Source organism: Nerophis lumbriciformis, linkage group LG28 (genome assembly GCF_033978685.3).
Source record: "Nerophis lumbriciformis linkage group LG28, RoL_Nlum_v2.1, whole genome shotgun sequence".
In the NCBI taxonomy this organism is placed as follows: domain Eukaryota; kingdom Metazoa; phylum Chordata; class Actinopteri; order Syngnathiformes; family Syngnathidae; genus Nerophis; species Nerophis lumbriciformis.
Window position 1 is genome coordinate 2,454,163 of NC_084575.2, and position 72,089 is coordinate 2,526,251.

The 72,089-nt window shown below is 41.8% G+C and overlaps 3 protein-coding genes across 3 annotated transcripts; 2 read left to right on the forward strand and 1 right to left on the reverse strand.

Moving 5' to 3' along the window:
- Positions 1 to 19,813: 19,813 nt before the first annotated feature.
- Positions 19,814 to 36,927, reverse strand: LOC133570814 (uncharacterized). Its single transcript, XM_061923532.2, has 2 exons — positions 36,545 to 36,927; positions 19,814 to 20,452 (listed from the first exon to the last, which is right to left on the reverse strand). Exons 1-2 carry the CDS (start codon positions 36,666 to 36,668, stop codon positions 19,926 to 19,928), a joined length of 651 nt encoding a protein of 216 aa, XP_061779516.1. The 5' UTR covers positions 36,669 to 36,927; the 3' UTR covers positions 19,814 to 19,925.
- A 9,564-nt stretch (positions 36,928 to 46,491) lies between these two features.
- LOC140680176 (uncharacterized) lies at positions 46,492 to 50,947 on the forward strand. The gene is made up of 4 exons (XM_072916556.1): positions 46,492 to 46,960; positions 47,181 to 47,301; positions 48,233 to 48,499; positions 50,619 to 50,947. Exons 1-4 carry the CDS (start codon positions 46,634 to 46,636, stop codon positions 50,945 to 50,947), a joined length of 1,044 nt encoding a protein of 347 aa, XP_072772657.1. The 5' UTR covers positions 46,492 to 46,633.
- An 8,794-nt stretch (positions 50,948 to 59,741) lies between these two features.
- On the forward strand, positions 59,742 to 61,187 carry LOC133570810 (uncharacterized). The gene has a single exon (XM_061923528.2). The coding sequence runs from the start codon at positions 59,779 to 59,781 to the stop codon at positions 61,069 to 61,071; it is 1,293 nt and encodes a 430-aa protein (XP_061779512.1). The 5' UTR covers positions 59,742 to 59,778; the 3' UTR covers positions 61,072 to 61,187.
- Positions 61,188 to 72,089: the final 10,902 nt, after the last annotated feature.

Consider the following 72,089-nt stretch of genomic DNA (forward strand, 5'->3'; position numbering starts at 1 on the left):
GCAGAAAACAATTCTCCCGCACTGGCTAACGAGGAGTTGGACGAAGGTACGCTCATGGTGTTGCGAGCGATGGAAGCCGAGACGCTTCGCTATTCGACGGAGGAGAGGTCGAATCTCATGTGGGGACCTGGAGGCTCTCTTATCCCCATCGATTCCCTCTGGTCGGAAGACATCGCCGCTACACCGCAGTACCGTGCGCGCCGTCAAAGACGGAAGCCGGCCAGGAGGTCTTTCCCTCGCCGCCAAGACGCGCCGCTCCTGCAAACTCCTCTCCCGGACCGAAGCAAGCTACATGCAGCTCAAACTTCCCCTCCTCAGATGTTTGGCAACCCAATCGACCACTTTGCCAAACATTTCTCCGATTGGGCTGTCAGTCACATGGACAGCATCAACAATGACGTCATTTCATTGGTGCCCCCCGAAGAGGTAACTCCGCCCACTCCCGATGACGTCATTGAGCAAGATTTTTTTTTTCCATCTGCTTCTTTCTGTCAGCCAATGCCAAATAACTTGTATTCCAAGATAAAACATTATCAGGACATTTTTGCTAAGTGTAAGTCTAGTCAGTCACATTCTGATTTTCAAACTCCACCTCCAGTGACTTTGGTTCCGCCCCCAGTGACTATTGCTCCGCCCACTGCACATATTTTCTCCCCCTGTTCTCTCACCCAATCTCAAGTGGGGGGTGAGAATAGACAATTTGGACAATTTAAAGAGGAGGAGTATACCCCCCTCCTTACCTCCCCCCACCCACCCTTGAAGACGGTTCCAAACCGCAAAGAGCGCGTCTGGTGTCCGCGTCTTGAGGGGGGGGCTAGTACTGGGAACTGTGCTAGTGCGGTGGCACAACTTCGGCGTGCTAAGCCGCAACCTCCTGCACGGCCACCGCCACCAGTTTTTCGGCGTGCTAAGCCGCAACCTCCTGCACGGCCACCACCACCAGTTTTTCGGCGTGCTAAGCCGCAACCCCCTGCACGGCCACCGCCACCAGTCTTTCGGCGTGCTAAACCGCAACCTCCTGCAAGGCCACCGCCACCAGTCTTCCGGCGTGCTAAACCGCAACCTCCTGCACGGCCACCTCCACCAGTCCTTCGTCCTGCTAAGCCACAACCGCCAGCTAGGCCACCTCCAGCTGCACCTCGGCTAGCACCTGTTCCTGCACCTCGGCTGACACACCAAGCTTCGTCTCCAGTACCTCCACCACGCCAAGCTCCACCATGCCAAGTTCCTCGGCTGGTTCCCACACCAGCGCCGGCTCCAAGGCTGGTTCCTACACCAGCGCCGGTTCCAAGGCTGGTTCCCACACCAGCGCCGGCTCCAAGGCTGGTTCTCACACCAGCGCCGGCTCCAAGGCTGGTTCTCACACCAGCGCCGGCTCCAAGGCTGGTTCTCACACCAGCGCCGGCTCCAAGGCTGGTTCTCACACCAGCGCCGGCTCCAAGGCTGGTTCTCACACCAGCGCCGGCTCCAAGGCTGGTTCTCACACCAGCACCGACTCCAAGACCAACCCCTGTCCCGGCTCCAAGGCTGGTTCCCACACCAGCGCCGGCTCCACGGCTGGTTCCCACACCAGCGCCGGCTCCACGGCTGGTACCCACACCAGCGCCAGCTCCACGGCTGGTACCCACACCAGCGCCGGCTCCACGGCTGGTACCCACACCAGCGCCGGCTCCACGGCTGGTACCCACACCAGCGCCGGCTCCACGGCTGGTACCAGAACATGCACCGGCTCCACGGCTGGTACCAGAACCTGCACCTGCTCCACGGCTGGTACCAGAACCTGCACCTGCCTCCACGGCGACGACGTCTCCTCCTGCCTCCACGGCGACGACGTCTCCTCCTGCCTCCACGGCGACGTCGGCTCCTCCTGCCTCCACGGCGACGTCGGCTCCTCCTGCCTCCACGGCGACGTCGGCTCCTCCTGCCTCCACGGCGACGTCGGCTCCTCCTGCCTCCACGGCGACGTCGGCTCCTCCTGCCTCCACGGCGACGTCGGCTCCTCCTGCCTCCACGGCGACGTCGGCTCCTCCTGCCTCCACGGCGACGTCGGCTCCTCCTGCTTCCACGGCGACGTCGGCTCCTCCTGTTTCCACGGCGACGTCTGCTCTCTCCTCGTCTTCGTCTCAGCGACCTCGAGTGGTCTGGCTGCGCAAGCGGCGCTCTCGGAGGTTTGTTTATGGACGCCAGTGGCGCAAACAGCAGCGACACCCGAGACGTAGTCGTAGAACTCTCCGGCTGCTGAACTTCTGGCGCCACTCACGCCCACCTTCTCGGCAGCCACGAATGTGGCCTTTCCGTGGTCGCCCGCCTCGCCTGCGGCAGCGGCGTTCCACTCGCCGCCGCCACCTGACTCTTCCCCGGTGGATTCGGGGACACGTGGCCTGGCGACCCACCACCAAATCCTCCCTCCACCCTCCCTTGACTCTCAAACTATTTCTTGTTTTTTGGGTTCTAGTTTTATTTAGTGTCAAGGGACATCTGGAATCTGTCCTTTAAGGGGGGGGGGGGGGGGGTACTGTTACGATCCGCTGCACGGATCATAGTTTGTTTATGTTTGTGTCACGTGTTTTCAGCACCTTGAGTTTCGTTTATTTCTGTTGCCATGACGGCAGATTGTTTACACCTGCCTCTGGTTAGTGTCCGGGACGCGCACCTGTTGCCCGGGCGCTAATCAGAGGGCTATTTAGTCTTTGCTCTGGCCTCACTCTGTCTGGCTTCGTAGTTTGTTCTCATACAACTGTTAACGACTACTTTGATTCTGCTAGCTTTTCACGCTATGCTATTTTTTCCTGCTAGCTCCCACGCTAGTCCTTTTGTTTTGCCTTTTGTGCTACATGCATGTTTTTTTTGTTTATCCATCATATGATTTATTTTTTTAAATAAATCATTTTCCTACCTGCAAGCTGTGTCCGAAGCCGTCTGCATCCTTGGGAGAACCACACCCACATCACTATGCGACCACGTCGTTTCACCTAGTTGTTAAAGTGCACATCATTAATGTTAATTAAGCAATATCATACCATCAGTCATACCAAAGACTATAAAAATGGGACCCATTACCTCCCTGCTTGGCACTCAGCATCAAGGGTTGGAATTGGGGGTTAAATCACCAAAATGATTCCTGGGTGCAGCCACCGCTGCTGCCCACTGCTCCCCTCACCTCCCAGGGGGTGATCAAGGGTGATGGGTCAAATGCAGAGAATAATTTCGCCACACCTAGTGTGTGTGTGACAATCATTGGTACTTTAACTTTAACTTTTAACTTTAACTTTAATCACATGAGAGGGAATGCTGTTTTTTAATTTGAGCACTGCTGTGATTCGGTTAAAGATAATCATAACATAACATTCTCATATAATATATTATACTGTTACTTTGCATTCTGCTATTCAGCATTTCACTGTAATGATGACAATAAATTGAATCTAATCTAATTTGCATATCAGTTAACATCATATATATATCTCTTTGGTTTTTTATCTATATTATATCATTTCATTTTATTCCTGGAATCATATGTTTTTATTATTAGACTGTAATACTCAATGGTGTCACATACTCCTCTCTTCAGATGCACTGTTGAAGTTTCTAAATCCCACCCCTGGGCCATCTACCACATCTACCGCTGTTGCCTCCACCTCAGCAGCACAACCCACCAGTGATGCAGCATCAGCAGCACAACCCAGCAGTGATGCAGCAGCATCAAGCAGTCTTCCTGTTGCCTCTACCTCAGCAGCACAACCCACCAGTTTTGCAGCAGCATCAAGCACTCCTCCTGTTGCCTCTACCTCAGCAGCACAACCCATCAGTGATGCAGCAGCATCAAGCGGTCCTCCTGCTGCACCAATAGACCCTGCTGACTGGCCTTCTGCTTTAACTGAAAAGGTACGAACAGAGTTAGTTCACAGAGGTCCATTTGTAATTGATAGTGACTTCACATTCCCGAAACAGAAAGACGGACGAAGGTGTCAGCATGATTATTTTAACAGACTCTTAATCAATGGGGAAAAGGTGAGAAGAACCTGGCGTATGTACTCGAAAAAAGAGGATAGCTTGCACTGCTTCTGCTGCAAAATGTTTTCCAAAAGAGATTACAAACTGAGTAGGGAAGGTCTGAAGGACTGGAAAAATGCAAGCCACTTGCTCAAGGTCCATGAGGATAGCCAGGAGCATAATGCTCACATGGCAACATGGAAGGTCTTGGAGGTCCGTTTTGCGAAAGGACTCACAATAGATAAACAAGAGATGGCACTTGCTGAGGCTGAGAGAAAAAGGTGGCGTGAAGTTCTACATCGTTTGGTGGCAATAATTCAGTCCTTAGCTGAAAGAAACATGGCTTTCAGGAGGTCCACAGACACATTAAATAAACCAGACAATGGCAATTTTCTGAAAGAAGTGGAGCTTATGGCCAAATTTGATCCAGTGATGAAGCAGCATGTCAGTAGAGTAGAAAGTGGAGCTGGCAGTCACGTACATTATCTGGGAAAAAACAATCCAAAATGAACTGATTGACTCCATTAGTTCAAGAATAATAAAATGCATTGTGGAAGAGATCAAAACATCAAAGTATTTCTCCATCATTTTAGATTGCACACCTGATCTGAGTCATAAGGAACAGCTCTCTGTCATAGTCAGGATAGTGTCACAAGAAGACATACCACAAGTTAAAGAGCATTTCCTGGGCTTTCTTGTTGCAGAGGACTCAACAGGAGATCATTTGTCAACTCTCATCCTAAAACGGTTAGAGGAGCTTAACATTCCTTTTGAAGACTGCAGAGGACAGTCTTATGACAATGGGGCCAACATGAAGGGAAAAAAATAAAGGTGTTCAGGCAAGGTTGCTTCAGCTAAACTCAAGAGCTTTTTTTGTCCCATGTGGTGCCCACACTTTAAATCTGGTAGTAGCTGATGCTGCAAAAAGCTCACCAGATGCCCTTGGCTACTTTGGGCATTTAGCAAAGTTATTCAAGCTCTTCTCAGCCTCCACCCATAGGTGGGGTGTCCTCCTGAAACATGTTAAAACCACTTTGAAATCATAGGGCTGAGACCAGACGGGAAAGCAGGGTAAAAAGCATTGAGGCAGTCAGATATCAGGCTCGGCAAGTCAGAGAGGCTCTTCTGGAGGTGAGGGAAACAACTACAGACCCTGTGGTGAGAGTTGAAGCCCAGTCTTTGGCTGAGGAGATTGGATCCTATCGTTTTTGCATTTGTACAGCCATCTGGTATGACATTCTCAGCAAGATCCAGTATGTGAGTAAACTCATGCAGTCGCCCTCCATGCAGCTCGATGTGGCTGTCGACTTGCTGAAGAAAACCAAAGATTCCCTCACTAGCTACAGAAACACTGGATTTTCTGATGCACAGACAACGACAAAGGAGATGTGTGAAGAAATGAATGTGGAGGCTGAACTCAAACAAAAGCGATTGAGAACCACCAAAATGCACTTCGGTTATGAGTCTTCAGATGAGCCCATACAAGATGCACTTAAAAAAATGGAAACCACATTTTTTAATGTGGTAGTGGATACAGCCATATCTTCACTTGATGAGAGATTTCAGAGCCTTGGAGAGGTGAATGACAAGTTTGGAGTACTCCTCAACTTCCACAACTTACAAAAAGAAGAGCTGCTACAACCCTGAGTACTACTCTGACCCATGACAGCCAGCTGGACATTAATGGCACAGAACTTGCAATGGAAATGCAGAATTTCCCACCATTGCCATCAAAGAACATGACAAACATGGAACTCTTGACATTCCTGCATGAGAAGAAGCTGGCAGAAATTTACCCCAACATGTGGGTTGCTCTGAAAATCTCTATTAAAAAGCACAAATAGAGAACTCCGTAGGATCCCCTTTTTTTGTAATATAGTTGTTAAAGTCATACTGGTTTGATATCTTGTTTTGTGCAGTGCCTTATGTATATTGTATTTTTAATTTATTTTATGCAACTTGTTGACACGTTTTATTTTGTGTTTATGTATGTAAAAAATATTGTATTTCATATATTTATTTTTTATTTTTTGTATTCATTTATTTATTCTTTTTTTTTTTATCTTGTTAACTATTCTGATTGTTAATTTGCTTTCTTTAAGTAAAAAAAAAAAGGTCAAAGACAAAGCTATTCGGTTTCTTGTGAGTATATACACTTCACTGCCGATGTGAGGGGGCGCCACCTAAAATCTTGCCTAGGGCGCCAGATTGGTTAGGGCCGGGCCTGTGATGGGGGTGAGTGCAATGGGGAAGTAATAATTGAGGGAGGAGATTGTGGGTTTTTTTAGGCACTGGGATGATTGTGGCCGTCTTGAAGCATGATGGTACCACAGCCTGGGTCAGCGAGATGTTGAAGATGTTTGTGAGAACCCCAGCCAGCTGATCTGCACATCTCTTAAGCACCTTGCCCGGAATGTCATCAAGTCCCGGTGCTTTTTGGGGGTTCACTCTCCTCAGGGTTTTCCGGACATCCGCTATATCCAGGTTGAGCGGCTGCTCATTAGGGCGGGGGATGGATTTTCTCGCCGGAGTGGTGTTAAATGCCTCAAACCTTGCAAAGTAGTAGTTAAGGTCTTCTAGGAAGCTGATACTGTTGTCACAGGGACGGAGGGCAGCTTTATAGTCCGTGATGACCTGTATGCCCTGCCACATTCGCCTAGTGTTTGTGGGGTTCTCGAAGAAGTCCAGCACTTTCTGACTGTGAGCACGCTTTGCAACCTTAATGGCACGGTTCAGGTTAACTCTGGCTGTTTTTATTGCCACCATGTCGCCAGACTTAAAAACCTTGTTCCGAGCCTTCAGCATTGCACGTACCTCACTGTTCATCCAGGGTTTCTCGTTGGCCCGTGTGGGGATGTTCTTGATCACACGGACATCCTCCATGCACTTCAGAATGTATGCGGACACAGACTCTGCATACTCCTCCACACATGTGTGATGATTATCGGTGGCGGCTGCTTTGAACATGTCCCAGTCTGTGGTTTGGAAGCAGTCTTGTAATGCTGACATTGCTCCCTCTGGCCTGGTCCTCACCTGCTTCACTGTAGCTTGCTTCCTGATCAGCAGGGGCTTGTATGCAGGAATTAGCATCACAGATAGATGGTCTGAGGAGCCGAGGTGGGGGCGTGGTGCAGCTTTATACGCATGTTTAATATTACTATACACCAAGTCTAGCTTGCTTCCACCCCTGGTTGCAAAACTCACATATTGATGGAAATGAGGGAAAACTGTTTTCATGTTAGTATGATTAAAATCCCCTGCCACGATGAAAACTCCCTCTGGATGTGTAGATTGCAGTTCATTGATGGAGCAGTACAACGCATTCAAAGCTTCTTTGGTATTAGCACTGGGAGGAATGTACACTGCTGTGAAGATCATAGCACTGAATTCCCTGGGTAAATAAAATGGCCTGCATTTTATAGTTAATAGTTCAACATCAGGAGAGCAGTGACGTGATACTATCTTCCCATTATTGCACCAGTTATTATTGACGTATAAACAAACACCACCGCCTCGGGATTTACCAGTGAGAGTTTTTCTCCTGTCCGACCGAAACCTAGTTAGCCCCTCAATGCTAACTGCCTCGTCCGGAACGGATGGTTTCAGCCACGTTTCTGTTAGAAATATGGCGCAGCAGTCTCTCATCTCGCGTCTTGCATTTAAATCCAGCTTCAGGTAGTTCAGTTTGTTCTCCAGGGAGCGAACATTTGAAAGCAGGATAGAAGGAAGCGGCGTTCTGTGAGGATTAGCCTTTATCTTTGTTGTTAGCCCCGCTCGGCATCCCCATAATACAGTGCTTAAATGTGTATTTTTAGTCTTATTATCAAGGAATAATGAGGTCACACTTATATTAAAACATTAATGCTAAGGCTTTGTCCAGTATTGGGCCGGTGATGATGATGATGATGATGATGAAGAACATGTATCTGTGCAAGTGAACAATTGGATCCACAAGGGACAACAACCCTTTCCACAGACTACACACACACATCAGAAACATAAATGTTAGAAGCCTACAACAATATATGTGAAGAAGACTTTAGGATTAAAAGTGAAGATGTGAGGTGAAATAAGTACAAATGCAGCAATAAAAACAAGCAACTCCACTCACGATGGCTCTAAAGTTCAGTGATGTGTTGCTAACTTCAGCATTTTTCTTCTTTGTTGATGTTTTGCAGTAGTTAACATCCATGATGTAACAATGCTGCTAATCTACCAGAGTCCACATTTTGTTAACCATTTTATTCATTCATACTTTTAGTTGGATAATAACATCAATAAAATGCAATGGAAAAAATGTGTGGGGAAAAAAACAATGAAAATAATAAGATATCCTCTCTTCAAAGATGAGAAAATAAAATAGTAGCTACATATATAATATTCAATGCATGCACTCAACTTAAAAAGTAACTACAGGCCAACATATAAGACTAGAAGATGAGAAGCACTACATACAACATCAAATATACATTCATATTAAACATGCTGTGTTTTTAAACTACATTTAGCACAATCACTGTTTAAGTGTTTTTAAATCCCTGCAGCTTCCATGACTGTTACACACTTGTGTTTACTCACCTGATACTTATACCTGAACATCTTATCACACACAGTGCAACTAAACGGTTTCTCCAGTGTGTGTTCTCGTGTGTGTGGTCATGTGTTCCTTTCTGGAGAAACTCTTCTTACAAACAGAGCAAGTAAAAGGTTTCTCACCTGTGTGTGTGCTCATGTGCAATATAATTTCCTTCTTAGTGTTGAATCTTTTAGCACAAACTAAGCAAGCAAAAGGTTTCTCTCCAGTGTGTGTTCTCATGTGTATGGTCATGTGTTCCTTTCTGGAGAAACTCTTCTTACAAACAGAAAAAGTAAAAGGTTTCTCACCTGTGTGTGTTCTAATGTGTCTAGTCATGATTTGCTTGCTGGAGAAACTCTTCTTACAAACAGGGCAAGTAAAAGGTTTCTCTCCTGTGTGTGTTCTAATGTGTAATATCATGTAATTCCTAGTGTTGAATCTTTTAGCACAAGCTGAGCAAGAAAAAAGTTTCTCTCCAGTGTGTGTTCTCACGTGTGTGGTCATGTCACCTTTACTGGAGAAACTCTTCTTACAAACAGAGCAAGTAAAAGGTTTCTCACCTGTGTGTGTTCTCATGTGTGATATCATTTCATACTTGGTGTTGAATCTTTTAGCACAAGCTGAGCAAGCAAAATGTTTCTCTCCAGTGTGTGTTCTCATGTGTCTGGCCATGTGTTCCTTTGTGGAGAAACTCTTCTTACAAACAGAGCAAATAAAAGGTTTCTCACCTGTGTGTGTTCTCATGTGTAATATCATTTCCTTCTTAGTGTTGAATCTTTTAGCACAAGCTGAGCAAGAAAAAGGTTTCTCTCCAGTGTGTGTTCTCATGTGTGCGGTCATGTGTTGCTTGCTAGAGAAACTCTTCTTACAGACAGAGCAAGTAAAAGGTTTCTCACCTGTGTGTGTTCTCATGTGTGATATCATTTCATACATGGTGTTGAATCTTTTAGCACAAACAGAGCAAGTAAAAGGTTTCTCACCCGTGTGTGTTCTCATGTGTGTGGTCATGTCATTCTTATTATTGAATCTTTTAGCACAAGTTGAGCCAGCAAAATGTTTCTCTCCAGTGTGTGTTCTCATGTGTGTGGTCATGACTTGCTTTGTGGAGAAACTATTCTTACAAACAGAGCAAGTAAAAGGTTTCTCTCCAGTATGTATTCTCATGTGTTCTGTAAAATGACTCTTCTGTCTAAATGATTTCCCACATTCAGAGCAGTCAAAGTGTTTGTTGTTAGTGTGATGTCTCGTATCACCTTTAGAGTCATTTTTACTCTCCAAAGGTTTTTGGATGTGGTCACTGTGATCAGAAGAGTGTGACATCATGTGGTCCATGTCTGACAGTGGAGCAAAGATGCTGTCTGGTTCTGACTTGATATCTTCACAATGCTCTCCATCAGCTTCTGTGATGTGTTGACTTACAAGCTCCGCCCCTCTGTTCTCCTCACTTTGACTGTGATGAAGCTGTAAGGACTGAGCTTCATCTTCATCATGAAGCTGCTCCTCTTTAATGTGGGAGGGGGCCTGTAGCTCCTTCTGTCCCACACTGGTGTGCCACTCCTCTTCATGACTCCCCGCTGACACCCGCTGGACGTCTGCAGAACAAATGAGGTGTTACTGTATTGAAGTTTGCAGTATTCAAACTATTGACATGTGAGCTAGGCCAAATAGACAGTGATGGGCAAGCTACCTGGACAATGTAGTAAGCTAAGCTACAAGTTACTCTCAATTAAATGGAGCTAAGCTATCCTCAGAGAATTGTAGCACGCTACACTACAAGCTACACTGCAAAAGTAGCTTGCCACATCAAATATATATATATATATATATATATATATATATATATATATATATATATATATATATATATATATATATATATATATATATTGTCCCACATGTATAATATCAATGTTTATGTTGTCCATGGAAAGAAGTTAGTAAGAAGCAAAAGAAAAACAACCAACCATGGATGACAAAAGGACTGAAAAATGCTTGTCACAAAAAAAAGACATTATATGGAATATTAATAACACAGACATCTATAGAGGCAGAAAATAAGTATAAGAAATATAAAAACAATCTAATTGGTATACTAGGAACATGTAAGAAGGAATACGACAGACAATTATTAAAGAAGAACAGAAACAACATGAGAGCAACATGGGGCATCCTAAATAGCATCATTAAAAATGCTGCTAAGAAAGATTACCCCCAGTACTTTCTACATGGAAATACAAAAAATGACAATATGAACCAAATAGTTGAACGTTTTAATGATGACTTTGTTAATATCGGAAACAATGTGGAACAAAGATGTCCAAATGCAGATGATGGATCAGTTGAGGACTTGAGTGAGCTCATAGACAGAAATCCCAATTCCATGTTTCTTAAGAACGTGACAAAAGAAGAAATAATCAAAATTGTAAAACATTGTAAATCCAAGACCTCAACCGACTGTCATGGAATAGATATGGTAACCATGAAAAAGGTTATAGAAGACATTTCAGAACCTCTGACATATATCAGCAACGTATCATTTCTAACCCGCAAATTCCCTGACAAAATGAAAATTGCAAAAGTCGTACCAATTTCTAAGAATGGAGACATACACCAGTTTACTAACTACACACCAGTTTCATTACTTCCACCATTCTCCAAAATCATGGAAAAACTATTCAATAGCTGATTAGATTTGTTTATCAACAAAAGTGGGACGCTGGTGGAGAACCAATATGGACTCCCAGCAAATATCTCAACATCTGGTCAACATATGTAATAACAAGTGTGTGTGAGAGAGAGAGAGAGAGAGAGAGAGAGAGAGAGAGAGAGAGAGAGAGAGAGAGAGAGAGAGAGAGAGAGAGAGAGAGAGATCGTAATAACTTGAAGTACCGTATTTTCCGCACCATAAGCCGCCCTGGGTTATAAGCCGCGCCTTCAATGAACGGCATATTTCAAAACTTTGTCCACCTATAAGCCGCCCCGTGTTATAAGCCGCATCTAACTGCGCTAAAGGGAATGTCAAAAAAACAGTCAGATAGGTCAGTCAAACTTTAATAATATATTAAAAACCAGCGTTCTAACAACTCTGTTCACTCCCAAAATGTACGGTAATGTGCAAATGTGCAATCAATAAGCATCAATAACTTAATGTTGCTCGAACGTTAATGTCACAACACACAAAATAAACATAACGCTCACTTTCTGAAGTTATTCTTCATTCATAAATCCCTTGAATTCTTCTCCTTCGGTGTCCGAATTAAAAAGTTGGGCGAATACGGGATCCAAAATGGCCGGCTCCGTCTCGTCGCAGTTCTGTGAATCCTGCCTTCCGGAAAGCTCGAACCACAGTTGTGACCGAAATATCCGCCCAGGCATTTACGATCCATTGGCAGATGTTGGCGTATGTCGTCCGGCGCTGTCTCCCTGTCTTAGTGAAGGTGTGTTCGCCTTCGGTCATCCATTGTTCCCACGCCGTTCGCAGTCGTGCTTTAAATGCCCTGTTGACACCAATATCGAGCGGTTGGAGTTCTTTGGTTAAATATTGCCTTAAGTTTAAATTCTGCGTTGTACGCGTGTCGCTTAGTAGGAGCCATTTTGTGGTCTTTACAGATGTAAACACACAAATGAAATGAAACGCAATATCCGGGGGCTTCTTCTTCTATGGGGGCGGGTGGTTGCTTACAGTAGAAGAAGAAGCGCTTCCTCTTCTATGGGGGCGGGTGCTTACCTTGGCGGTTGCTTACCATAGAAGAAGAAGCGCTTCCTCTTCTACGGGGAAAAAAGATGGCGGCTGTTTACCGTAGTTGCGAGACCGAAACTTTATGAAAATAAATATTTATATTAATCCATATATAAGGCGCACCGGGTTATAAGCTGCACTGTCAGCTTTTGTGAAAATTTGTGGTTTTTAGGTGCGGCTAATAGTGCGGAAAATACGGTAAATAATGAAGTTTGATAACCAATTACAAAAAACTAAATCCAAAACAAATTTACAAAAAGCTTACCTTTTTTATGATTGCATAGTATGTATATATTATTAATGTTGTAAATATAAATCTTTATATATTTAAAAATGCTGGTCCTAAAGTGGTAGGCATTTTTCAGAGATTGTCAAGAAGGTCACACATACAATAATGTGTGTGTGTGTGTGTGTGCGTGTGTATGTGTGTGTGTGTGTTCTTGAGACATGAAGAAGGAAAAGTATCTTCCATATGAGGAGGTGTGAACAAGTTATGACATAAATCATGGTCCCAATAACATTGCATCTAATACTAGAGTCTGTGAAAATTGCTCCAAAGTCAAGATTTGTTGTTGATTTAATGTGCATACAAAAGTGAACATTGACAGGTGCAAAGGCAGCAATATATGATAAAACAAGACGGCAGCTAAAGAAGGACTTCCCTATTCATCCCCAAAAAACCTGCCAGGTGAGCAGCTGATTTGACCACTTCTGGTGCTGACGTAAGACAACCTGCGTCCCATATGTTTATTTGAATGAAATAAGTTTATTTCCATCATAGAATCAACCATCAACCATTCTGTGTGACCAGTTTAACAGTACAGATGATACATATTTAACAATCATACACATTTACACACAAAAAGAGAAGAAAAAGAATGACGGAAAAAGGAATAGGCTGAAGCCAAAGCTTATATTTGGGGGGATTACCCCCAATACTTCTTAGACGGAAACACAAATAATGACAACATGAAGGAATAGTTGAAAGCTTCAATAATTTCTTTGTAAATATTGGAAGAAAGGATTCCAGACCCAGTTTCAATTGAGGACTATAATGATACCATAGAGCCAAATCCCAACTCCATGTTCCTCAGTAATGTGACACAGGAGGAAATAGTTATAATCCTGTAATCTAAGACTTCAACTGATTGTAATGGAATTGATATGGAAACCATAAAAAAGGTTCTAGAAGAGATCTCAGGACCATTCATGTATATTAGTAACCTATCATTTCAAATACCCAAACTAAATGAAAATAGCTAAAGTTGCACCAATTTGCAAACCCCGTTTCCATATGAGGTGGGAAATTGTGTTAGATGTAAATATAAACAGAATACAATGATTTGCAAATCCTTTTCAACCCATATTCAGTTGAATATGCTACAAAGACAACATATTTGATGTTCAAACTGATAAACATTTTTTGTTTTTTCAAATAATCATTAACTTTAGAATTTGATGGCAGCAACACGTGACAAAGAAGTTGGGAAAGGTGGCAATAAATACTGATAAAGTTGAGGAATGCTCATCAAACACTTATTTGGAACATCCCACAGGTGAACAGGCAAATTGGGAACAGGTGGGTGCCATGATTGGGTATAAAAGTAGATTCCATGAAATGCTCAGTCATTCACAAACAAGGATGGGGCGAGGGTCACCACTTTGTCAACAAATGCGTGAGCAAATTGTTGAACACTTTAAGAAAAACCTTTCTCAAGCAGCTATTGCAAGGAATTTAGGGATTTCACCATCTACGGTCCGTAATATCATCAAAGGGTTCAGAGAATCTGGAGAAATCACTGCACGTAAGCAGCTAAGCCCGTGACCTTCGATCCCTCAGGCTGTACTGCATCAACAAGCGACATCAGTGTGTAAAGGATATCACCACATGGGCTCAGGAACACTTCAGAAACCCACTGTCAGTAACTAGAGTTGGTCGCTACATCTGTAAGTGCAAGTTAAAACTCTCCTATAGAAGGCAAAATCAACACCACCCAGAAACGCCGTCGGCTTCTCTGGGCCTGAGCTCATCTAAGATGGACTGATACAAAGTAGAAAAGTGTTCTGTGGTCTGACAGGTCCATATTTAAAATTGTTTTTGGAAACTGTGGACGTCGTGTCTTCCGGACCAAAGAGGAAAAGAACCATCCGGATTGTTATAGGCGCAAAGTGTAAAATCCAGCATGTGTGATGGTATGGGGGTGTATTGGTGCCCAAGACATGGGTAACTTACACATCTGTTAAGGCACCATTAATGCTGAAAGGTACATACAGGTTTTGGAGCAACATATGTTGCCATCCAAGCAACGTTACCATGGACGCCCCTGCTTATTTCAGCAAGACAATGCCAAGCCACGTGTTACATCAACGTGGCTTCATAGTAAAAGAGTGCGGGTACTAGACTGGCCTGCCTGTAGTCCAGACCTGTCTCCCATTGAAAATGTGTGGCGCATTATGGAGCCTAAAATAGCACAACGGAGACCCCCGGACTGTTGAACAACTTAAGCTGTACATCAAGCAAGAATGGGAAAGAATTCCACCTGAGAAGCTTCAAAAATGTGTCTCCTCAGTTCCCAAACGTTTATTGAGTGTTGTTAAAAGGAAAGGCCATGTAACACAGTGGTGAACATGCCCTTTCCCAACTACTTTGGCACGTGTTGCAGCCATGAAATTCTAAGTTAATTATTATTTGCAAAAAAAAAAAAAGTTTATGAGTTTGAACATCAAATATGTTGTCTTTGTAGTGCATTCAATTGAATATGGGTTGAAAATGATTTGCAAATCATTGTATTCTGTTTATATTTACATCTGACACAATTTCCCAACTCATATGGAAACAGGGTTTGTATAAGACTAGGGACAAACACCAATTTACACATTTTAGACCTGTTTCTTTACTTCCACAGTTTTCTACAATCATTGAAAAAGTAACAGATTAGAGAGTTTCACAAACAAACACAGAATACTAGAAGAGAAGCAATATGGATACACAGCTAATATTTCAACTTTGATGGCTTTAATTGAAATGACAGAAGAAATGAGCAATGCAATAGATAGTAAAAAATGTGCAGCAGCAGTGTTGTTGGATCCAACTAAAGCATTTGACACAATTAATCACAATATTTTCATCAAAAAACTAGAAGGATATGGCATCAGAGGGTTGGTCTTAAACTGGATAAGAAGTTATTTAACCAACAGGAAACAATACGTGAAGCTAGGCCAACACACTTCTACAACACTAAATATATCCTGTGGTGTACCTCAGGGATCAATACTAGGACCTCAATTATTCAATCTCTATATAGATGACATTTGTGAAGTTACAAAATATTTAAAGTTAGTATTATTTGCAGATGATACAACAGCGTTTTGTTCAGGAGAGAACACACAGAAGATAATACAAATAATAACAAGAAATGAACACATTAAAAAGATGCTTTGACAATATTTGAATCTCAGTAAAAGTAAAATAATGCTATTTGGTAACAGTAGAAGAGAAAGTCAGACACATACAAATAGACGGAATAGACATTGAAAGGGTAAAAGAAACCAGATTTCTAGGAGTATTAATAGATGATAAAATGAACTGGAAATCTCATATACAAAATATAAAACATAAGGTGGCAAAACACATTTTAATAATGAATAAAGCAAAATACGTCCCGGGCCAAAAATGACTTCATATTCTCTACTGCTCGCTAGTGTTACATATCTGACTTATTGTGTAGAAATATGGGAAATAACTACAAAAGTACACTTCATTCATTAACTGTGTTACATAACAGATCAGTGATAATAATACATCATGTTGGATATAGACAACATAAAAACACTTTATTTATTGAATCACAAATACTGAAATTCCACCACATAGTGAATTTGCAAACAGTTAAAATGATACACAAAGCAAACTATAACCTGCTAGCCAAGAATGTACAACAATTCTCAACAAAAGAGGAGAAATATAATCTTAGAGAAAAATGTAATATAAAACATTTGTATGCACGTACAACACTTAAGACCTTCAGTATATCAGTATGTGGAATTAAATGATGGAATGGATGAAGCAAAGCAATCAAACAATGTACTAATATGATCCACTTCAAGAAACTCTTCACACTTAAAGTGTTTACAAAGTACAAAGAAGAAGATAAACATTCTCAATTTTCTCAATGCATGTGTGATGTATCATGTTGTATGCATGCATGTGTGATGTATCATGGTGTATGCATGCATGTGTGATGTTTCATGTTGTATGCATGCATGTGTGATGTATCATGTCGTATGCATGCATGTGTGATGTATCATGTTGTATGCATGCATGTGTGATGTATCATGTTGTATGCATGCATGTGTGATGTATCATGTTGTATGCATGCATGTGTGATGTTTCATGTTGTATGCATGCATGTGTGATGTATCATGTTGTATGCATGCATGTGTGATGTATCATGTTGTATGCATGCATGTGTGATGTATCATGTTGTATGCATGCATGTGTGATGTATCATGTTGTATGCATGCATGTGTGATGTATCATGTTGTATGCATGCATGTGTGATGTATCATGTCGTATGCATGCATGTGTGATGTATCATGTTGTATGCATGCATGTGTGATGTATCATGTTGTATGCTTGCATGTTCCAAATAAACTCAACACAACTCAACTCAACTCAACTCAACTAACACTTGGTGGACATTCAAGTCACAAAATGCAAATGGAGTATTGTTGGTGTATTTTGGATGGTTATAGAGGACCTCCCATTGGCTCCATTGCAAGTGGACTTTTATTTACATTTATGAGGTAGAATTAGGGCTGGGTGATGTATGGAATATACTGGATATATTGTGGGTTTGTCTCTGTGCGATATAGAAAATGACTATATGGTGATATTGGAGTATACGTTCTCACACAGTTGCTTTTAGCTGCAGGCATTACACTACAGGCTCTTCTCACTCTTTCTTGTCTCTCCTTCTCACAGAGACATAAAACAAGCGCACCTTCTTACATACGTCACATACTGTCACGTGTGCAACGTCATACGCTCTCACGGAGCAGACAGGTAGCGGCATGGTAACGTTAGCTGTGGTGCTAGTGGTAATACGAGAGAAAGAAGGTGCCAATCTGGTAACAAATGAAGGCAGAATTAATTCCCGAGACAAACAGCAGGAGGCCCATCATCTGGCGGTGGTTTGGCTTCAAGCAGGTAGATGGTGAACAAGTATGCGGCAAAAGCGTTGCTACAAAAAGTAGCAGCACTGCTAATGTAGCACAATTTGAAAAGTCACCCGCTAGAGAATGAAGAGTGCTTGAAACTCTGCATGTCAACATCCCCGTTCAGTGCCACACCCACAAAATGCCCAAGCAACCATTTCCACATCAACACCGTATGAAACAAATAGTCAACAACAGAAGGAGATAACGTCCGCAGGAACCTACCACATAGTGAAGGACATACACTATTTGATTTCCTATTATGCAGCTCATTTTTATTTGACACTTATTGAAATATCTTGTGTGACATCATGCACAAAAGTGCACTTTATTTATTTTAAACTATTGTAGTGGCATTTTGTACAAAAAGTACACTTTAATTTAGTGTTGTTTTGATGTCATCTTAGTGACATCATGCACAAAAGTGCACTAATAGCTTGTTTTAAAATGTCTCTGACAATCTTGCACGTTCTGTTTTGAAATGACATGAATGTTTGTGCCACTGCTTAATAACTGTTTAATAAATACACTTTTGGTCAATTGACTTAGTTGTGATTTTCCTCTCTGCATGAAAGTTTAAAAGTAGCATATATTAATGCAGTATGAAGAAGAATGTTTTAATGTAGACACATAAAATCATCATATTGCTGTGATAATATGCATCAAGTGTTCATTCAAGGCTAAGGCAAAATATCCACAAATATATGGTGTATTGTGACATGGCCTAAACATATCCACATATATATGGTGTATCGTGACATGGCCTAAACATATCCACATATATATGGTGTATCGTGACATGGACTAAACATATCCACATATATATGGTGTATCGTGACATGGCCTAAACATATCCACATATATATGGTGTATCGTGACATGGACTAAACATATCCACATATACCGTATTTTCCGCACTATAAGGCGCACCTAAAAACCACAAATGTTCTCAAAAGCTGACAGTGCGCCTTATAACCCGGTGCGCTTTATATATGGATAAATATTAAGATTCATTTTCATAAAGTTTAGGTCTCGCAACTACGGTAAACAGCCGCCATCTTTTTTCCCCGTAGAAGAAGCGCGCGGTGCATGCTGGGATATGTGACGTTTCATTTCCATTTGTGTGTTTATGTAAAGACCCCAAAATGGCTCCTATTAAGTGTGTTGTCTGTCTAATTATAAATAATGCAGACGAGGCGTGTTAACTGAGTTCTCAACGTTTACTCACAGCGTGCTCATAACCACATTCGAACTCCCAGCATACAACAACGCTTCTCAGGGCTACCGCGCATGCTCGTAACTATCGTTGCATGCTGGGTAGTGTAGTTGTTATATTTGCTAGCTCATAACAGCACATTGAGAGACACGCTTACGCGCTTAATTCAATACTCGCCGTCATTCCGGGTGGATTGACAAAAGACCTCCAGCCGCTAGATATTGGTGTCAACAGGGCATTCGAAGCTAGACTGCTAACTGCGTGGGAACAATGGATGACAGAAGGCGAACACACCTTCACTAAGACGAGGAGGCAGCGCCAGACGACGCCAACATCTGCCAGTGGATCGTAAATTTGCCCAACTTTTCACTTCGGACACCGAAGACGAAGGATTTACGAATGAAAAATAACTTCAGAAAGTGAGCGCTATGTTTATTTTGTGTGTTGTGACATTAACGTTCGAGCAACATTATGTTGCTATTGCTCTGCACTATTTTGAATTTTACTATGTTTGTGATTGCACATTTGCGTACATTTTGGGAGTGAACAGAGTTGTTAGAACGCTGGTTTTTAATATATTATTAAAGTTTGACTGACCTATCTGACTGTTTTTTTGACATTCCCTTTAGCGCAGCGTAGGCGCGGCTTATAGTCCGGGGCGGCTTATTGGTGGACAAAGTTATGAAATATGCCATTCATTGAAGGTGCGGCTAATAATCCGGTGCGCCTTATAGTGCGGAAAATACGGTATATGGTGTATCGTGACATGGACTAAACATATCCACATATATATGGTGTATCGTGACATGGCCTAAACATATCCACATATATATGGTGTATCGTGACATGGCCTAAAAATATCCACATATATATGGTGTATCATGACATGGCCTAAACATATCCGCATATATATGGTGTATCGTGACATGGCCTAAAAATATCCACATACATATGGTGTATCGTGACATGGCCTAAACATATTCACATATTAATAAAAGGCCATATCGCCCAGCCCTAGTTCGAATGTGATTTTTTTTTATATATCCACCATCATGTCTGTTATAATAATTGTGAACGATAGAAAAATCCCCTAAAAAGTGCAGTTTCCCTCTAAATTCCAATGATTAGATTTAAGACTTGAAGTGTATGAGCATGAAGTGATGAAGCCTACTTGGATGAGTCTTCTAAGACAAAGTGAACAGTCCAGTTGTGATGGATTGAATGCCCTGAGAATAAAATGATATGTGCTTACTTGGACTGTGATGAAGCTGTGAGGACTCAGGTGCTTTGTCTTCATGCTCTTCAGTCTTCACAGAGACAACAGTCAGTGGAAACTTGCTGACATCATCCTCCTCCTGCTCTACAACACACTCTCCCTCCTCTTCCTCTCTCATGTGTGGATCCTCCTCTTCCTCTTTCATGTGTGGATCATCCTCTTCCTCTTTCATGTGGGGGGGCTGTGGATCATCCTCTTCCTCTTTAATGTGGGTGGGCTGCGGATCATTCTCTTCCTTTTTCATGTGTGGATCATCCTCTTCCTCTTTCATGTGGGTGGGCTGTGGATCCCCCTCTTCCTCTTTCATGTGGGTGGGCTGTGGATCATCCTCTTCCTCTTTCATGTGGGTGGGCTGTGGATCCCCCTCTTCCTCTTTCATGTGGGTGTGCTGTGGATCATCCTCTTCCTCTTTCATGTGGGTGGGCTGCTGGACATCTGTTGGGTAAATAAGTCAATAAGATAAATGATAAGAGATAAAGAGAGAAAATAAATAGTTTTGGACTGACACTGTAAACACAATGAGATTATTTGTGTTCTTTTGTGTGTTGTGTTAAAGGTGTGTAGCAAAACAACCAATAAAAACACAGGAAATACCATCTTTTGTCCTAAAATTAATTCAAAAGTGGTACAGTGAGTACAAAAAAGACTTGGAAATTTGATGGGGGTCAATTTGAAAATGTTTATATGTACGAGGCAGCATTGATTGAGGCATTCTTAACTTCACTGATGTAAAGGCTGTAAATATTGAGATTGTCATTACCGTAACTTCATTATCATGGAAATAAAACAAATCTAATTCCAAAATCACTTAAAAAAAACATTCATGGTATGTTTTTGTTATCATGCAGAATACTTTTGGGTGGTCATTTTGTTGGCTGGGCCAAAAGGAACTTTTAACAAAAACATGTTTCCCTATGTGCTGTTTTATGGAGTATCTCCATCAACAATTCCTCTTTAGGAATTGGAGACCATCTACAACACACGGAAGGAAAGTCAGTCACCTTTATGTTCTTTTAATAATTCAAGTGTTGACTACTTTGGTTATTGAAAATAAATGTTTACTTTCACTTATTGTTGCATGTAAGTCAGAATCAGGAAGTGAAATTATAACTTTATTTAGATTTGATTACAGTGAAAAATGTATTTAGTGAGGGTGTGAGTTTTGTGTAAACATGTTGATACAGGTTTACATCTTCTTGGGGACTGGAACACAGATATGTCCTGAAAGGATGCACCCATTTTTAAAACCTTCACTAAGCTGTGCCACCAACATTGTCTCACTTAGCTCATTAAGCATACTACCAGGGTGAGTGAGTCCTTTTAAACCTTCATAGACCTCGTTGTTACTTCTGACCAGTCTATGATTTTCACAAGTGGAACTACTGTATGCGGCTTAAGTGATCATTCCATCATTTTCTGTACCCAAAAAAAACATAGAACTGAGTCTGAGGAGTTCCGGTGACATCATCAAGCTGAATGGCAGCTTCGAGTAACATCTCCCTCGTGAGAAAAGTTATTTTGCCCCGTTAGACCGTAACATGCCAAATTTTTAGATAATCTCTGAACAAACAAAAGGGGCAAGAATGGGGAAAACCAGAGGAAATCGAGGAAATATTGTTGCAGAGCCTGTAAATGAGGAAAGCTCTGTGTCCGCGAACAGCTCCCCTGTAAAGCTACAAGATGGCGGTGCTAACGCTAACCCTCGCTCAAAGGAGGCGGACGCCGAAGGTTTAGTCCAAGTTCTGGAGGAGATTCGGGACTTCCGAAAAGACATAAAAGAACAGCTGAACGATATTAAATCCGAGCTCACCAACATTAAACAAATAACAGACACAGAGGAGCGAATTGAGAAGGTGGAGGGCCGGATTCAAAACGTGGAGTATGTGTTGAACAACATGATAAAAGTCATTCATCAGAAAGAAAACAAACTACTCGACTATGAAGGGAGATCCTGACACAAGAACTTGAGGATATACAATGTTCCCGAAGGAGCCGAGGGACCGTCCATGCCAGAGTTTGTGGAAAAACTGCTGCGGGACATGTTGGAGATCCCCGCAACTACGCAACTCGACATCGAAAGGGCCAAGACCCGCCGGAGACAGAGAAGACAAGCCGCGGTCAATAATAGTCAAATTCCTCCGCTACAGGATGAAAGAAGAGGTCATGAGCAAAGCCTGGGGAAAGAAGAAGATTTTTCTGAATGGGAGACTAATGCATTTTGACCAGGATTACCTCCCAGCAGTCCTGCAAAAGAGGAAAAAATATGCTGAAGCGAAGCAAGTGTTAAAGCAAAGAAATATCTGCTTCCAGACTCCGTACCCGGCCAAACTACGAGTGTTCCAGGAGGACGGCACGCAGTTATACCGGACAGCAAAGGAGGCAACAAAAGACATGAAGGACAGAGGACTTCCAGTCAGCGTGACTACACCGAGGGAGAGCCTGCTGGATCAGCTGTCCCGCTCCGCCTGGGAGACCATGGGAGGAAGGAGCCGGGAGGGGACATGTGAGGAGCCAGAGAAAAGCATCAAGGAGAGACTGCAAGCCTTCAGAAGATAATCATCGCCTTCTCCGGAGGACCTGTTAATTTTGACTGACTTCTTAAAGTGTTGGTAAGATGAACAGAACCAAAACAGGTGACTTTAAATTCACTCCAAGACATTTGCGTTTATATAATAACCCCAGCTAGATGAGAATATATACAAATGAGGGATGTATCTATGTAATGAACAGAGATTTTGTTTCTCTTTCTACCAAGTGCCATGATGGGGGCCCTCAGCCTATAGTTGGGAGAGGATTTCCCCCACAGCAAGACGTTTTATCTAGCCCAACTCAGGGGCATCTATTAGAGACCCCTGCCTTGGAACTACACTTTTCTTTTTTAATTGTCTTTAGTTATTTTTGCTTTGTTTTATTTATGTTATATCAGTTGTTTTCGTTATGGGAGTAGACTTGCTAGGTTTTATTTTGAATATTTTATTGGTACACTTACAAGTAAATACATATGGTTAGTGACAAAGTAAAATGTGTATCATTTAATGTTAATGTCCTATTGAACCCAATTAAACGCAATAAAATATTATCGAAGGTGAGGACAGAACAAGCCCACATAGTATATTTACAGGAGACCCATTTGACTGACAAGGAGCATGTAAAACTAAAGAGAATGGGCTTCACTCATTTGTTTTGTTCGTCATATAAATTAGGACATAGGAAAGGAGTTACAATCCTCATCTCAAAAAAGCTACATTTTGAAAAAGTATTGGAATTTGGTGATAAGGAGGGTAGATTTATTTTAGTAAAGGGAAAGCTAGATGGGAACCCAATCACCTTATTGAATGTCTCTACACCCCCTGGGAGTGATATTAATTTCTTCCAAAAAATCACCAATATTATGGTAACGGAAACCAAAGGTCTTTTGATTTGTGGTGGGGATTTAAATATATATTTACAGCCAACATTGGACTCATCTAGTATAAAAATACAAAACGTGAAACCCCTTTATAAGAAAATAAACACACTTTTTGAGGAAGTAGGCTTAATTGACATATGGCGAGACTTTTTCCCAGACAGAAGGGATTATACTTATTTCTCTGCTCCGCACTGTCTTTATACAAGAATAGATTATTTCTAACATTTGGAAAGGATATGTTACATCTTAGGGGGCGCATTGCTGCGCTGGTAGCGTTCCTTCCAATACAGACGACAAGCAGGTGCGGCGTGCAGGTAAGATTTAAGGTTTTAATTATTTTAAGGCAGGATCAAAAATACAAACTGAGGATTCTAGCAAGCATGGAGCTAAAAAACACAAAATGTCACCAAGGGTGAAAAAACAAGGAATGCTAGTGCGTACAAACTTACTACAGCGAGGAGAAAAAACAGGAGAACGTAAACGTTGACTAAAGCAAACATTGACCCAGCAACTACTGCTGGGTGACAGGAAACTATAAAGGGGAGTGATTAACCAAAACACCTAGCGGGAACACTAATTGCAAAACTAAGACAGGTGAGGAGAATCAGTGCCCATGGAAACCAACAGTAAACAGGGAAAGAGTGTGCACCCAGGAAACAGACTAAAAAAGAAACATTACCAACATAAATCATGCCATGATCCGGGTAACGGATCATGACATAACCCCCCCCCTTAAGGGACGGATCCCAGACGTCCCAAACTACAATCCCCCCCCCCAGAAAGTCAAAAGTCACGGGAGGGTAGAGGGATGACTTGGTGGTGGGCCGCCAGGCCATGTGTCCCCGAAGCCACTGGGGACAAGTCAGGTGGCGGCGGCGGGTAGATTGTCGCCACAATCGTCGAGGCGGGCGACCTCGGAATGGCCATGTCTGTGGCCGTTGAGAAGGCGGACGAGACTGGCGCCAGAACCTCAGGAGTCTTTGAGTCCTGTACCCAAGTCTGGGACGTCGCTGCTGTTGGCGCCAAAAGCGTCCATGAATAGTCCAGAAACGACGAGGTGGGCGGCGTCGTGGTGCGGCCCGCCGGACACAAGGAGGTGGGCACGTCGTAGGTGAGGCAGGCGTGGAAGCCGCGGGAGGTGTGGTAGGTGAGGCAGTCGTGGAAGCCGCGGGAAGCGTCGTCGCCGTAGAAACAGGAAGCGTCGTCGCCGTGGAAACAGGAAGCGTCGTCGCCGTGGAAACAGGAAGCGTCGTCGCCATGGAAGCAGGCGGCTCGTCTGTCGGTGTGGGCGGAGCCAGAGGCGGAGCAGGCGGCTCGTCTGTCGGCGTGGGCGGAGCCAGAGGCGGAGCAGGCGGCTCGTCTGTCGGCGTGGGCGGAGCCAGAGGCGGACCAGGCGGCTCGTCTGTCGGCGTGGGCGGAGCCAGAGGCTGAGCAGGCGGCTCATCTGTTGGCGTGGGCGGAGCCAGACGCGGAGCAGGCGGCTCGTCTGTCGGCGTGGGCGGAGCCAGACGCGGAGCAGGCGGCTCGTCTGTCGGCGTGGGCGGAGCCAGAGGCGGAGCAGGCGGCTCGTCTGTCGGCGTGGGCGGAGCCAGAGGCGGAGCAGGCGGCTCGTCTGTCGGCGTGGGCGGAGCCAGAGGCGGAGCAGGCGCCTCGTCTGTCGGCGTGGGCGGAGCCAGAGGCGAAGCAGGCGGCTCGTCTGTCGACGTGGGCGCAGTCAGGGGCGAATCAGGCAACGGAATATCTGCGGGTGGTGGATGTCTCAGCTGGACTGCTGGGTTGGCCGTAGGGGGGATCATCACCTGCAGCGCGGTGAGTATACTTCCCAGCTGTCTCTCCAAAGCATCAAGGCGGGCGTCTTGGCGTTCCGCCATGGCGTTGACGCAAGCCCCAAGAACGCCAAACTGTTCCTCCTGTTGTCCAAGTTGTTTGGCCTGTTCGTGCAATGCCCTTTTTACTGGGTCGGTCTCTGCAGGGTCTCGTGTGCTTTGCAGCGCTGGAGCAGGAGGTGGAGAGGATGGCGTTTGCAGGACTACCAGGGTTGATGGTGGCGTCAGAGTGGTAGGCGTCTGGGCTGTCAGCGTGGGAGGAGCCAGAAGAGCAGGCGGAGTGTTTTCTGCTGATTGGGATTGTTCCTCCAGTTGCAGTTCAATAAGTACCTTGCGGTACCACTCATCCACCCAAGCCGGACTGTATTTTTCAAGGTTTGTCTTGGAAGATGACTGGGCTGGAATAGGAAGTGGAGAAGGCTGAGCAGCACGTGGCACAGCAGACAGAGGAGACAGAGCAGGAAGTGGGGCCGAAGCCGACAGCGCGGAGGAGAGGCAGGCAGCAACCTCAGTGGAAGGAGGTCTGCTGGCCCCGCTGACACGGTACCAGCACTGCCCACGCCCCTCTCAGGAAGCAGATTCCAGATGCTAAATGGAGCTGTGGGGGGAGCGCTTGTGCGAGTTTGGCGGGAGCAGAGGGCACGGGCGGGTGGGCTCTAGGAAGCCCGGGAGCTGGCTTTGTGCGTGTGCGCTGCTGGCGCCTTTCTGGACAATTGCCAGCAGGTGGTGTCTGAGGGGAGGAGAAGCCGCACGGGAAAAGCCTGGTAGACAACGTTGAGGGCAAAGTGTCCATCTGGTACCCCTTCTGTGCCTGCTCTGAGCTGGCCCGCTGCCCGAGCCTTCGCGTACCAGGTGGGGTGGACGACGTCCGGGTGGCTTGAGAGTGGGGGAGGAAGCGGGTCTGTGCTTCCGTCAACTTAGCCATTAGCTGTCCCCATGCTAACATGGCGTCGGCCGGAAGGTCTTCTTCAGGCAGCTCGGCTTCGTCCTCGTATTCCCACGGCTGGGTGTCCGCTTGGAGTTCCAGGAGGATATCTTCTTTGTCCATGTTGGACAGGAACACTTCGTCTGGCTGGGTCAATCTGTTACGTCTTGGGGGGGCGCATTGCTGCGCTGGTAGTGTTCCTTCCAATCCAGACGACAAGCAGGTGCGGCGTGCAGGTAAGATTTAAGGTTTTAATTATTTTAAGGCAGGATCAAAAATACAAACTGAGGATTCTAGCAAGCATGGAGCTAAAAAACACAAAATGTCACCAAGGGTGAAAAAACAAGGAATGCTAGTGCGTACAAACTTACTACAGCGAGGAGAAAAAACAGGAGAACGTAAACGTTGCCTAAAGCAAACATTGACCCAGCAACTACTGCTGGGTGACAGGAAACTATAAAGGGGAGTGATTAACCAAAACACCTGGTGGGAACACTAATTGCAAAACTAAGACAGGCGAGGAGAATCAGTGCCCATGGAAACCAACAGTAAACAGGGAAAGAGGGTGCACCCAGGAAACAGACTAAAACAGAAACATTACCAACATAAATCATGCCATGATCCGGGTAACGGATCATGACAGGATAAAGATAAAATATGTACCTGTGAAATTGGGACGATAGATCTAAGTGACCATGCACCTATATACCTATCTATTGACTTTAATCTGAGGGCAAAAATTAATACATAGAAACTAAACTCAAGTCTGCTGAATGACCTATCCTTTAAGACACAAATTAAATCTGAAAATAGTCTCTTCTTGGAGTTCAATGACACATTGATTAGATACTGAAGACACATATTATGGGACACTCTGAAGGCTGTTTTAGGAGGGAAAATTCTAGCAATATCTTCATTTAAGAAAAAAAATTAGAATACAAAATCAAATGACTTAAAAAAAAAACAACTAAAAGAATTAGAAAGAAAACACAAACTAAATTTGGTACAGGATACATTAAGGGAAATAAGAAATACTAGGAATACAATAAACAGTTTGGCCACACAAGAAATTAAAAACAATCTAATGTTTTTGCAACAGAGACACTATGAAAGTGGCTCTAAGTCTATGAAAATACTGGCCTGGAAACTAAAAAAAAAGATAGCAGAAAACACCATTCATAAAATGAGGGATCCAAGAACAAAAGGGATAAAAACTAAACCAAATGAAATTCAGGAAGTCTTCTAACATTTTTATAAAACTTTATACTCTGAGGTCTCTAGTAGGAGCATAACCCAAATTGACAGCTTCCTGAACTCTCTGGATTGACCTATTTTAGATGAAAAACAAAACCAAACAATATCTGCAGATATAACTGAAAATGAATTAAAAGTTGCAATTAGTAGGCTTAAATTAAGAAAATCGCCAGGATCAGTCGGTTACACGGCTAAATGGTATAAGAAATTTAAAAAATAATGAATACCTGTTTTACTCCCCACACTGAATTGGGTCTTAAAAAAGGCACAAACGCCACTCAGTTGGAGAGAGGCAATTATCTCAGCTATACCAAAAGAAGGCAAGGATAGAATTGAATGTGCATCTTACAGGCCAATATCGGTTCTTAATGTAGATTATAAACTATTTACTTCCATTATGGGCAAACGATTAGAAGATGTTTTACCTATATTGATACATAATGATCAAATAGGTTTTATACATCAACGACAAACACAAGACAATATAAGAAAGACACTACATATTATGGCTCATATACAAAGAAAAAACATTGAAGCAATTGTTACAAGTGTGGATGCCGAAAAGGCCTTTGATTCGGTCATTTGGAATTTTATTTACAGAGTTTTATATAAATTCGGCTTTCAGGATACAATCATTAAAACTATGCAGGCACTATATAACAATCCTACTGCTACGATTAAAGTCAATGGATACTTATCAAACAGTTTTACCCTAGAAAGGGGCTCTAGACAGGGATGTGCATGGTCACCATTACTCTTTGCATTATATCTAGAGCCATTAGCTCAGTCTATTAGACACAATGAAGATATTAAGGGAATCATGATTAAAGGAAGAGAGTATAAATTGGCCTGCTATGCGGATGACATTTTGGTTTACCTCGGACACCCAACATACTCGCTCCCTAAATTAATGCAATCATTTGAACTGTATGGTCAACTACCAGGATATAAAATCAATATACCGTATTTTCCGCACTATAAGGCGCACCGGATTATTAGCCGCACCTTCTATGAATTACATATTTCATAATTTTGTCCACCAATAAGCCGCCCCGGACTATAAGCCGCGCCTACGCTGCGCTAAAGTGAATGTCAAAAAAACGCTGCGCTAAAGTGAATGTCAAAAAAACAGTCAGATAGTTCAGTCAAACTTTAATAATATATTGAAAACCAGCGTTCTAACAACTCTGTCCCAAAATGTACGCAAATGTGCAATCACAAACATAGTAAAATTCAAAATGGTGTAGAGCAATAAATAGCAACATAATGTTGCTCGAACGTTAATGTCACAACACACAAAATAAACATAGCGCTCACCTTCTGAAGTTATTCTTCATTCGTAAATCCTTCGAATTCTTCGTCTTCGGTGTCCGAATTGAAAAGTTGCGCAAGCGTGGGATCCAAAAATGGCCGGCTCCGCCTCGTCGAAGTCATCGGATTCAGTGTCGCTGTTGTTGTGCAGCAGTTCTGTGAATCCTGCCTTCCGGAAAGCTCGGACCACAGTTGTGACCGAAACTATCTGCCCAGGCATTTACGATCCACTGGCAGATGTTGGCGTATGTCGACCGGCGCTATCTGCCCGTCTTAGTGAAGGTGTGTTCGCCTTCGGAGCTGTGTGAAAAAAGCCACCCGGCCTCTTCGCGTAAACTTCCCTTAACCACTCGCTCATCTTTTCTTCATCCATCCATCCCTTCGAGTTAGCTTTTATGATGACGCCGGCTGGAAAGGTCTCTTTTGGCAAGGTCTTCCTTTTGAATATCATCATGGGTGGAAGTTAGCATGGCAAGCTAGAACCACAGTGAAGGATGACTTCTCATTCCCTGTGGTGCGAATATTCACCGTACGTGCTCCCGTTCCACAGTGCGGTTCACAGGAATATCAGCTGTGAAATACGGTAGTAATCCGTGTGCGGATGGAGAGATTGCGTCTTTTTATGAACCGGATCGCTTAGTAGGAGCCATTTTGTGGTCTTTACAGATGTAAACAGGAAATGAAACGTACGGTGATATCCGCGCGTTTTTTCTTCTTCTTCCGGGGGCGGGTGAAGCGCTTCCTGTTCTATGGGGGCGGGTGCTTTCCTTGGCGGTTGCTTGCGTAGAAGAAGAAGCGCTTCCTGTTCTACCGGGAAAAAAGATGGCGGCTGTTTACCGAAGTTGCGAGACCGAAACTTTATGAAAATGAATCGTAATAAAGCGCACCGGGTTATAAGGCGCACTGTCAGCTTTTGAGAAAAATTGTGGTTTTTAGGTGCGCCTTATAGTGCGGAAAATACGGTAGGTAAAACCCAGCTACTCATATAATTATAACCCACCAGGGGAAATCAGAAGTAGTTACCCTCTGATATGGTAAACAGAGTCTTTTAAATACATTGGCATTAATTTGCCAAAAGATCAAACAAAATGATCAGAATACAATTATCTACCCATACATAAAAAAATAAAAGATGACATAGCAAGATAGAACTTAATTCCTTTTTTTAGCCTTAGTTCTAGAATTGATTCCATTAAAATGAATGTACTGCCAAGACTGCTGTACCTATTTCAAACCCTGCTAATAGAGATTAACCAAAACCAAGTCAATGAATGGGACAAAAGGCTATCAAGGTATATATGGCAAAGTAAAAGGCCAAGAGTTTGTCTCAAAACTTTACAATTGGTCAAACAAAAGGGAGGATGGGGTTTACCTTGCCTCCGATATTACTATTTTGCAGCCCAGATAAGAGCAGTGATATGCTGGTGCAACCCGTCATACATTGCTCAATGGAAAATTGTTTAAGAAGAAATGCCCTCCATCCCCATACAAGCAATCCTGGCGGATAACTATTTACAAACCCACATAAATAACATTGATAACCCATGGGTGAAATTGACCCTTAAAGGGGAACATTATCACAATTTCAGAAGGGTTAAAACCATTAAAAATCAGTTCCCTGTGGCTTATTTTATTTTTCGAAGTTTTTTTCAAAATGTTACTCATCACGCAATATCCCTAAAAAAAGCTTCAAAGTGCCTGATTTTAACCATCGTTATATACACCCGTCCATTATCCTGTGACGTCACACAGTGATGCCAATACAAACAAACATGGCGGCTAGAACGGCAAGGTATAGCGACATTAGCTCGGATTCAGACTCGGATTTCAACGGCTTAAGCGATTCAATAGATTACGCATGTATTGAAACGGATGGTTGTAGTGTGGAGGCAGGTAGCGAAAACGAAATTGAAGAAGAAACTGAAGCTATTGAGCCATATCAGTTTGAACCGTATGCAAGCGAAACCGACGAAAACAACACGACAGCCAGCGACACGAGAGAAAGCGAGGACGAATTCGGCGATCGCCTTCTAACCACCGATTGGTATGTGTTTGTTTGGCATTAAAGGAAACTAACAACTATGAACTAGGTTTACAGCATATGAAATACATTTGGCAACAACATGCACTTTGAGAGTGCAGACAGCCCAGTTTTCATCAATTAATATATTCTGTAGACATACCCTCATCCGCTCTCTTTTCCTGAAAGCTGATCTGTCCAGTCCAGTTGGAAATGCATCTGCTTTGAGTGTCGCAGGATATCCACACATTCTTGCCATCTCTGTCATAGCATAGCTTTCGTCGGTAAAGGAAGCGGAACAAACGTCCAATTTCTTGCCACTTTCGCATCTTTGGGCCACTGGTGCAACTTGAATCCGTCCCTGTTCGTGTTGTTACACCCTCCGACAACACACCGACAAGGCATGATGTCTCCAAGGTACGGAAAACAGTCGAAAAAACGGAAAATAACAGAGCTGATTTGACTCGGTGTTTGTAATGTGTTTGAGAAAATGGCGGATTGCTTCCCGATGTGACGTCACAACGTGACGTCATCGCTCCGAGAGCGAATAATAGAAAGGCGTTTAATTCGCCAAAATTCACCCATTAAGAGTTCGAAAATCGGTTAAAAAAATATATGGTCTTTTTTCTGCAACATCAAGGTATATATTGACGCTTACATAGGTCTGGTGATAATGTTCCCCTTTAAAGTGTGGAAAATGATCATAAAGGAATACAAACTCGAGAGTGATATTGCAGTTCTTAAATGGTGTGCCTATGATACAGAGTTTACACCTAATAAATTAGACTCAAGATTTAAGGACTGGATATCTAAGGGTATAACAGTTTTATGTAGTGTAATGAAAGATAAAAAATGCTTAGTTCTGAAACTATTAAAAGGACATATATATTAGAAAACCAAGACTTCTATCGATATTTGCAGTCGCGGCATTTTGTTAATATGAAGGTGAAAAGTGTCACAAAGACGAGTATATGTTTGATTGAACTGTTTACAAAAGCCTACAATTCAGAAATTATTGATAGAAGTGTTTCATGCTTGTATAAGGGTCTGTTGAATATGAAATCATATTCAACTTCATATATTAAAACAAAATGGGAGAAGGAAGGAGAGATAACTAAATCTGAGGAAGAATGGACAATAATATGGAAATATCAATGGACTTGTACCAGCTCACCCAAGTTGAGGAAGTTTGGCTGGAAAAGTTTGATCAGATTTTTTATTACACCTTTTCAGAAGTCTCACTATGATAACAACTCCCCTGCCTGCTGGAGAAATTGTGGGAATTCAAATGCAAATCACTACCATGTTTTGTGGGACTGCTCCACCATAAAGGACTATTGGAAAGAGATACACCAAGCTCTACAGGATATTTTCAAACGTGAAATACCCCTCCAAAGTAAAACTTTGTTTTTGGACATGTACCTCAGGACTGGCTGAAGAAAGATAAACACTTCATGAATATCCTACTGGTGGCTTGTAAAAAGACTATTACTAGGAAATGGATATCCCAGGAGAGCCCAACTTTGAAGCAATGGATGGAAACAACAATGGACATACCGTATTTTCCGCACTATTAGCCGCACCTAAAAACCACAAATTTACTCAAAAGCTGACAGTGCGGCTTTTAACCCGATGCGCCTTATATATGGATTAATATTACGATTCATTTTCATAAAGTTTCGATCTCGCAACTACGGTAAACAGCCGCCATCTTTTTTCCCGGTAGAACAGGAAGCGCTTCTTCTTCTACGCAAGCAACCGCCAAGGTAAGCACCCGCCCCCATAGAACAGGAAGCGCTTCTTCTACTGTAAGCAACCACCCGCCCCCGGAAGAAGAAGAAGCGCGCGGATTTTCGTTTCATTTCCTTTGTGTGTTTACATCTGTAAAGACCAGACCACAAAATGGCTCCTACTAAGCGACACGCGTATAACGCAGAATTTAAACTTAAGGCAATAAGTCATGCCGAAGAACACGGAAATAGAGCAGCAGCAAGAGAATATAACATAAATGAATCAATGGTGCGTAGGTGGAGGAAGCAAGAAGATGACCTGCGCCAGGTAAAGAAGACAAAACAGAGTTTCCGAGGGAACAAAGCAAGATGGCTACTGTTGGAGGACAAACTGGAACAGTGGGTTGTTGAGCAGAGAGCAGCAAGCAGAAGTGTCAGCACCATCATTATTCGAATGAAGGCAACAGCGCTAGCAAGCGAACTTCACCTGGATGATTTTAAAGGTGGTGCTTCTTGGTGTTTCCGGTTCATGAAAAGACGCAATCTCTCCATCCGCACACGGACCACTATTTCACAGCAACTGCCTAAAGACTTTAAAGAAAAGCTGGCTACTTTCCGTGCATATTGTAAAAACAAGATAGCTGAAAAAAAGATCCGGCCAGAGAACATTATCAACATGGACGAGGTTCCACTGACTTTTGATATTCCTGTGAACCGCACTGTTGATACAACGGGAGCACGTACGGTGAATATTCGCACCACAGGGAATGAGAAGTCATCCTTCACTGTGGTTCTAGCTTGCCATGCTAATGGCCAGAAACTTCCACCCATGGTGATATTCAAAAGGAAGACCTTGCCAAAAGAGACCTTTCCAGCCGGCGTCATCATAAAAGCTAACTCGAAGGGATGGATGGATGAAGAAAAGATGAGCGAGTGGTTAAGGGAAGTTTACGCGAAGAGGCCGGGTGGCAGCTCCGTCCATGTTGATATACGACTCTATGCGCGCCCACATCACAGATGGTGTCAAAAAACAAGTGAAGCACACAAATACAACACTCGCCGTCATTCCGGGTGGATTAACCAAAGAACTCCAACCGCTGGATATTGGTGTCAACAGGGCATTCAAATCACGACTGCGAACGGCGTGGGAACAATGGATGACCGAAGGCGAACACACCTTCACTAAGACAGGCAGACAGCGCCGGACGACATACGCCAACATCTGCCAGTGGATCGTAAATGCCTGGGCAGATATTTCGGTCACAACTGTGGTCCGAGCTTTCCGGAAGGCAGGATTCACAGAACTGCTGGACAACAGTGACACTGACTCCGATGACTTCGACGAGACGGAACCGGCCATTTTGGATCCCACATTTGCCCAACTTTTCAATTCGGACACCGAAGACGAAGGATTTACGAATGAAGAATAACTTCAGAAAGTGAGCGCTATGTTTATTTTGTGTGTTGTGACATTAACGTTCGAGCAACATTATGTTGCTATTGCTCTGCACTATTTTGAATTTGACTATGTTTGTGATTGCACATTTGCGTACATTTTGGGACAGAGTTGTTAGAACGCTGGTTTTTAATATATTATTAAAGTTTGACTGACCTATCTGACTGTTTTTTTGACATTCCCTTTAGCGCAGCGTAGGCGCGGCTTATAACCCGGGGCGGCTTATAGGTGGACAAAGTTTTGAAATATGCCATTCATTGAAGGTGCGGCTAATAACCCGGGGCGGCTTATAGTGCGGAAAATACGGTATATAAAATGGAGAAGATAACTGCCTTTATTAATTATGAATTGGAGAAATTTACTTCATACTGGGAAAACTGGGTCAACTATGTCACACCCCATAAACCTGACTTTAATTTTTCGAATTAGTGATTGTACTGCAAAAAAAAAGAATAAAAGGGATTACTCCCTTTATGTGTATATGTATGTATATATGTATATATATATATATATATATATATATATATTTATATATATATGCATCTGTTTATATTTAGTTTTATTTCTGATTATTATTATTATTAATGTATTATTAATGTATTATAATTATTTTTTGTTCTTTGTTTATTTAATCGATGTATTTGTAGATATTACTTTGTTTTTTTGTTGTTTCTTTCTTTTTTTGGGGTGGGGGTGGTATGGGTGGGATACAAACAAAAATATTTTGACATTTAGGGCAGACAATAGAAATATGATTTATGTGAATATGATGTAAACTGTGGTACGCAGGCATCACCTAGTGGTACGCCAATTATTATTTCATTATTTAAGTACAGTGTTTTATTTTCCTACATGCAAACACAGTGTTACTGTTCAAACTGTGTGTAATGTTAGAGTAACTAAAAATATTAAATATACTTGTTACATAACGTGTCTTCCTTGTTTTTAATGAATAATTAAGGCCTACTATGCTATTGTATTTTAATGTTGTTCATGATGGTGGTACTTGGAGATCCAAGTATTTTCTGAGGTGGTACCGTATTTTCCGCACCATAAGGCGCCCTGGGTTATAAGCCGCGCCTTCAATGAACGGCATATTTCAAAACTTTGTCCACCTATAAGCCGCCCCGTGTTATAAGCCGCATCTAACTGCGCTAAAGGAATGTCAAAAAAACAGTCAGATAGGTCAGTCAAACTTTAATAATATATTAAAAACCAGCGTGATGTGGGCGCGCATGGAGTCGTATATCAACATGGACGGAGCTGCGTGAAAAAAGCCACCCGGCCTCTTCGCGTAAACTTACCTTAACCACTCGCTCATCTTTTCTTCATCCATCCATCCCTTCGAGTTAGCTTTTATGATGACGCCGGCTGGAAAGGTCTCTTTTGGCAAGGTCTTCCTTTTGAATATCACCATGGGTGGAAGTTTCTGGCCATTAGCATGGCAAGCTAGAACCACAGTGAAGGATGACTTCTCATTCCCTGTGGTGCGAATATTCACCGTACGTGCTCCCGTTGTATCCACAGTGCGGTTCACAGGAATATCAAAAGTCAGTGGAACCTCGTCCATGTTGATAATGTTCTCTGGCCGGATCTTTTTTTCAGCTATTTTGTTTTTACAATATGCACGGAAAGTAGCCAGCTTTTCTTGAAAGTCTTTAGGCAGTTGCTGTGAAATAGTAGTCCGTGTGCGGATGGAGAGATTGCGTCTTTTCATGAACCGGAAACCTGTCGCTTAGTAGGAGCCATTTTGTGGTCTTTACAGATGTAAACACACAAAGGAAATGAAACGTAATATCCGCGCGCTTCTTCTTCTTCTACGCGGGCGGGTGGTTGCTTACAGTAGAAGAAGAAGCGCTTCCTGTTCTATGGGGGCGGGTGCTTACCTTGGCGGTTGCTTGCGTAGAAGAAGAAGCACTTCCTCTTCTACGGGGAAAAAAGATGGCGGCTGTTTACCGTAGTTGCGAGACCGAAACTTTATGAAAATGAATCTTAATATTAATCCATATATAAAGCGCACCGGGTTATAAGCCGCACTGTCAGCTTTTGAGTAAATTTGTGGTTTTTAGGTGCGGCTAATAGTGCGGAAAATACGGTACTTGGTGAAAAAAGTTTGACAACTACTGATGTAGTGAGACTGTAAACTACATTGGCAGACACCATTTTGTTATACCCAATACATCGGGCTTCCAACGAGATCCCGTTTTTTCCCCGAGTTAGAAAGTTCCAAAACTGTTCACGTTATACCATCTCATCTCATTGTGGATCATGTGAATGTTTGAAGTGGAACTAAATGTGATCTCTGAAAGGGGTACACATTATTTCCAAAGCAGGGCCCCCATCCACATATACAATACTAGTACATATCTGATGAAAAACAACATTATTTTTGTTATTTTAATTATAAGTGTGCCAAATCACCTATATTTGAACATTATCTAATGTAAATGACTGCTGTCTGATAATCACATTAATAACACAATAACAATCATGTGTCTGACTACACCTATTAATCACAATTAATCTAACACGTCATGTTCATGTTAATAATGAAATATAAAGTTAGTAAACATGTGAGAGTAAGAAGTAAACAAACCTGTTCTGTGTAACACAACTTGAGGTTTCTTGAAAACAGCGTCCAGTAGTTGACGTAGTCTTTTGTTTTCTTCTTTTGTCCGAGAAAGTTCCTCTTTGTACTCTGCTATCGTTCTTTCACACATTTTCACACAATCACAACACTTTACACTCACACTTGATCTTAACTAAGCGATGTGTTGATCAAATCCGCGTCTCTTTGTTAGCAGCTAACTAGCACGCTAAGCTAACTAGCACGCTAAGCTAACTAACGCGTTAAAACAAGTAGCAAGCTATGCGGGCCTAATAATGTCCAAAGTTGACTGAGACGAGTGGAGTTTATCCTGACACGGAGGATGAATAAAGTGTAGTTAGTAGCGAGGCTTAGAAGCGTGTGTGGAGTAAAGGAGAACTTTGCTGCAAAGCGCATATCCTCCACGCATGCGTCACTTAGGGGCGGGGCCAAGAGTCATAGTGATGGGCAAGTCATGAACGATTCATTCTAAATGTATGTTTTCATGGTGTCTCAAGCACGGCAACAAATGATCCATCCATCCATTTATCTACCGCGTGTCCCTTTCGGGGTCGCGGGGGGTGCTGGAGCCTATCTCAGCTGCATTCGGGCGGAAGGCGGTGTACACCCGGGACAAGTCGCCACCTCATCGCAGGGCCAACACAGATAGACAGACAAGTATATCAACTGTATTTGACTTTAAATCAGATAAATATCATTCAACAACAACACAATGTGCAGACTATAATTACTGCTTTGCTGGTTTTACTGGTGTAAAATTCTGCATCCGAGAGATCACAACCATTGCAGCCATGCGTCCAAAACATAACATCATCTTGCAGGGACATAAGGACAAGCAAAAGTAAAGTGTCTGTTATTTTACAATGTAATAATCTATTTAATAAGAAATGCTCAGAGAATACCTTTTTTTTTAGTATTTATTGGAGGCCTGAAAAGACAAAGGCCGTCTGTTTACAGGAGAGTGTCGCCTTTTATCTTAGCTCAGGAATGCATGGGGGAAGGGTTGGAGACAAGCGGGAAACTCTTAGTTAGGAAAAGTGTAGCTGCTGACAGAAGCACATTGTATATATGTTATATCATTTCATAGTTGGTTAGGGTAAATAAATACAATGTATAAATATAAGGTCATATTTACATATAATGTGATTAAAAATGTGTTTCCTTTGGTTAATTCATGCAAGTATATGTTAACTTTATTTCTGTTACAAAACCCATGTCAATTGGAGGGGAACATATTTTTTGTTCCGGTTTGGTCACATTGTTGGGGGGACAATTAATATGTGACGGAATAAGGGAAGCAGCATGACACAGCAAGCATTCGATGTAAGAGGTTAATGGAGTCTCGGCTTGAAAATAAACTTTATTTCCTCTGAGTTTGTGAGGCCAATGAGGTATGATTCTTTCTGATAATGTATGTGAAATCAATGTGTTTTCTTTTATGTGATGTCAGACTAATTGTAAGTTCTGTTTTTCTTATTTTTATGTTCTGACGGCATTATTTTTGGCATTGTTGTTAACGAGAAAAAGGCGTGCCTGAAATAAAAGTTGGACCTTGAAAATTGCTGAATGTCATCGTATCAAATAGGACACAGATGGTGTTATATCTCTCTTACACAGTGTCAGTCACTTTACCATTTTGGGGCCCTGTTGCTCACCAAAATACTGACTTAATGGACCACAATGGAAACAAGCCTTTTGGCTTTTTGTGCCATCCATTTGCCTTTTTAAAGCATTACATGGATTCAATTCTTTAAGATGTCAATAAACTTCTCAATCAATCAATCAATCAATCAAACCCCCCACTTGGCCGTCAGTGTCCTGTCCGTTACAACTTCTTCACAACTCCCCAAGATAGGAGACCCTCAGCATCCTTGGGAAGTGGAGCCCAGGGGCTGGCGTATGTATGTTTATGTGGTGTGTTATGACCCCTCACATGTCAGCATGATGGGACATTGTTTACCAGAGACTGGCTGGGTGAGGACACACAAGGCCCACGCAAAACAGGAACAACATTCTTTCTACAAAACACCAATTGTGATGCACCATTAGATACTGAAGTGAATGAATTAACTCATATTATGTTTTGCTTATGGTGAAGGTTTATATTCACCTTGGAGAAAGCCAACGACCAAGTTTAAGTAAATAGTAGTATTTCAGTTTGAGCACATAATAAGATAAGGCCCCTTAGTTTGACATTCGCAGGTGGGCTGGATCACTCCTCATAGGTGGAACAGTTCTGGGTCGGCACAATGATGAGACTTTTTCCACTGTTCTCAGCTTTATTTATGTTCCTTCCAACCTGCGGGCGACAATCACACAATGTCCCTATCCCGTCTTTCTTTGGCTTGCGCCTAAACACACAGAATAACACTCGTTACCTACGCACACACACACACACACACACACACACACACACACACACACACACACACACACACACACACACACACACACACACACACACACACACACACACACACACACACACACACTCACACACACACACTGAACAAGTCTCATACAACAAAGAGCGGCCGGTTGGCGCCAATGTTAGCGATGTAATGTTGCCTGGAATGTGAATTTCAAACTAAAGGACAACACAGGTAAACATATTCACATTCTTGGTGCACACATTCTTTCATTAAAGAGCTCATTTGTAGCGAAAAGCCAAGAAAAGGTCGGTGGGATCGTCCGAGCGAGACTCACCCTCAGCCATGTGAAACTTTTCTGTGAGGGGAGAAGGGAGGGGCTCCACAACCCAGGAGAACTACAGGAGCTCAGGAGGGACAAAAAGATATCAAACCGCCCTCTCACAGGCGAGCAGAAAAGAGAACTATTTGGAGATCAAATGCACAAACAAAATATAATAAATAACAAAGGTGTATTTTAACTCCGTTACATAGGGAAGAGGCCCTAATTTGGATTTCGGCTAATTTGGATTTCGGGATACAAATGACCATTAACAAGATGGCGGCAGCTCCCACTTTCGGTGCTTCCTTCTATGTTTGATAGTGTTTTGGTTAAGTCTGTTTATGTTTGATAGTGTCTTGGTTATGTCTGTTTATGTTTGATAGTGTTTTGGTTAAGTCTGTTTATGATTGATAGTGTCTTGGTTATGTCTGTTTATGTTTGATAGTGTTTTGGTTATGTCTGTTTATGTTTGATAGTGTTTTGGTTATGTCTGTTTATGTTTGATAGTGTTTTGGTTATGTCTGTTTATGTTTGATAGTGTTTTGGTTATGTCTGTTTACGTTTGATAGTGTTTTGGTTATGTCTGTTTATGTTTGATAGTGTTTTGGTTATGTCTGTTTATGTTTGATAGTGTTTTGGTTATGTCTGTTTATGTTTGATAGTGTTTTGGTTAAGTCTGTTTATGATTGATAGTGTCTTGGTTATGTCTGTTTATGTTTGATAGTGTTTTGGTTATGTCTGTTTATGTTTGATAGTGTTTTGGTTATGTCTGTTTATGTTTGATAGTGTTTTGGTTATGTCTGTTTATGTTTGATAGTGTTTTGGTTATGTCTGTTTACGTTTGATAGTGTTTTGGTTATGTCTGTTTATGTTTGATAGTGTTTTGGTTATGTCTGTTTATGTTTGATAGTGTTTTGGTTATGTCTGTTTATGTTTGATAGTGTTTTGGTTATGTCTGTTTATGTTTGATAGTGTTTTGGTTGTGTCTGTTTATGTTTGATAGTGTTTTGGTTATGTCTGTTTATGTTTGATAGTGTTTTGGTTATGACTGTTTGTGTTTGATAGTGTTTTGGTTATGTCTGTTTATGTTCGATAGTGTTTTGGTTATGTCTGTTTATGTTTGATAGTGTTTTGGTTATGTCTGTTTATGTTTGATAGTGTTTTGCTTATGTCTGTTTATGTTTGATAGTGTTTTGGTTATGTCTGTTTATTATGTTTGATAGTGTTTTGGTTATGTCTGTTTATGTTTGATAGTGTTTTGGTTATGTCTGTTTATGTTTAAAAGTGTTTTGGTTATGACTGTTTATGTTTGATAGTGTTTTGGTTATGTCTGTTTATGTTTGATAGTGTTTTGGTTATGTCTGTTTATGTTTGATAGTGTTTTGGTTATGTCTGTTTATGTTTAAAAGTGTTTTGGTTATGTCTGTTTATGTTTGATAGTGTTTTGGTTATGTCTGTTTATGTTTGATAGTGTTTTGGTTATGTCTGTTTATGTTTGATAGTGTTTTGGTTATGTCTGTTATGTTTGATAGTGTTTTGGTTATGTCTGTTTATGTTTAAAAGTGTTTTGGTTATGTCTGTTTATGTTTGATAGTGTTTTGGTTATGTCTGTTTATGTTTGATGGTGTTTTGGTTATGTCTGTTTATGTTTGATAGTGTTTTGGTTATGTCTGTTTATGTTTGATAGTGTTTTGGTTATGTCTGTTTATGTTTGATAGTGTTTTGGTTATGTCTGTTTATGTTTGATAGTGTTTTGGTTATGTCTGTTTATGTTTGATAGTGTTTTGGTTATGTCTGTTTATGTTTGATAGTGTTTTGGTTATGTCTGTCTACCGTCGCGACACACACAGTCCTCAAAACCTGCTGGACATTGCTTTTCTACTTAGGATAGCTGTCTCCAGCGATTTCCACCGCTTGCACAACATACCCGACGAGATAGCGAGACCGCGGGAATCTCCGTGGATTGTTATCGGAGCCAGCAGGCGACACAGGCGGCGGCGGGAGAGGAAACAAAAGCGGGGCTGCCGGTGTTGTGCCGGAAAACGCACCCCTGCCATAATATGCACCCCCTGACGCGGGAGCGCGCTTACGTCACTCGATTGCATCACTCGTCTCGAAAAGTATATCTAACTCGGCTGTTGGCTGAAATAGCCTCTTTTAAATCGCCTCTTTCGGCATAAAAAAGTACATAAAGTGAAATAATCCAAGTTTTCTTTAATTGTGCTTTACTTGTGGATGAATTAAAATTGTGAGCATTTAATGATTTCGCCGTCATTAGATCAGATAAGGCGAAAACAACCAATTAATATTGGAATATTTGCTGTCCCGAAAATGTAGTATTGTCTACCAATTGACAGCTATACTGTAAAGAATGTGTACACCAAAGTAAACCTCTATATGTACTTTTTTAGAGACATCAAGAAGAACGAATGTTTGCTGCTTCATTCGACGTGTTGTCGTGATCCAATACTCGTATTTTAAAAATATGACATTTTCTTTAACTTTAAGGAGCTTATGGGTGGATGGATGAATAAATAAATGAATGCATCTGATGTGGGGGGTGAAATGCACCCCCATCTATCTCTGGTTAGGAAGGTCCTAGAGACATGAAACTCACCCTGGTTACTAATCGTAGCCCCCCGGGTATACACTGAAAACCATGTGAAAATTGGACTACCAGAACTGGAGTTATGGGAGGGGGGGGGGGGGGGGGGGGGGGGGGGGGTGCATTTCACACCTGCCATAAAATGCACCCCCATCTATCTCTGGCTAGGAAGGTCCTAGAGACATGAAACTCACCCTGGTTACTCATCGTAGCCCTTTCCTTGCAGTGGGGGGGATATTGCTGTTCTAAAAATGTCTATATATGTGTGTATACATATATATATATATATATATATATATATATATATATATATATATATATATATATATATATATATATATATATATTAATATATACATTGTCTTTATAATCAGTTTTTGTCATTTAACATCAATTAACATTGATGTTCATCAACATTTAACATTGTCACGTTATCTATGGGAAAATTCATTTTTAGACAATATGATTTGCCTGAGCAGCTAGGAGACACAAGAGTAACAAGCGGTAGAAAATGGATTAGAAAGAAAGATTTAAAAAAAATAAAATTAAAAATTAAAAATTAAAAATTAAAACTTTTTGTTAACTTCTGACTTCCTGTGGGCCGGATTTTGGATGCTGGGGGGCCGGATCCAGCCCGTGGGCCGTAGTTTGGGGACCCCTGCTCCAGGTAATACAAGACAGTCTTGATTTTAAGAATTTGAAAATTGGTTGACTGCTTAACATATTGCTTTACTTTAACACATTTAAAAACAGATTTTTTTCTCGGTAAATGATGACGTATTTCAAATGAGGTTTGCCACTAACATTTTTAAACCATAAAAAATATTGATGGCACAGATTAAGTCAAATAATCAGCACAGCTTAATACAATTACATATTACTGGAGTTTATTTTAATTTCAGCAAGATATTTGAAGAAATTCGAGACTGAATATTGATGCATACTCTTTTTCGGAACAGATGATCTCAGCAAGGTCTGTCACAGCTGTGGGATGGAGGAGAGCGATAACCCTCAATGGGTACATTTTCACTGTGCAATACAGTCAGGCTGTGAAATAGCAGGGAGTAGATAACATCATTATTGTAGTAAAATGGAAAATGTATTTTGGTGACAATGCATAATGGCGTATGAGTTCAAACAGTGTACCTTCTGTTTTAATGTGTTGTGTACAAATTGGTTGAATGATAAACAGGTAAAAAAATAAAAAATTGTAATAAGCCCTACAAATGTTAGTGAAACCACAAATACAGAACAGTTTACTGAACCCTTCCATGACCTACTCCCTCATTTCATTCAGAAGCTGGAAAAAGGTCTCAGTCCATTTCATGTGTAGTATGAGCAAGTGGATTCTGTGGCTGTGAAGTCTCGATATGGAGCTGTAACAGTGACAATGATGAATTATTTAAATTCGGAATTTATATACATTTAATGGCCCAACTTATCTGCCTCCTCACCTCCATCCTCCTCCCCCACCTTAGATCTGCTGTGACATCTGTGATAGGTGGTTTCACCACGAGTGTGTCCTGAGGCCAGATGTGGATGGGGATTACCTGTTCCCTGCGTGTTCATGATGAGGGGAGTGTTGGAAGTCTTAAACTATATTTATGTTATCCCCTTCTGCCCAATATATAATAATATTTCTGTTTATAGATGTATAGTTTTTTATGAGGAGTTACATTTTATTACAAAAAAGTGTTCTATTTTGAGTCAGTTAAGCTAGAACTAGCCAGCGATAGTCTGCGGGCTATAGAGCGTTTTCTATTTGGGCTCCAGTACTATGGAATGTTCTAGCAGTAACAGTTAGAGATGCTACCTCAGTAGAAGCATTTAAGTCCCATCTTAAAACTCATTTGTATACTCTAGCCTTTAAATAGACCCCCTTTTTAGACCAGTTGATCTGCCGTTTCTTTTCTTTTCTCCTCTGCTCCCCTCTCCCTTGTGGAGGGGGCGGGGGGCACAGGTCGGTGGCCATGGATGAAGTGCTGGCTGTCCAGAGTCGGGACCCGGGGTGGACCGCTCGCCTGTGCATCGGTTGGGAACATCTCTGCGCTGCTGACTCGTCTCCACTCGGGATGGTCTCCTGCTGACCCCACTATGGACTGGACTCTTACTATTATGTTGGATCCACTATGGACTGGACTCTCACAATATTATGTCAGACCCACTAGACATCCATTGCTTTCGGTCTCCCCTAGAGGGGGGGGGGGGGTTACCCACATATGCGGTCCTCTCCAAGGTTTCTCATAGTCATTCACATCGACGTCCCACTGGGGTGAGTTTTCCTTGCCCTTATGTGGGCTCTGTACCGAGGATGTCGTTGTGGCTTGTGCAGCCCTTTGAGACACTTGTGATTTAGGGCTATATAAATAAACATTGATTGATTGATTGATTGTCTTTGTGTTCACTTTATTTGACGTTTGACTTTGAATATTGTATATATAAATTATTTAACTATTGGTGGATTTTGTTATTTGTTTGTATTAAAATAAATTGCATTATACCTTGTTTGATAAGAAATTATATTTCTTCTCCTCTGACCTGAAAAAACCTATTTAATTACAAGACTGGTTTCAGATTATATTATCGTAATACCGATGTATTTATGATGTTTGGTGTGACAGGGACTTTATCTCTATTGTGAGGTAAACTTTGTTAGAGAAGTCCCATGTACCAAGAGCTGGGGACACTGTACATACCAAGAAAAACATAGGGGGTGCATTCTCAGGCAGCTGGCCTGAACGTCCTGCCTGAAAATGCAAATAACTCCACCTCTGGAGGTCCAATTTTCACATGGTTTTCAGTGTATACCCGGGGGGCTATGATGAGTAACCAGGGTGAGTTTCATGTCTCTAGAACCTTCCTAGCCAGAGATAGATGGGGGGGTGCATTCTGTGGCAGGTGGGAAATGCACCCCCCCATAACTCTGCCTCTGGTATTTCGGGTACTTTTGGTAACGTCATTTGTGAATGTTCAATTTGAAACTTCTTAAAACTAAATCAAAGGTAGATATCAGATGCATTAATTTATTTATTCATCCATCCACCCATGAGCTCCTAGCTTTGAGTTAAAGAAAATGTCATATTTTTAAAATACGAGTATTGGATCACGACAACACGTCGAATGAAGCAACAACATTCGTTCTTCTTGATGTCTCTAAAAAAGTACATATAGAGGTTTACTTTGGTGTACATATTCTTTACAGTATAGCTGTCAAGGTAGACAATACTACATTTTCGGGACAGCAAATATTCCAATATTAATTGTTGTTTTCGCTTTATCTGATGTAATGACGGCGAAATCATTAAATGCTCACAATTTGAATCCATCCACAAGTAAGGATAATTTCACTTTATGTACTTTATTATGCCGAAAGAGGCGATTTCAGCCACTTGAATGACGGCGAAATCATTAAAGGCTCACAATTTTTAATTCATCCACAAGTAAAGCACAAGTAAAGAAAACTTGGATTATTTCACTTTATGTACTTTTTTATGCCGAAAGAGGCGATTTAAAAGAGGCGATTTCAGCCAACAGCCGAGTTAGATATACTTTTCGAGACGAGTGATGCAACCGAGTGACGTAAGCGCGCTCCCGCGTCAAGGGGTGCATATTATGGCAGGGGTGCGTTTTCCGGCACAACACCGGCACAAAAGGGAGCAGTCAACCTCGCCACGCCTCCTACCACTCCGTCCTGCATGAAGCTGAGGAGCCACGACTCGTCTCGCTCTGATCAGGCAACTTATCATTTAAAGGGGTCATATAAACTACTGTTTATTTACCAAAATAAGTTGCATGTCTTTGTTTTGAAAATGTAAAAGTTTATTTTATTTTCAGAATGTTGAAATAGTTGTACCGGGGGTGGGGGTGAAGAGCTGGTTACTTGTTTCTCTCGCGAGATCTGGAAAAGAGCTGGTTTGTACTTGTTTCTCTCGCGAGATCTGGGAAAAAGCTGGTTACTTGTTTCTCTCGCGAGATCTGACAAGACTGCGCGCGAAGCAAACACGGCGAGGATAAAGCAAGATGGCGTCTGACGGTGAAGACGTTATTGCAGTCGTCACAGTTCAGTGTTCTTAATCTGTGCGTCCATGTACACATATATGTCCTTTATTACACTCTATTAAATAGAGTAACATCGTTAATAACTGTTTGCATCCGGTTGTATTAGTCTGAGCGCACTTTGATCCTTCTCCAGCTAGCTTAGCTTGCTAGTTAGCTTAGCTTGTTAGCTGCTAACAAAGAGAGATGAAAACACATCGCTAAGCAGAGATCAAGTGTGAGTGTAAAGTGTTGTGATTGTGTGAAAATGTGCGAAAGAACCATAGCAGAGTACGAGGAGGAACTTTGTCCAACAAAAGAGGAGAAGGAGCGACAACATGAAAAACATCAATTTGTGTTACACACAACAGGGTGAATTTTGGCGAATTAAACGCCTTTCTATTATTCGCTCTTGGAGCGATGACGTCACAATGTGACGTCACATCGGTAAGCAATCTGCCATTTTCTCAAACGCATTACAAACACCGAGTCAAATCAGCTCTGTTATTTTCCGTTTTTTCGACTGTTTTCCGTACCTTGGAGACATCATGCCTCGTCAGTGTGTTGTTGGAGGGTGTAACAACACGAACCGGGACGGATTCAAGTTGCACCATTGGCCCAAAGATGCGAAAGTGGCAAGAAATTGGACGAAATTTGTTCAAAATACGAGGGTGTGGGGAAAGCCGACAAAATGGTCAGTCGTTTGTTCCGCACACTTTACCGACGAAAGCTATGCTACGACAGAGATGGCAAGAATGTGTGGATATACTGCGACACTCAAAGCAGATGCATTTCCAACGATAAAGTCTAAGAAATCTGCTGCCAGACCCCCATTGAATCTGCCGGAGTGTGTGAGCAATTCAGGGACAAAGGACCTCGGTAGCACGGCAAGCAATGGCGGCAGTTTGTTCCTGCAGACAAGCGAGCTAAACCACCTGGATGTCTTGGCTCACACCGTCCCTTATGCCACCGAAGATGATCAAGAGAAGAATATCGACCCTAGCTTCCCTGGCCTGCTGACATCAACTCCAAAACTGGACAGATCGGCTTTCAGGAAAAAAGAGCGGAAGAGGGTATGTCTACAGAATATATTAATTGATGAAAACTTTATTCATTACTCGCGGTTTTACATAAATTATTATACATAAACTGTGTTTACCAATAATTTAGCTTAAAAACTTTTTTTTTTTTTCAATCATTCGAGTACATTCGGGTAGTCTTGTGCAATGCAGTATTTTGTGTCTATTTAGGTATGGTTAACCTGAGTGAAGTCTCCCCATTATTTTGTTACAGGTGTTACAGGACATTTTTTCGAACTCTTATCGACATTCACTGTTCTCTGAAGAGGATGATTGTCAAACTTTGTCAAGAGCGGATATTGGAGTTCAGATGTACTCTGATGTGAAGTCTAAAGGTAACAATTAATCGCCAAATTCGTCCTCGCTTTCTCCCGTGTCGCTGGCTGTCGTGTCGTTTTCGTCGGTTTCGCTTGCATACGGTTCAAACCGATATGACTCAATAGCTTCAGTTTCAATTTTGTTTTCGCTACCTGCCTCCACACTACAACCATCCGTTTCAATACATGCGTAATCTGTTAAATCGCTTAAGCCGCTGAAATCCGAGTCTGAATCCGAGCTAATGTCGCTATAGCTTGCTGTTCTATCCACCATGTTTGTTTGTATTGGCATCACTATGTGACGTCACAGGAAAATGGACGGGTGTATATAACGATGGTTAAAATCAGGCACTTTGAAGCTTTTTTTAGGGATATTGCATGATGGGTAAAATTTTGAAAAAAAACTTCGAAAAAATAAAATAAGCCACTGGGAACAGATTTTTAATGGTTTTAACCATTCTGAAATTGTGATAATGTTCCCCTTTAAGGGTTGGAATTGGGGGTTAAATCACCATAAAAATGATTCCCGGGCGCGGCCCCCGCTGCTGCTCACTGCTCCCTTCACCTCCCAGGGGGTGATCAAGGGTGATGGGTCAAATGCAGAGAATGATCTGGCCACACTTAGTGTGTGTGTGACAATGATTGGCACTTTAACTTTTTAATGTAGCAGTGATTGTGGAAAAAACAAAGCCTGATCTAAAGATGACATCTTGATCTCATACCATCTCAAACCAATTGGCCGTTCATTATTAAGTGAAATGTCTTAAAGTCGCTTAAATTTGTCTTTAACCAAGCAACACTAAGTTTTATCCAGTTACTCGATTAATCGAAAACATTTCCAGTAGAACACTTGATTAATAACATTTTCAATAGCCACAGCCCTATATTTCATGTATGATTTAATATTTAGCATGTAGGAGTTAAAATGTGTTTTGTTTGTGTCCCGTAGACATCCATCAGCTGATTGGACACCAAGAAGAATGTCTCCCTCATCTGCAGGGGGACAGTTTCACTTCAGAGGATCCACAGCCCTCACACTTGAAAGGGAACGAGAAGGATCCGAAGCCCCCCTATTTTAAAGAGGAAGAGGAGGGAGAGTGTTCTGTAGGGCAGGAGGAGGATGATGTCAGCAAGTTTCCACTGACTGTTGTCTCTGTGAAGACTGAAGAGCATGAAGACAAAGCACCTGAGTCCTCACAGCTTCATCACAGTCCAAGTAAGCACAACATCCACATATCATCTAATACAATGTTTGTGACACATGTTCATCCGGGGGCCACATTTATGACTAAAGATGGAGATATACTTGCTTTTTAACACCACCACTTAAAAATGAATGCTCATTAATCATCAACAGTGTAATTGCTGGGGTGTAACCATGTGACCTAGAGGCCGTCCTCCTTACCTCACGTGGTCAAATGAAGGCAAACATTCAATATGGCTACTGTTTATTTACCTTTAGCAGCACACATGTCAGCATATTTCAAAGGTTTAGTGGTGAAGATTAGGGATGTATACCAAGTATCATTTTTTTTAGTACTGGTTCCTAATTATGTCGTCCATGAGGACCGTGAAGATTCTGGACTAACGACACAACTATTTGTATTTTTAGAAGTTCCACTTGTTTCACCACTTTTGAAGATGTTAGCAGACAGGGCTGAAGACTAGCAACCAAGGCCGACGGGTGGAAGCCCGTAGACAAAGCCAATGGCTGGAGGCAAACAGCAGGTCGATGGATGGCTAGTAGGCAGGTCGATGGTGGAAGGCTAGCAGGCAGGTCGATGGTGGAAGGCTAGCAGGCAGGTCGATGGTGGAAGGCTAGTAGGCAGGTCGATGGTGGAAGGCTAGCAGGCAGGTCGATGGTGGAAGGCTAGCAGGCAGGTCGATGGTGGAAGGCTAGCAGGCAGGTTGATGGTGGAAGGCTAGTAGACAGGCCGATGGTGGAAGGCTAGCAGGCAGGCCGATGGTGAAAGGCTAGCAGGCAGGCCGATGGTGGAAGGCTAGCAGGCAGGCTGATGGTGAAAGGCTGGTAGGCAGGTTGATGGTGGAAGGCTAGCAGGCAGGTCGATGGTGGAAGGCTAGTAGGCAGGTCAATGGTGGAAGGCTAGCAGGCAGGTCGATGGTGGAAGGCTAGGAGGCAGGTCGATGGTGGAAGGCTAGTGGCGCAGTTGGTAGAGTGGCCGTGCCTGAGGGTTCCTGGTTCAATCCCCACCTTCTACCAACCTATTCACGTCTGTTGTGTCCTTGAGCAGGACACTTCACCCTTGCTCCTGATGGGTCGTGGTAAGCGCCTTGCATGGCAGATCCCGCCATTAGTGTGTGAATGAGTCAATGAGACGGGATGAGTTTGCTAAGTACAAAAATGAGTCGAAATTTTTGAATGAAAGAAACTGCTGTTTTAAATGTGTCCTCTAAATGTCGCAATAGCAATTTTTTGTATCTTTGTAGATAATGCTACATATGTAAAACACAACTAAAACACATGATGTTAGCGCACCAGTCGGGGAAAATTAGCAAACTACATCAAAAACATCCTGTAATTAGATTTTGATATTATTTATTTATCTTGATAGATTGAAAATGAACACCAATGAATTGACTGATTATCACATAATTGATTCTGAAAGTGTAAAAAAGGACAACTAAAGATAGAATACTATGGTGTGTAAAAAACAACAACATGATTTGTACATTTTCAGAATGTGTTTGTTCTATTTTTAAACAAAGAAAACAATCTGCAGTTGTCTTTATTTGTATGTTACAACTTGGAGTAGATCTTCCTCCCTGTGGCCCCGTCATCTAAAATTAGTTTAAACACCCCTGGCCTAGATCTTCCTGCGAAAAGCAGATACGTGAAAAAGATCTAATTATGAAACGGAATAGATCCCTAAAGATTTGTTGAGTAATATCAAGGATTATCCGTCGGTGGCGTTCCCAGACATGTGGAACTATCTTGAGTTCCAGACGTCATTCTACACCACAAATTGTGGTTAAGTTTAGAGATAAAGTTTAGGTGTCATAGACCGTATACAGAATAAAATATTTACACACTTTATATCAGTGAGTGTAAAATTAAGAATGCCTCAATCAATGCTGCCTTGTACTTATAAAAAAAACTTGCTCCTCATCAAATTTCCAAGTCTGTTTTTGTACTCACTTTTGAATGAATTTTAGTGGCTGGCACAAGAGGAAGTATTTCCCGTGTTTTTATTGGTTGTTTTGTTACACTCTTTTAACACAACACAAGAAAGAACACAAATAATGTCATTGTGTTAACAGTGTCAGTCCAAAACTATTTATATTCTCTCTTTCTTATTGACTTATTTACCCAACAGACGTTCAACAGCCCCTTCACATTAAAGAGGAAGAGGATGATCCACAGCCCACCTACATTAAAGAGGAAGAGGAGGATCCACAGCCCACCCACATTAAAGAGGAAGAGGAGGATCCACACAGGAAAGAGGAAGAGGAGGGAGAGTGTGTTGTAGGGCAGGAGGAGGATGATGTCAGCAAGTTTCCACTGACTGTTGTCTCTGTGAAGACTGAAGAGCATGAAGACAAAGCACCTGAGTCCTCACAGCTTCATCACAGTCCAAGTAAGCACATATCATTTTATTCTCAGGGCATTCAATCCATCACAACTGGACTGTTCACTTTGTCTTAGAAGACTCATCCAAGTAGGCTTCATCACTTCATGCTCATACACTTCAAGTCTTAAATCTAGTCATTGGAATTTAGAGGGGAACTGCACTTTTTGGGGGAATTTTTCCAATCGTTCACAATCATTATATAAGACATGATGGTGGGTATATTAAAAAAAAAAAATCACATTACAACAAGGGCCAGGCGATATGGTCTTTTATTAATATGTGGATATGTTTAGGCCATGTCACGATACACCATATATATGTGGATATGTTTAGGCCATGTCGCGATACACCATATATATGTGGATATGTTTAGGCCATGTCACGATACACCATATATATGTGGATATGTTTAGGCCATGTCACGATACACCATCAGTGTTTCCCACACATTCATTTATTTGTGGCGGCCCGCCACGAAAGAATTACGTCCGCCACAAATGGATTTTTCGGCTTTTGACTCGCTCGACCGCTCATAAAAGCAATGGGACTCTGTCTGTGAATGTTGCTTGTAGTTACAACTCCGGTGCAGTAGGTGGCGGTAGCCTACTATGCATTGTAACTCCGCCAATAGCACTTAATTCACCTGGTGGGCCAGAAGAAGAAGAAGAGGGACGGACGGACGGACGGACGGGATCAAAATACGAGGGTAATACAGGTTATAGGTAGATAGGTTATAGCTGCATCGCTCGCGGCTCGTCATATATTTAACGTTAATCCGCGATTTCACCGAGCGTTTCACTGATGGTGAGCAGCCTGACGCTGCTTCATTAACACCGCCGCTGTTTGACTCGGGTTCCGGGGCAGACGCACGTAGTAACATTAAAGGCCCTTCATTTCAAGATTTAAACTGTGATCGGGCTTTAAACAGGTGGCTGACCTGTTCAGATGAGTGTAACTGCTACTGGTCAAATAATGTGAAATAGCATTTAATTTTACATGCATGCAATGCCATTTAAATGTAATTATAGATAATAATAATAATAATAATAATAATAATAAATACTGTGTAGTGTTGTAAATAGTCAACAGGAAGGATTTTAGTAAGATATAAGCCATGAGCACTACACAGCCAGAAAAAAACCTAGGCAGGACAAGTAAAAATATTGGGGCAAGTAGATTTGAGAAGTCGGGCAAGTGGAAAAAAAACCTTAACGTTGAACCCTGCATGTGTTGAGCTGCTGCCGCTTAAGGTTAGACGGCACTGTACATAGAGCGCTTCTGCTCGTTAGTAATAAATTCTAATGTTGGATGTTCACTCCTTCACACAGATGAGTATAGAAAAATATTTTCAACGGCCGAAAAGGGCTCGACTTGGAGAGGAGGTAGGCCTACAGTCCGGACCACAGGTGCGACCTGTTCAGCAGCAGCAAGAGGAAGAGGAGGAGGAGGAGGAGGAGGAGGAGGAGGTTGACTGACTGTGGCAGGACACCTCTGCCTCTGTTTCACTTCATGTTGCTGGTAAATAATATGGTTGTAGTAGTAGGCTAAAGTTACATTATTTAGTATTCACTAATTAAAGGGGCAGAGCTTTAAGAGACATTTTAGCTTTTATATTTTATAAGATATATTTTTTGTAAGAACCACAATTAATAAATATATTTCAGTGAATCACTAATTGTTCAAATCTGTATATAAATATGTACATAAAATGTTGTAATTATATTCCAACTCCGCGTTCTTCTTGGTCATCGCCGCTACCGCCCCCCGACCACACCACCACAAATAGATGCCTGTCCTGTGGGAAACACTGACCATATATATGTGGATATGTTTAGGCCACGTCACGATACAGCATATATATGTGGATATGTTTAGTCCATGTCACGATACACCATATATATGTGGATATGTTTAGTCCATGTCACGATACACCATATATATGTGGATATGTTTAGTCCATGTCACCATACACCATATATATGTGGATATGTTTAGTCCATGTCGCGATACACCATATATATGTGGATATGTTTAGTCCATGTCGCGATACACCATATATATGTGGATATGTTTAGGCCATGTCACGATACACCATATATATGTGGATATGTTTAGGCCATGTCACGATACACCATATATATGTGGATATTTTGTCCTGGCCTTAAATGAACACTTGATGCATATAATCACAGCAGTATGATGATTCTATGTGTCTACATTAAAACATTCTTCTTCATACTGCATTAATATATGCTATTTTTAAACTTTCATGCAGAGATGGAAACCACAACTAAGTCAATTTAGCAAAAGTGTATTTATTAAACAGTTATTAAGCAGTGGCACAAACATTCATGTCATTTCCAAACAGAAAATGCAAGATTGTCAGAGACATTTTAAAACAAGCTATTAGTGTACTTTTGTGCATGATGTCACTAAGATGACATATCAAAACAACACTAAATTAAAGTGCACTTTTTGTACAGAATGCCACTACAATAGTTTAAAACAAATAAAGTGCACTTTTGTGCATGATGTCACTAAGATATTTCAATAAGTGTCAAATAAAAATGAGCTGCATAATAGGAAATCAAATAGTGTACAAACCCCGTTTTCATATGAGTTGGGAAATTGTGTTAGATGTAAATATAAACGGAATACAATGATTTGCAAATCATTTTCAACCCATATTCAGTTGAATATGCTACAAAGACAACATATTTGATGTTCAAACTGATAAACATTTTTTTTTTTTGCAAATAATCATTAACTTTAGAATTTGATGCCAGCAACACGTGACAAAGAAGTTGTGAAAGGTGGCAATAAATACTGATAAAGTTGAGGAATGCTCATCAAACACTTATTTGGAACATCCCTACAGGTGAACAAGCTAATTGGGAACAGGTGGGTGCCATGGTTGGGTATAAAAGTAGATTCCATGAAATGCTCAGTCATTCACAAACAAGGATGGGGCGAGGGTCACCACTTTGTCAACAAATGCGTGAGCAAATTGTTGAACAGTTTAAGAAAAAACGTTCTCAACCAGCTATTGCAAGGAATTTAGGGATTTCACCATCTACGATCCGTAATATCATCAAAGGGTTCAGAGAATCTGGAGAAATCACTGTGGGCGGTATAGCTCGGTTGGTAGAGCGGCCGTGCCAACAACTTGAGGGTTGCAGGTTCGATCCCCGCTTCCGCCATCCTGGTCACTGCTGTTGTGTCCTTGGGCAAGACACTTTACCCACCTGCTCCCAGTGCCACCCACACTGGTTTAAAAGTAACTTAGATATTGGGTTTCACTATGTAAAGCGCTTTGAGTCACTAGAGAAAAGCGCTATATAAATATCATTCACTACACTTCACTGCACGTAAGCAACTAAGCCCGTGACCTTCGATCCCTTAGGCTGTACTGCATCAACAAGCGACATCAGTGTGTAAAGGATATCACCACATGGGCTCAGGAACACTTCAGAAACCCACTGTCAGTAACTACAGTTGGTCGCTACATCTGTAAGTGCAAGTTAAAACTCTCCTATGCAAGGCGAAAACCGTTTATCAACAACACCCAGAAATGCCGTCGGCTTCGCTGGGCCTGCGCTCATCTAAGATGGACTGATACAAAGTGGAAAAGTGTTCTGTGGTCTGACTAGTCCACATTTCAAATTGTTTTAGGAAACTGTGGACGTCGTGTCCTCCGGACCAAAGAGGAAAAGATTAATCCGGATTTTTATAGGCGCAACGTTGAAAAGCCAGCTTCTGTGATGGTATGGGGGTGTATCAGTGCCCAAGACATGGGTAACTTACACATCTGTGAAGGCGCCGTTAATGCTGAAAGGTACATACAGGTTTTGGAGCAACATATGTTGCCATCCAAGCAACGTTACCATGGACGCCCCTGCTTATTTCAGCAAGACAATGCCAAGCCACGTGTTACATCAACGTGGCTTCATAGTAAAAGAGTGCGGGTACTAGACTGGCCTGCCTGTAGTCCAGACCTGTCTCCCATTGAAAATGTGTGGCGCATTATGAAGCCTAAAATGGCACAACGGAGAACCTTGGACTGTTGAACAACTTAAGCTGTACATCAAGCAAGAATGGGAAAGAATTCCACCTGAGAAGGTTAAAAAAATGTGTCCCCTCAGTTCCCAAACTTTTTCTGAGTGTTGTTAAAAGGAAAGGCCATGTAACACAGTGGTGAACATGCCCTTTCCCAACTACTTTGGCACGTGTTGCAGCCATGAAATTCTAAGTTAATTATTATTTGCAAAAAAAAATAGTTTACGAGTTTGAACATCAAATATGTTGTCATTGTAGTGCATTCAATTGAATACGGTTTGAAAATGATTTGCAAATCATTGTATTCCGTTTATATTTACATCTAACACAATTTCCCAACTCATATGGAAACAGGGTTTGTATATCTTTCGCTATGTGGTAGGTTCCTGCGGACGTTATCTCCTTCTGTTGTTGACTATTTGTTTCATACGGTGTTGATGTGGAAATGGTTGCTTGGGCATTTTGTGGGTGTGGCACCAAACAGAGATGTTGACATGCAGAGTTTCAAGCACTCCTCATTCTCTAGCGGGTGACTTTTCAAATGATGTTACACATTAGTAGTGCTACTAATTTTTGTAGCAACGCTTTTGCCGCATACTTGTTCACCGTCTACCCGCTTGAAGCCAAACCACTGCCAGATGATGGACTCACTGCTGTTTGTCTTGGGAATGAATTATTCCTTTATATTTGTCACCAGATTTGCACCTTCTTTCTCTCGTATTACCACTAGCACCACAGCTAATGTTACCACGCCGCTGCCTGTCTGCTCCGTGAGAGCGTATGACGTTGCACACGTGACAGTATGTGACGTATGTAAGAAGATGCGCTTGTTTTATGTCTCTGTGAGAAGGAGAGACAAGAAAGAGTGAGAAGAGCCTGTAGTGTAATGCCTGCAGTGCACTGTCAACACCGTGTATGGTGAGGATGGTGTACTGCTGACCTCTAATGCGGCTATTGTGGATCTGTGGAGGGAATACTTCGAAGACCTCCTCAATCCCACCAACACATCCTCATGAGGAAGCAGTGCCTGGGTAATCTGTGGTGGGTTCTCCTATTTCTGGGGCTGAGATTGCCGAGGTAGTTAAAAAGCTCCTCACTGGCAAGGCCCCGGGGGTGGATGAGATCCGCCCAGAGTTCCTTAAGACTCTGGATGCTGTGGGGCTGTCTTGGTTGACAAGACTCTGCAACATCGCATGGACATCAGGGGCGGTACCTCTGGATTGGCAGACCTGGGTGGTGGTTCCTCTCTTTAAGAAGGGGAACCGGAGGGTGTGTTCCAACTATCGTGGGATCACACTCCTCAGCCTTCCCGGTAAGGTCTATTCAGGTGTACTGGAGAGGAGGCTCCTCCGGATAGTCGAACCTCGGATTCCGGAGGAACAGTGTGGTTTTCGTCCTGGTCGTGGAACGGTAAACCAGATCTATACTCTTGGCAGGGTCCTTGAGGGTGCATGGTAGTTTGCCCAACCAGTCTACATGTGCTTTGTGGACTTGGAGAAGGCATTCGACCGTGTCCCCCGGGAAGTCCTGTGGGGAGTGCTCAGAGAGTTTGGGGTATCAGACTGTCTGATTGTGGCGGTCCGCTCCCTGTATGATCAGTGCCAGAGCTTGGTCCGCATTGCCGGCAGTAAGTCGGACACGTTTCCAGTAAGGGTTGGACTCCGCCAAGTCTGCCCTTTGTCACCGATTCTGTTCATAACTTTTATGTAAATAATTTCTAGGCCAGTCAGGGCGTTGAGGGGATCCGGTTTGGCGGATGCAGGATTAGGTCTCTGCTTTTTGCAGATGATGTGGTCCTGATGGCTTCAACTGGCCAGGATCTTCAGCCCTCACTGGATCGGTTCGCAGCCGAGTGTGAAGCGACTGGGATGAGAATCAGCACCTCCAAGTCCGAGTACATGGTTCTCGTCCGGGAAAGAGTGGAGTTCCATCTCCAGGTTGGGGAGGAGATCTTGCCCCAAGTGGAGGAGTTCAAGTACCGAGGAGTGTTGCTCACGAGTGGGGGAAAAGTGGATAGTGAGATCGACAGGTGGATCGGTGCGGCGTCTTCAGTAATGCGGGCGCTGTATTGATCCGTTGTGGTGAAGAAGGAGCTGAACTGGAAGGCAAAGCTCTCAATTTACCGGTCAATCTACGTTCCCATCCTCACCTATGGTCATGAGCTTTGGGTTATGATCGAAAGGACAAGATCACAGGTACAAGCGGCCGAAATGAGTTTTCGCCGCCGGACGTATGGATATTTTTGCTTAAAAAATATATATATATTTTGTCCGGTCCAGCTTCTCAGGCAAATCATATTGTTGATGTAGATGCCGATATCGGCTGTACAAATTTACTTAACAAAAGAGAAGTGTGGGATACTTCTCTTGTTGCCTTATTTGTATTTTGACTTGATTAAATGGATTTATATTATCATTTGGTGCAGCCGGGCCGGAGCAATATTTTTGCTTAATTAAGGTTTAATTATACATGTTAAGATGTGCCCTCTATTACTGCGTTTGTCCTAATTGTCTTATTTCCTAAACACCTGTTTTCATTATTGAAGGCTGACATGCACAGCTGAAATGCATGCCAATTTGTTTTTGCTAATAAAAACAGGTGCGCTCACAGCCCTATGTGCTGTGCCGTGTGATCACATAAAAAAGTAATTGTCTCTTGTGCGTTTTTGATGTTAATTATACGGTGCTGTTTAAATGGTGGTTTCTCCACGCAAATCCATTTTAAGAATGCTATACAGTTCATTGCATTCTTAGCATGCATAATAGTAATCAATGTTCATTTTGTCATCATAACATGTTTGAGATGAAAACACACACACACACACACATATATATATATATATATATATATATATATATATATATATATATATATATATATATATATATATATATATATATATATATATATAAAATGATTTAAAAATTAATATGAGAAAGTTTGAATAAAACTATATTCTTGGCATCATAAATAAAATTAAAATATATTTATTTATTTATTTAAATACATTTAAATTTTCCTGAGGGAACTCTCCTGAAGGAATCAATAAAGTACTATCTATCTATCTAAAACAATAAGAACAGTTTTCATTATCAAAAATAAAAAGTGGATTAGGTAGTGCCTTTAATACTGCATTTGAAATGTGAAACCAGTGGTGAGTCACCACCAAGCAAAAACCGCGCATGCTCAGAAAAGTAGCGTCAGATTTACCGCCCGTCCGAGCACCCACTGGCCGAAATGTAGATCGGCGCCTAAGCTATAGAGACTATAGTGGGCGGAAGTGCAAGATATCCAAGTAGCATGTGGTTGCATGACTTGAATAACCCGAATAAGAAAAAAAACAGGATGGCTCTGAATAAAATAATTTGGTTTATGCCCTTAAAGTCTTCCTGTGTCCAAAGACTTATTTCCTGTAAACAATCACAAAATCATCAAAATATATATAATACAAAATATCGATCAAACCACTGTATTGACCTTATACTGATATTATACTTGGTATTGTGACCACATTTTTTAAATTTAAGAGGGTTTCTTTGGGTCATTAAAAAGCATTAAAGGCATTAAATGGACTTTGTATAAATTAAGGCCTTAAATGGTATTAAACATCATTAAATACGATGTCCAGAGGCATTAAAATATTCATGTAATCGTAGGCCGGGACCGATATAAATGAAAATGAACCTAATAACTTAATTGTTGCCGTCATCAATACATTGCTTTGTCCGTGTGTTTCCTTCTTGGTCTCTGGATTTTAAACTGGACTAAGAGGTCTCACTTTGTGCATGGCTCTCAGCACCTGAGCATGTTAATTCCACAGCAGACTTACATGAACAAAGTAAGTTATTCACAACCTTTGGTTCGGCTACTTGCAATTCTCCTCTACACATTTTCCTAGAGTTGGCGACACTCACTTTAATGTTAGAGATGGTCATTTTAATATAGCGCTGAAGTACAGGCCCCCATATAGCTGACCGGGATATGCCTATTATATGATTCTTTAATCTTGGGCCTTTTGGAATCAGCATGTCTTCGTCCATTTGTGTTAAGGAGGTGAAATTAGGTCTGAAAACCTTTGACAAGTGGACTTCATGTCCTTTAGGTCTTTTCAAAGTGTAGAATACCATCCGCCTTAGACAGAATATTCTACTTTGAAAGTAAACTGGATCATTTATTTTGTGTTTATGCATGACTTCTTGTCCCACACGAGCAGATTTTAGCTCAATTGAACCGCCTTGTTGTGTCGACCACTAAATATAGAAGCCAGGCGGTGGAAACTGACACATTGACTTGAAAACAAAAAACGGAACGAGTCTGTCGCCGTGGCGCCGCCGTTCCACATCCAGTGGAAATCCCCTGTTACACTTACAAACGTTGCTTGGCGGGATAAATGAAGAAACCATACTTGGGGTTTATGGCACGTAGCAAAAGGAAATGCACTTTCAACCCACTGCACTCGCAGTGAGCGAACTCGACCACAAGATAGCGCCATAGCAGAGCTAACAATACGGAATACAGATTTACAATGTAAACAACCTAATCTTTTCTCCAACTTTATACATCATACCTCAGGCATAAGGGAATTTATGGCAATACAGATTTTAGGCCTTATTGCCCACCCCTCGTAAAAAGTGGTCTTCTTTTCCTGTGAATGATGTTGTAAACAGCAGTGGGTTTGTTTTCAGGCCGATTCGTACATTAACTTGTTATTTTAAGTACATGTGAACTTACTGAATGCCTCATGTGACTGAGCAAATCTGGACATTTGTCAAGCATGTTTGTCATTTTGTGTCCTGCAGACGTCTGTGAAGAACAACTTCTGCCTGAAAAACAGGAGAGTAGCTTCAGGATGTTGAAGGAGGATCCACCAAAGAGGAAGACCATGCACCACGGACCCTCTGGCGTCTCCTTTTCCTCTTTGACACAGACCCTTCCCTGTAAAAAGGAAGAGGAAGACTCACTGACCCCCCACATTAAAGAGGAAGAGGAGGAACACAGCATCAGTCAGGAAGGAGATCATATTGAAGGACTGGTGGAGTTCCCAGTGACTGGTGTCCCTGTGAAGAGTGAAGATGATGAGGTCAAAGGTGAAAGTGAGGAGAAGAGAGAGGCGGAGCCTCCAAGCAGCAGCTCAACACAACACATGACAACAGAAGCTGATGGAGACCACTGTGGAGGATCACAAGCAGACAAGATCTTAGCTCCACTATCAGATAGTGAGGACACAACGTCACACTCTCCTGACACTGATGATGAAGACTCTAAAGATGATGCAACATGTCACACTGACAACACTCACTTCACATGTTCTCACTGTCACAAAACCTTTAAGTACCATAGTGATCTGAAAACACACACAAGAACACACACTGGTGAAAAACCTTTTTCTTGTTCAATCTGTGGTAAAGGTTTTACACAAAGGCGATCTTTGAAAATGCACATGAGAATACACACTGGTGAAAAACCCTTTTCCTGTTCAACCTGTGGTAAAGGTTTTACACAAAGTCAACATTTGAAAGGACACATGAGAACACACACTAGTGAAAAACCCTTTTCCTGTTCAACTTGTGGTAAAGGTTTTACACAAAGTCAATATTTGAAAGTACACATGAGAATACACACTGGTGAAAAACCTTTTTCCTGTTCAACTTGTGGTAAAGGTTTTACACAAAGTCACAGTGTGAAAAGACACAAGAGAACACACACTGGTGAAAAACCTTGTATCTGTTCAATCTGTAGTAAAGGTTTTACACAAAGTCAATATTTGAAAGTACACATGAGAACACACACTGGTGAAAAACCTTCTTCCTGTTCAATCTGTGGTAAATGTTTTACACAAAGACATTTGAAAAGACACATGAGAGGACACACTGGTGAAAAAACATTTTCCTGTTCAACCTGTGGTAAAGGTTTTACAAAAAGTCAGTATTTGAAAGTACACATGAGAATACACACTGGAGAAAAACCCTTTTCCTGTTCAACTTGTGGTAAAGGTTTTACACAAAGTCAACATTTGAAAAAACACATGAGAACACACCCAGGAGAGAAAGTGTTGAGTTGCAGTGTGTGTGGTGAAAGATTGTCTTCTAATTACCAGTGTAAGAAACACAAGTGTGCTGGTGAGAAAAGCAGCAGCAAATGAAGATGCAGGATTTGAAATAAACTGTCAAGACTTTAATGTTGACTTTCTAACAACATCAGCACATATAACATGTGTGACATTGTTGTTTGTGTAACTATCTTGTTAATATTCTCCTACATTTTTTATTAACGTTCATGTTCCAGGTAATCTTATTTTCAGTGAAGGTTTAGGATAGCCAAATATAAGCTTTGGCTTCAGCCTATTCTTTTTTCGGTCATGCTTTTTCTTTTCTTTTCTTTTCCTTTTGTGTGTAACTGTGTATGATTTTTATAAATGTATAGTCTGTACTCTTAAACTGGTCACACACAATGGTTAATGGTTGATGGTTGATTATATGACCGAAATAAACTTATTTCATTCATTCATTCATTTATAGATTAGATAGTTTAAAATATGGAAGTACTACATAAATATAATTCACTTCACTTCACTTGGGTATAAAAATAACTTCCCAAAAAATGCTCGGTCGCTATTTACAGTATATTCTCTCTTTATCTTATTTACTTATTTACCCTACAGACATCCAGCAGCCCCCTCACATTAAAGAGGAAGGGGAAGGATCCACAGCCCCCCCACACGCACACACACACATTAAAGAGAAAGAGGAGGAAGTGTGGATCACTCAGGAGGGAGAGTGTGTTGTAGGGCAGGAGGAGGATGATGTCAGCAAGTTTCCACTGACTGTTGTCTCTGTGAAGACTGAAGAGCATGAAGACAAAGCACCTGAGTCCTCACAGCTTCATCACAGTCCAAGTAAGCACATATCATTTTATTCTCAGGGCATTCAATCCATCACAACTGGACTGTTCACTTTGTCTTAGAAGACTCATCCAATTAAGCTTCATCGCTTCATACTCATACACTTCAAGTCTTAAATCTAATCATTGCAATTTAGAGGGGAACTGCTCCTTTTTGGGGGAATGTTTTCTGTTGTTCACAATCATTATAAAAGACCTGACGATGGATATATCTATTTTTTTAAATCACATTCTAACTCATAAATCTACAAACCCCGTTTCCATATAAGTTGGGAAATTGTGTTAGATGTAAATATAAACGGAATACAATGATTTGCAAATCCTTTTCAACCCATATTTAGTTGAATGCACTACAAAGACAACATATTTGATGTTCAAACTCATACATTTTTTATTTTTTTTTGCAAATAATTAACTTAGAATTTCATGGCTGCAACACATGCCAAAGTAGTTAGGAAAGGGCATGTTCACCACTGTGTTACATCACCTTTTCTTTTAACAACAGTCAATAAACAATTGGGAACTGAGGAAACTAATTGTTGAAGCTTTGAAAGTGTAATTGTTTCCTGTTGTTTTATGTAGAGCTTCAGTCGTTCAACAGTCCGGGGTCTCCGCTGTCATATTTTACGCTTCATAATGCGCCACACATTTTTGATGGGAGACAGGTCTGGACTGCAGGCGGGCCAGGAAAGTACCCGCACTCTTTTTTTACGAAGCCATGCTGTTGTAACACGTGCTGAATGTGGCTTGGCATTGTCTTGCTGAAATAAGCAGGAGCGTCCATGAAAAAGACGGCGCTTAGATGGCAGCATATGTTGTTCCAAAACCTGTATGTACCTTTCAGCATTAATGGTGCCTTCACAGATGTGTAAGTTACCCATGTCTTGGACACTAATGCACCCCCATACCATCACAGATGCTGGCTTTTGAACTTTGCGTTGATAACAGTCTGGGTGGTTCGCTTCCCCTTTGGTCCGGATGACACGATGTCAAATATTTCCAAAAACAATTTGAAATGTGGACCCGTCAGACCACAGAACACTTTTCCATTTTGCATGAGTCCATCTTAGATGATCTCGGGCCCAGAGAAGCCGGCGGCGTTTCTGGATGTTGTTGATAAATGGCTTTGGCTTTGCATAGTAGAGCTTTAACTTGCACTTACAGATGTAGCGACCAACTGTATTTAGTGACAGTGGTTTTTTGAAGTGTTCCTGAGCCCATGTGGTGATATCCTTTAGAGATTGATGTCGGTTTTTGATACAGTGCCGTCTGAGGGATCGAAGGTCACGGTCATTCAATGTTGGTTTCCGGCCATGTCGCTTACGTGCAGTGATTTCTTCAGATTCTCTGAACCTTTCGATCATATTGTGGACTGTAGATGTGGAAATCCCTAAATTTCTTTCAATTGCACTTTGAGAAACGTTGTTCTTTAACTTTAACTATTTGCTCACGCAGTTGTGGACAAAGGGGTGTACCTCGCCCCATCCTTTCTTGTGAAAGACTGAGCATTTTTTGGGAATTTGTTTTTATACCCAATCATGGCACCCACCTGTTCCCAATTAGCCTGCACACCTGTGGGATGTTCCAAATAAGTGTTTGATGAGCATTCCTCAACTTTATCAGTATTTATTGCCACCTTTCCCAACTTCTTTGTCACGTGTTGCTGGCATCAAATTCTAAAGTTAATGATTATTTGCAAAAAAAACAAAAAAAAGTTTATCAGTTTGAACATCAAATATGTTGTCTTTGTAGCATATTCAACTGAATATGGGTTGAAAATGATTTGCAAATCATTGTATTCCCTTCATATTTATATCTAACAATTTCCCAAATCATATGGAAACGGGGTTTGTAAAAAAAAAAGTCCACATGCAATGGAGCCAATGAGAGGTCCTCTATAACCATCCAAAAAGTGCCAACAATACTCCATTTGCATTTCGTGGCTTGAATACCAACCAAGTATTAATGATATTGTTATTGTAAGTGCTAACGCAGACAAACTATTTATAGCTTGTGTGTCTATGTTGACATCACCGGCTGGTGAGCTCCTTCCTCGCCTCGGTGCTGGTGAAAGATTATTCCAGATCATGAATTATGCCTCTCACCTGGATAGTAGAAGGATGAAGATGTACTTTGACAAGTTGGTACCGTTTGACAGCCAATTTAGACCCGGCAGTGGCGAACGACACAAAAAGATGCTTGGTTTCACCCCTCTCTTCTGTGCGACGATTATGAATCACTGTTTATCTAAATGGGAATATAACGAGATTATATCAGTCTGTGTCATAGTCACAGCAGACTTTGTACAGTAGGTGATGTTTTTTGTTTGTTTGTTGGCTCTCATGAATTCTGTAGTGTGTAATATTCAGTAATCTTGTTAAAAAAAAACGAACGTTGTGATGTGTTTTTGAAATTAATGCGCTAATGAGCAAAAATATGTAAATACATATATACCTACACTTTCTGACAGTCGCTTCCGGGTGCGTCATTTTGGGGGCGGTCTTATTTACGTGGCTCACCTTCGACAGCGTCTTCTCCCCGTCATCTTTGTTGTAGCGGTGTAGCATGCAAGGACGGGGGTGGAAGAAGTGTCAAAAGATGGAGTTAACTGTTTTAATGACATTTAGTTTTTACTTCAATCAATAACGGAGCAGCATCTCCTCATCCGTGGCTCACTAGTGCAACAACAACATTGGAAATGTGTCCCGTGAAAAAGCGTCCGACCGGAAGTCTCTAATAACTAAAGTTCCTTGGGTGAATAATGTAAACTCACTACACCGGTATGTTTTAGAGCTTTACTGACATCATTTTACAGGGAGGGACGGCGTGGCGCAGTGGAAGAATGGCCGTGCGCGACCCGAGGGTCCCTGGTTCAATCCCCACCTAGTACCAACCTCGTCATGTCCGTTGTGTCCTGAGCAAGACACTTCACCCTTGCTCCTGATGGGTGCTGGTTAGCGCCTTGCATGGCAGCTCCCTCCATCAGTGTGTGAATGTGTGTGTGAATGGGTAAATGTGGAAGTAGTGTCAAAGCGCTTTGAGTACCTTGAAGGTAGAAAAGCGCTATACAAGTACAACCCATTTATCATTTACACTACTTTGTATTAGAAATGGCAACAGCAGAGGGTGAATGTCCCATAACAAGAAGATAAGGAAAAAGAAGAAGCTTATGGCATCGGCACGGACGTGCGCACATTTTCAGGACTTCTGCAGATCCCAAATACACATCAGCAGGTACCAGAAGGTAAGAAAAGTTGGTTTTGCATAATATTGCGAAACAAAACGCCAGATAATATGTCTGCTAATGGGTGCCATTTTGTGGTCCTTATACACACACCATAGTAATACTTGTATCTCTGACTACGGTAGCCATAATGGTCCGACAATCCATCAAGCCGTGCGGCTTTTAAAGTCCTACTAAAACATTTTGACAGATTTTTGTGTGTGTAATGTTCTTTATTTTCAATGGAACTTAAAACGTTTTGTTGTTTAATGGCGTCATATTGCAGTTTACAGGTATCTCTTATGTGTGACTACCATCTACTGGTCACCCTTATCATTACACCTTGCACTAAATAAAATTGCTTCGAGGTCGGTAAGCACAACCAGAATTATGCCGTACATTAGGCGCACCGGGCTATAAGGCGCACTGTCGAGTTTTGAGAAAATGAAAGTATTTTAAGTGCGCTTTATAGTCTGAAAAATACGGTACATGAACAAATTGAGCCTTTTGTCAGTCATTTTCAATCTTTGTTTCGGCTACTTGCAATTCTCCTCCACACGTTTTCCTGTGTACAGTAGTGTTAGTAGTGTTAGTGTTCATGTTGGAGATGGAACTAGTCATTTTAATACAACGCTGAATTTTAATGTACACATTGCTTTGAAACTGTAGGAGAATGATTTTTATTCAAGTCCTCATATCAGCTGGTATTTGACACATACCCCCATATGGCTGCCGGGGGATATGCCTGTTGTATGATTCTTTCATTTTGGGCCTTTTAGAATCAGCATGTCTTCGTCTATTTGTGTCAAGAAGGTAAAATTAGGTCTGAAAACCTTTTGACAAGTGGACTTCATGTCCATTAGGTATTTTCAAAGTGTAGAATGCCATCCACCTTAAACAGAATATTCTACTTTGAAAGTAAACTGGATCATTTATTTTGTGTTTATGCATGACTTCTTGTCCCACACGAGCAGATTTTAGCTCAATTGAACCGCCTTGTTATGTCGACCACTAAATATAGAAGTCAGGCGGTGGAAACTGACATGTTGACTTCAAAACAAAAAACGGAACGAGTCTGTCGCTGTGGCGCCGCCATTTCACATCCAGTGGAAATCCCCGGTTACACTTACAAACGTTGCTTGGCGAGATAAATGACGTAACCATACTTGGGGTTCAAGGCACGAAGCAAAAGGAAATACACTTTCAACCCACATCACTCGCAGTGAGCAAACTTGACCACAAGATGGCGCCATAGCAGAGACAACAATACAGAATACAGATTTACATTGTAAACAACCTCATATTTTTCCAACTTTATACATCAGTAACTGACAATACAATCACAGGGGGCGCTGGAGCCTATCCCAGCTGCACTCGGGCAAAAGGGAATTTATGGCAATATAGATTTTAGGCCATTTTGCCCACCCCTTGTAAAAAGTGGTTTTCTTTTCCTGTGAATAATGTTGTAAACAGCAGTGTGTTTGTTTTCAGGCCAATTCATATACTAACTTGTTATTTTAAGTACATGTAAACCAAGGGTGTCAAACTCAAATACAGAGTGGGCCAAAATGTAAAAGTGAACAAAGCCGCGGGCCAAGGTTGAACAAATTAACCTTTTAATAGGGACCCAAACAAGTTTTGCATTAAATATTGAACAAGCAAGGCTTATATAACTTTATAGTGACATGCAAAATCCAGTTTCAAATAATAATAATAATAATTAAAAAATATCAATGGCATATCAAATACAATTTAAATAAAAATTGAATGCCTCTTTTCTATTTGCAGCCGTCTGAGGTACATATATACATTAACTTTTTCCACAGGCTAATACATTTGAAAATACCAGTAAAATAATGAATAAACCAACCATTCAGGACTTTAAACTGCTCAGTTTGCAACACACTGATCCAATCTGATGTGCCAAAGCCAGATACCTGGCATCTTTTCTTGGATGCTAGTTCATTAATGTCGGGGATCAGGCTTTGAGCTGAGGCAACCCTCATTATCGAACAAAGGTGTTCATCAGTCATTATATCTCGTATTCCACAGTCTTGGGGGCGTGCCTTGCAGGCACTGCTTTTAACGTCCTTTACGAGCTGATGTCACATCCGCTTTGCATCCCTTCGAACAACGTGCCCGCGCAGTCACAAGATGTGAGCGGCTTCAGTACGCACACACATGTAAATGCAAAGCATACTTCATCAACAGCGATACAGTTTACACAGAGTGGCTGTATAGCAACTTTAACATTGTTAGAAATATACGCCACACTGTGAATCCACACCAAACAAGAATGACGAACACATTTCGGGAGAACATCCGCACAGTAACACAACATAAACACAACAGAACAAATACCCAGAATCCCATGCAGCACTAACTCTTCCGGGACGCTACAATATACACCCCCGCTACCTCCAAACCCCGCCAAACCCCCTTACACACACACATACACCTTGTAGCGTCAGGTTCCAGGTGTTGTGCCGGATAATGCACCCCCGGCGTAGAATGCACCCCCTGACGGGAGTGTTATATCAACTAAAGCCCACACTTAAAGTTTCCACGTGCAAGATTGAATGTATTTGAAAAAGTTATTTAATAAGAAGCCAAAAGTGCAAAAACAATAATGTTCGTGTTGGAGGAGTTGCGAATGAATGAAATATGAAATTTGTGCTGCAGTCGCTGCTGGGCCACAACATTAGGTACACCTGCAGACCGAGAAAATCTGGACATTTTTCAAGCATGTTTGTCATTTTGTGTCCTACATACGTCTGTGAAGAACAACTTCTGGATGTTGAAGGAGGATCCACCACAGAGGAAGACCAGGCACCACGGACCCTCTGGCTTCTCCTTTTCCTCTTTGACACAGACCCTTCCCTGTAAAAAGGAAGAGGAAGACTCACTGACCCCCCACATTAAAGAGGAAGAGGAGGAACACAGCATCAGTCAGGAGGGAGATCATATTGAAGGACTGGTGGAGTTCCCAGTGACTGGTGTCCCTGTGAAGAGTGAAGATGATGAGGTCAAAGGTGAAAGTGAGGAGAAGAGAGAGGCGGAGCCTCCAAGCAGCAGCTCAACACAACACATGACAACAGAAGCTGATGGAGACCACTGTGGAGGATCACAAGCAGACAAGATCTTAGCTCCACTATCAGATAGTGAGGACACAACGTCACACTCTCCTGACACTGATGATGAAGACTCTAAAGATGATAAGACATGTCACACTGACAACACTCACTTCAAATGTTCTGACTGTGACAAAACCTTTAAATACCAATGTCATCTGAAATGACACATGAGAATACACACTGGAGAAAAAACTTTTTCCTGTTCAGTGTGTGGTTCAAGTTTTGCACAAAGTCGAGATTTGAAAAGTCACATGAGAAGACACACGGGAGAAAAAGTGTTGAGTTGCAGTGTGTGTGATGAAAGATTCTCTCATGAGTACCAACATAACAAACACAAGTGTGCTGGTGAGAACAGCAGCAGTAAAATAGAAAAGTGTTGCGCAGACCTCCACCAGGCCAAATCTCCCAGTAGTAAAGAATCCCTCAAAAGAAGGCAGAATCCAAAAATGATGATCAGGATCAACATCAAAATCTAATCACTTGTTCCTTATCCCATTTCTGACATGTCCTGACAGTTTCATTAACATCTGACTATACTTTTTTTTTGTTTTGATTTCAACTAAATGACAATCAAACAAACCCCAAATCACTTTTAGTTACTTTTCAATTACTTCAATAGCAAACATGTAAATATGTTTCCTAGTTACACATCCTGGAAAACAACATCCACACAACAGTTTATATTTATTATCCATTCTTACTAATGTTTTTAATTGTGTACTAACACATCACTTTGTACTTCTGCTAACATTTAAGAAGTGATTATGATGTTATGGTTCAGTGTGCCCCTTCACAGGCTTGCTGTCTCCAAAACAAGTCTCCACCATGGTGGTGCCAGCCGTCATACTACTTGTACAATATAATTATGCACACCTTTTGTAAGATAGACATTTTTGTTTGTACTAGCAGATTCAAACCAGCGCTGTATCCTTTGCATGTGACCTTGTAGAATAAAATGTCTGTTTTTTAGGACTAATGGTCTGATTCTTTGTGGTGTTTTAACAAAAATAAAAGTCTATTCTTTCAATTGGTGCCTTGACCCAGATTGGCTGACACTGAGGACTCGAAATGTGTTATTTTGCAAGAAGATCTAGGCCCCTATTGTATACAGATTCATTGATAAAGACTTTAAGCACAGATGCCTCGAAGGGCTGCATGACCCACAAGAGCATCACTGGTCTGATGCCATGTCTCACAACGGTCGTTAATGACTTGGAGATGGTCCTCCTTGTGAGCCATGAAGCGCATTGTCATCAGCGAAAGAGCCTTGAAGATGATTTTTTTTTGTGTCTTTGCAGCGAAACATCTCAGATCAAACACGGATCCGTCTTGTTATCTGAAGTAGACGCCCTTGACAGCATGGGGGATGACTTACATGAAGAAGAGGTTGACGGTTGACACCATTACTGATCCCAAAGCTGCCAGTATAGTCCCCGTTTGAGAGGACCTGACCAATCATGTCATCGTGAGAGAGACTTATCATTATTGTGAACTTGTCTGGGCCACCCAATTTTGCCAACATAGACCAGAGTGCTTCACGATTCACTGTGTCAAAATCCTTGGTTAGTTCAACAAAGACCTACAGGTCCATCTGTTGCTCAATACACTTTTCTGGGAGTTGGCATATCGCAAATACCAGGTCAACAGTGCTTCTGCCCGGACAGAAACCACATTGTGATTCTCATGAATGCCATCTGTTAGTCTATTTTAGCAGGACACAAGCTTGAATCTTTCCATCGATAGAGAGAAGCGATATACCTCTGTAGTTACCACAGTCTGAATTTCTGTCATTTTTTAAAACATAATATGACAATGGTGGCATCTCAAAGGTCAGGGTACGTATCTCCTTTGTCCCAAATGGTTAACAGGATGTCGTGAAATGCCTTGAAGGCTGTAGGTCCTAAGGCTTTGTACACTTCGGCAGGTATGCCATTCTGAACTGCTGCTTTACCACAGCGTGTCTGGTCCATGGCAGTTCTCACTTTCCCCCAGTAGGAGGGAGGTACAGGCACGCCTTAGTTGGCTTGTGTGGTATCTGTTGTAATGCCTCTTGGTCAACAGAAGGTGGTCTGTTGAGGAACTGACTAAATATTTATTCCCAACGCCCACTGATCCAATATTTGCTCTTTAATTTGGTGGATGCATCAACAGAGAGAGGGCATGCAGTGCCCCCTTTGGCTGGACCGAAGATGACTTTGAGACTGCTGAAGAGCATTTTGAAGTTGATAGAGTCTGCGTAACGCTGGATTTCCTCAGCTTTTGACTCCCACCAAATGTATTGCATAGAGCAAAGCTCTCTTTGGACTTTGGCTTGACAGTCTTTGAATCTGTCATGTTGGGATCCACGGGTCAATATAGGCCCTTCTTTTTTCATCAAATTGCGCCTGTACAGCCATGTTGTACTGATCAAACAAGTCTTGATTAATTATCTGCTTCTTGCCAAACACAGCTTGTGCAGTCGCTGTTACTACGTCCCTGAAGTGGATCCATTTGTCTGGTGTACTGCCTGTAAGGGGTCCTTTTGAATCCAATTCTGGGTCCAAGCTGGTGGGAGAGGGACGTTTGGCTGTATTAAATGATGCTTTAATAACCCATGCCTATACTTTTATGTGGTACTCATTGGGTTAAATCCAGAACCTTGGTTATTAGTTTTCCTGCCATCTTATGTGTCTTAAACAAAGTTCCTTGAATCTTTCAACTCCCCCAGCCAGATACTCACCAGAACCCCCTTAGTCCAGTACATCACCCTGGTCTTGCAGCAACTCCACTGGCTCCTCGTCAAAGACCGTAGCCAATTTAAGATCATTCTTACTTTCAAGATTATCCACAACCTCGCCCCGTCATATCTTCATATCTTTGGAACTTTAAAAGTATTTGAAAACGTGACGTCTTTGAAGGACAAACTTTTAAATACTTTTTGGGAGTTGCTTGTAGATGTGCAACATGTAGAAGTAAGACCTATGCTGACCCGCATGTATCAAATAAAGTAGAGGAATTTATTACAGTTATTTCTGTCAGGAGCTGGAATGCAGCTTATCGACGTGACCCCAAGGATGCAGAGAAAATACTCACATGGAGGGGAGGAAAGAACAGAAAACTCAACCACAATAGGAGTGAAGAAAAAAAAAAGAAGGCGAGTGCAGAAGTAAATGCACAAGAGACGGAACTAATTTTGTACCGGAAACATCACACGTACGCGAAGCAATGATCCAACGCTGTCTGGTTGACAATCTGGACTGAAATAGGAGACTGATTGCCAACATAGTACAGGTGTGCCCCGTTTGCATATCAGGCAGCTGGTGTGGAAGCCTGTGAACAGCACGAGGCAGTGAAAAACACCAAATATGGGCACATGGCAGGAACTTATATACCACATACAGATAACAAGCAAACTTACGTCTAAAACAGTTACAAAGATGTAACAATTTCCTCACTTTCGGACGAAGATATCAACCGCTATTCTCTCTGGTCGGTGGAACTAATCAGATGTTAGGACCCGCCCACTGACCTTGATGGCTGAGTTTGAAAGATAAAATACATTTATGTATTTAATTCCATTTGTAATGAATTATCACATTTAAGTAATTATTTAAAGATGTATTTATTTGTTTAATTTTGTCCCATTTGACCCTCCATATTTTTGGAACAGCAAGACTTCCACAATATGGACTCATTTAGCCTTTTCAAATCAAGAACACACTTATTCCAGAATGCTTATTCACTTTCATTTCAGCTATTTCTAGTTTCTTCTCTAAACTAACATTTTCTGTTTTATATTGTTCAATGTTGTAATGTTTGTATCGTCTCTAGAAAGGCACCTTATAAATAACATTGATTATTATTATTCATATTATTCTTAAACAGAGGATTTGGTCCTTTCACATCATCTACAACCTTGTTTTT

Excerpts from the sequence above, each read along its gene's own strand:
- LOC140680176 (XM_072916556.1), top strand. The coding sequence starts at position 46,634 with ATGGCAAGAATGTGTGGATATACTGCGACACTCAAAGCAGATGCATTT. Across the intron at positions 46,961-47,180 it reads GGAAAAAAGAGCGGAAGAGG|GTGTTACAGGACATTTTTTC; the intron begins GTATGTCTACAG and ends ATTTTGTTACAG. Across the intron at positions 48,500-50,618 it reads ACAGCTTCATCACAGTCCAA|ACGTTCAACAGCCCCTTCAC; the intron begins GTAAGCACAACA and ends TTTACCCAACAG.
- LOC133570810 (XM_061923528.2), top strand. The coding sequence starts at position 59,779 with ATGTTGAAGGAGGATCCACCAAAGAGGAAGACCATGCACCACGGACCC.
- LOC133570814 (XM_061923532.2), bottom strand. The coding sequence starts at position 36,668 with ATGTGTGAAAGAACGATAGCAGAGTACAAAGAGGAACTTTCTCGGACA. Across the intron at positions 20,453-36,544 it reads AGTTGTGTTACACAGAACAG|ATGTCCAGCAGCCCACCCAC; the intron begins GTTTGTTTACTT and ends TTTACCCAACAG.